Genomic DNA, 71,298 nt, shown 5'->3' with positions numbered 1-71,298 from the left:
TTTTGTTTTGTTTTGTTTTGTTTTGTTTTGTTTTGTTTTGTTTTGTTTTTTGAGCGAGAGAGAGAGGGCGCAAGTGAGCAAGAGGGAGAGAGAAAGAGAAGCCGGGCTCATCCCACTGGAGCTAGAGTTCGCCTGATGTGGGACTCAAACTCATGAACCGTGAGATCATAACCTGAGCCAAAGTCAGATGTTCAACCGACTGAGACACCCAGGTGACCAACCTTGGCACTTTTGAAGAGTTATCAGGCAGATATGTTGTAGAATGTCTAGAATGTCCCTCAATTTAGATTTTTTCTGATGTTTTCTCATTATTAAACTAGAGTTACAGATTTTGGGGAAGAATGCCACAGAGGTGAAGTGCCCTTTGTATTACATCACATGGAGGAGTATATAATGTCAATCTGACTTAATATTATTAAAGTTAACCTTGATCATTTAATTTAGGTGGTTACTGCCAGGTTTCTCTACTGTAAAGTTATATTTTTCCTTTTCCATATTCTATGCATCAGAAGTGAGTCACTAAGTCCAGCCTATACTCAAGGAAAGGAAAATTAATCTCCACCTCCTGGAAGGAGGAGTATCAAAGAATGTGTGTTCTTTTTTTTTTTTTTTTTTTTTTAAATTTTAGAGAGAGAGAGAGAGCAGGAGTGGGGACAGGGGCAGAGGGAGAGAGAGAGAATCTTAAGCAGGCTCCACATTGAGCACTGAGCCTGATACTGGGCTTGATCCTGAGATGCTGGGATCATGACCTAAGCAGAAACCGAGAATCAGATGCTCAACTGATTGAGCCACTCAGGTGCCCTAAAAGAACAATCTTTAAAAGATTTCTTTAACATAAGTATGCATTAGATCCTCAAAGGAATAAAGGAAGAATAAGAAATTGTATAAAGTATAAAAAGAATAAAACATTATGAAATGAAAATAGGCAAAAATAAAATAAGAACAGGTATACATAAAAATCAGTCAATGTGAGGACTTATGTTAAAACTACCATAGTAACTAGGACACCTGGGTGGCTCAGTCAGTTAAGCGTCAGACTCTTAATCTTGTTCAGGTCATGATCTCACAGTTTCTGAGTTCAAGCCCCACATCTGGCTCTGCGCTGACGGTGTGGAGTCTGCTTGGGATTCTCTCTCTTTCCCTCTGTCCCTTCCCCCCACCCCATTAAAAATTTGTTGTTTTACTTTCCTTTATATGGAATGAATTATTCTTCTGATTATGGACTTTTGGGTGAGGCGGCGTCTGAGCATCTGACTTTTCTACAATGAGTTCTACTAAAGAGTTTAGGAAATCTACTTGTAAACTCATTTTGGAGTGGGAAGTTTTGCTTTTTTGTTTCATTTTGTTTTGTTTTTGTTCTCATTGCTCCCACTCTTCCTTATGTAGAGTTACAGAACTCTAGTCCCAGGCAGGAGAGGGCAGCAGCTTGTTTCAGCTCCTCACCTTAGTCCCTAGTTTCTAGCACTGAGACTGGCTCCTGTTCACTGCTTTGGAGCACTTCTAATCAAGGCTTGGTCTTTCTGGTGACCAGTCACCATCCAGGAGCCCACCAAGAATCACCTCATTAAAACCAAACACACAGGGGCGCCTGAGTGGCTCAGTCGGTTAAGTGTCCGACTTCAGCTCAGGTCATGATCTCATGGTTCATGGGTTCAAGCCCCGCATCTGGCTCTGTGCTGCCAGCTCAGAGCCTGGAGCCTGCTTCAGATTCGGTATCTCCCTCTCTCTCTGCCTGTTCCCTGCTTGTGCTCTCTCTCTCTCTCTCTCTCTCTCTCTCAAAAAATAAACATTAAAAAAATTAAAAAAAAACACACACTGTGGGGCACTTGGCTGGCTCAGTCAGGAGAGGATACGATTCTCAATCTCAAGGTTATGAGTTCAAGTTCCACAGTTAGGTGTAGAGATTACTTAGAAAGAAAAAAGACACTGCTATCATCTAGGAAATTCCAAATGATTCACAAACTCTGTTAAGAACTAGAGTCAAAGACCAAATATTAGAAGAAAAGATATTCCTTGTGCTCCTATCACTAGGAAATTACAAAGGTTTCAGGAGGTATGTGCTAGGAAGTAGGGACAGAGACCAAATAAATATATTTTCTATTATGTCATACAATTATTTTGCAATATATATGTATATCAAATCATCATGGTGTACACCCTAAACTTACGCAGTGTTTTATGTCAATTATATCTCAATTAAGGTAGAAAAAAATTTTGTTTCTATAATCAGTTGACTTTAAGTAAAGGAGATGATCCTTCATAATGTGGGTAGGCCTCGTGCAACCAGTTAAAAGACTTTAAGAGCAAATCAGGTATTCCTGAGGAAGAAGAAATCCTGCCTCAAGACCACAACACCAACTCTTGCCTGAGAATTTCCAGTCTGCCCTACCGATTTTACATTTGCCAGCCTCCACAATCATGTAAGTCAATTCTTTGGAATAAATTTCTCCCTCTTTTTCTTTCTCTGTCTCTGTCTCTGTCTCTCTGATACCTATGTATATGTATCATTTCTCTGATATGTATATATCAGAAGGATTTATATATATCCTCCTTCTGGTCTTTTTCTCTAGAGAACACTACCTGATAACAGACTAAAATCTAACAATAATGAAATAATTAATAAATTATGGTATATTCTTTGATTGAATTATTTTTCAGCATTTAAAAATCATGTTTTCAAAAGATATATAAATAACATGGGGACATTTTCAAAATATTATGTTAAGTTAAAGCAATAGAAGAAATTAAATCTGCAATTTTATTTAAAAAAAATAAGCACACCCAGAGATGGAAGGAATATAGATATACATACATAATCAAGGAAAATCACAAAAACATTTATTGCATTTATTTCTTTTTGTATTTCTTGTTTTCAATGTTTATTTATTTTTGAGAGAGACAGTGCAAGCAGGGGAGGGGAAGAGAGAGGGAGACAGAGGATCTGCAGCGGGCTCTGTGCTGACAGCAGAGACCCCCATGCGGGCTCAAACTCATGAACCACAAGATCATGAACTGAGCTGAAGTCAGATACTCAACTGAGTGAGCCTCCCCAGGTGCTCCTCTTGATAATGGTTTTAAAAATATTTTCTGGGCATTTGTTATTGATGTTATCAGAACAAAAATGTTATTCTGTAACTGCCTAATGATAAGAAAATCTTTGCTCAACTTTGTAAGCCGTGTTATTTTTCTATCATTAGTTGATACCTATATGTTTGTTTTTATGCTAAGATTGGCTTGCATTTGAGTCAATAGATATAACTGGTAGAAAGTTCTTCAACAAAATTTGTACATAATATACTTCTAAAATTCTTATATTTCGCAATTAGGCATTTACAAAATGCATGAAGGAAATAGAATGACACCATAAGATATATATTTTAATTAGCTATTTTTTCCCATCTTTTTCCAAATAAATTACTTGAGCTTATAGGGGTGCCTTGCGGCTTTTGATCTCAGGGTCGTGAGTTCAAGTTGGATATGGAGCCTAATTTTTTTTAAAATTACTTGATCTTATAAGCAGAAAAGTTTCATCTCTTCCTTTCATTTTTCATCTTATTGAAGTTACAAATAAAAGTAAGATTGTTTGAGAAACAGGAGGCAGGAGTCAAAAGCCAAGGAAACTGGGTAATTTATAAACTATATAATCACTTTCTGAATGACTAGAAATTGTACGTTTTTAACACAAAATCTATCAGTGTTCACCAAATTATACATAAAATATAGAAATAGAATTTCTTCTCTCAAAGTAGTTGATGCTCTGGATAAAATAATCCAGGTTCTTAAAAAAGAAAAAAATAAGAGAGTACTAGGAAATGCTAAAATAAATACCACTTGCAACTTCAACTGGACCCAGATATTTAATGCAGCAGAATTGAAAATAATCTGGAGCAAAGGTCCTGGGTTCCAGTCCTCACTCATCCCCTCTGACTATGACTTGACTTTTTTGGCTTTAGTTTTCTGTAAAAGTATGAGTTTAATGAGATGAACTTTCTCTATAGCATCTTCTACCTTTAGTAATCTATGCCCCAGGATCTGAAAAGTACTTCCACAGTGGGTGAAATAATTATCATTCACATGCCTTAGAGACCTCTAACATCTTTGAATCATCAGAGAGCAGTTATTGAGTGCTTACCATCTGTCCCCATTCATGTTCTTATGTCCTCCAGGTCTCTCCTTGCTGTTTTTTTTTAATTACGGTTTGTGTGAATTAAAATACCAAATCCTTTCTCCTAACAGAAATGTTTTCCTCCCAAGCCCTTTGCTAGCAAGGATACTTAATTAGCTCCAACACATTAAGGGCAGAGTCATACAGGGAATTGTGGCAACATCTGCTTTGTTTGTTCCAAGAAATCTATGCAAATAAACAGGAGGATTTCCTGTTACTAAGAATGTATAACATAACTCAACTTGTCCAAAGTATTTTATGCTACTTTGTTGTTATTTATTCTTCCTGGAAACACCAAGCCAGGTATAAGGTGATCAGGTCCTGGGTCCTCTGCCTATTGAAGGGCCTCCTTCTGCATGTCACACTGTGAAGGAATGGTTACAAGGACTGACTTGGAGGGGTGGGAGTGAAGAAGACTGGAACTGTTGGGGGTTTTATTTAAAGCTATAAAATAGTCAGTTTGAAATTATCTTTAAAAAGAGCAGTATGTGGGGCACTTGGGTGGCTCAGTTGGTTAAGTGTCTACTCCTGGTTTCAGCTCAGCTCATGATCTCATGGTTTCGTGTGTTCAAGCCTTATGTCAGGCTATGTGCTGACAGCACAGAGCCTGCTTGGGATTCTCTCTCTCCCTCTCTCTCTGCCCTCCACCCTTCTGCTCATTCTGTCTCTGTCTCTCTCAAAAATAAACTCGGGGCACCTGGATGGCTCAGTAGGTTAAGCGGCTGACTTCGGCTCAGGTCATGATCTCATGGTTCGTGAGTTCAAGCCCCGTGTCGGGCTCTGTGCTGACAGCTCGGAGCCTGGAGCCTGCTTCGGATTCTGTGTCTCCCTCTCTCTCTCTGCCCCTCCTCCGCTCGTGCTCTGTCTCTCTCTGTCTCTCAAAAATAAATAAATGTATTAAAAAAATTTTTTTAAACTTTAAAAAAGAGCAATATGTAAGGATATATAGATACAGGTGCAAAACATACTGAGAAAAAGCTAGATCATACATCAAGATGTAACTTTTGGGTTTCGTGTCTTTCTTTTCTTTCCTTGCTTTCCAACTTTCTACTTTGAGCACATATTACTTTTTAATTTGAAAAAAAAAAAGTTATTTTAGGGGCAACTGGGTGGTTAAGTGTCCAACTCTTGGTTTTGGCTGAGGTCATGATCTCACAGTTTGGGGGATGGAACTCCTCGTCAGGCTCAGCTCTGACAGCATGGAGCCTGCTTGGGAGTCTCTCCCTCCCTCTCTCCCTGCCCCTCTCCCATTTCTCTTAAAAATAAATAAAAAACTTTAAAAAAATAAAAAAGTTATTTTAATAAGTAAATGGATTTCTCAAGGTTCTGGATGCAAATTGTTGCTACATTAGTCTCATCACACAGTCTCTTCCCTATACCTATTGTTAAACCTACTGTGAACATACTTAGAGAACTTGTAAAACATATATTTGACTTACCTTTTGTCAGTCATTCAACATGTAGGGAATGTATAAAATATGCTAGGTGCCTTCCCTAACACTAGGGATTTGGAGATAATTAAGGGCATCCTCTGCCATCAAGTAGCTCTCAAGCTAATAGAATAGATATGAAAACAGATCATTATCAGCCTGGCTGGCTCAGTTGGGAGAGCCTGTGACTCTTGATCTCAGGGGCATGAGTTCGAGCCCCACGTTGGCTATAGAGATTAGTTTAAAAAAAAAAAAGTCTTAAAAAAAAAAAGAAAACAGATCATTACAATACAGTGTGATAAATTATCCATAAAATGTCCTGTGGGGGCACAGAGGAAGAACATCTGAGAAAAGTTGAAAGATGAGCGATGGTAGGAAGAGACCAGTCACAGAAAAGGTCATGCTTGAGTCCAAGAAATTATTAACTAAGAATGAATGATTCTTATTACATGATGGAATGAATGTACAAACAAGGGACTTTTTTTAATCTTGGAAGTTTCAAAATGCATTCATTCATTAATCTATCCATTTATTCAACAAATATTTGTTGAATGTTAGCATGTGCACGTAGAGGCCATTTTTAGGCAAAGCAGCTGAAGTGATGGAATGTAGAAAGGGCAGGACCATCAAGTAACCCATCTCAAAATATCCATAGGTGCTAACTAACCAATGGACTACTTACAGATAGGCACAGTTACCAAAAAAGGGAAGATTGCATACCTCACCATACCTCCTCATCTTCCCCCTTTAGGAACAGCCCCCATGAATTGCCTCTTTGCAGACAGCATCTTCTCCGCTGCCTGCCTACTTCTCTCTTGAGGTGTATTCAATTTGTTCTGCTGTGGGTGAATTCTTTCACCTCTCACACCACCGGCTTTTACCCGATCTTACCCCACATTTGGAGTCCCCCATCCAATCAAGAGATACCCCATATATACACCACATGTAGAGATAACAATGATAGCAAAGACATCCATAGTCCCTACTCTCAAGCAGCTTACACTCTAGTGGGGGTGACAGACATTAATCAAATAATCCTACAAATGCATGTAAAATTGTAACTGTGATAAGTTCTCAAAGGAGAAACATACAATGCTTTGAAATTAAATAATGGAGGTGGGGGATCACAACTAATCAAGGAGCCCAGGAAACACTTTCCTAAGGAAGTAATGTTTCAACTGACATCTGAAAAATGACTAAGTACTACAACAGCAAAGAGGAATATAAAGAGTATTTTTAAAAATATGTTTAATGTCTATTTATCGTTGAGACAGAGAGAGACAGACCATGAGCAGGGTAGGGACAGAGAGAAAGAGAGAGAGGGAGACACAGAATCCAAGGCAGGCTCCAGGCTCTGAGCTGTCAGCACAGGGCCCAACACGGGGCTCGAATTCATGGACTGCAAGATCATGACCCGAGCCGAAGTTGAACACTTAACCGACTGAGCCACCCAGGCGCCCCTAGAGGGAGTAAATCAAATGGAGATAAAGCTATACCCGGGCCCTGTGGCAAGAGGGAACATGTTGGTTGGATTTGGAAGGATTGAAAGAGGGTCAGTATGGTTGGAACTGAGAAAGGAGGAGAAATATAGTAAGAGATGTGGCTGGAGTCAAGTTAGGAGCCAGATCATGCAGGGTCTCAAGGGTCAGATTAAGCATTTTATTTTTATCAAAAGACCAGGAGGAAGACAGCGAGGAAGTAGAGATGACCATGTGGATAGTTTGATCAAATTTGCATTAAAAAAAGAACTATCTGCTGAGTGCAAAACACAAGAGGTCAGAGTAGATGCATGTGGTCTATCTCTGAGATCTTCACAAATGGTGCAATCAGTAGGTGATGGGGCAGCTGGCTGGCTCAGTCAGTTGTGCACGTGACTTGTTTTTTGTTTTATGATTTTTTTGAGGGGGTGCCTTAGTGGCTCAGTCCGTTAAGTGTTTGACTCTTGGTTTCAGCTTAGGTCATGATCTCACAGTTTGTGAGTTCGAGCCCCACATCAGGCTCTGTGCTGACACTGTGGAGTCTGCTTGGGATTTGCACTCTCTGCCTCTCCCTTGTTTATACTGTCTCTGTCTCTTCCAAAATAAATAAACTTTAAAAGTAAAATAAAATTTATTTTTAAAAATTTTTATTTAAAAAATGTTTAATGTTTATATTTTAAAGAGAGCATGACTGGGGGAGGGGCAGAGAGAGAGGGAGACAGACTCTGAAGCAGGCTACAGGCTCTGAGCTGTCAGCACGGAGCCTGACACGGCTCAAACTCATGAACTGCGAGATCATGCCCTGAGCTGAAGTTGGACACTCAACTGACTGAGCCACCAAGGCACCCCAAAAAAGATTTTGTTTTTAAATAATCTCTACATCCAACCTGGGGCTTGAACCCTGAGATCAATAATCATATGCTCCACAGATTGAGCCAGCCGGGCACCCCAATGTGCATGTGACTCTTGATCTTGGGGTTGTGAGTTCAAGCCCTGCAATGGGCATAGAGCTTACTTTAAAAAAATAAATAGGGATGCCTGGGTGGCTCAGTTGGTTAAGCATCAGACAATTGATTTCAGCTCAGATCATGATCTCACAGCTTAGAATCTCATGCTCCCTCTGCCCTTCCCTTCCCCCTCCCCTCCCCAACTCATGCATGTGCAGTCTCTCAAAATATTTTTTTAAAAATTAAAAAGTTAGGGGCGCCTGGGTGGCGCAGTCGGTTAAGCGTCCGACTTCAGCCAGGTCACGATCTCGCGGTCCGTGAGTTCGAGCCCCGCGTCAGGCTCTGGGCTGATGGCTCGGAGCCTGGAGCCTGTTTCCGATTCTGTGTCTCCCTCTCTCTCTGCCCCTCCCCCGTTCATGCTCTGTCTCTCTCTGTCCCAAAAATAAAAAATAAAAAAAATAAAAAAAAAAACGTTAAAAAAAAAATTAAAAAGTTAAATTATTTTAAAAATTAATGAGTACATTGGTGGTGATGTTAATAAATGTGATTTAATTTTTTTTGAGAGAGAGAGAGACAGCGCAGCAGGGGAGGGCCAGAAGGAGAGAGGGAGAGAGAGAGAATCTTTTTTTTTTTTAATGTTTCTATTTTTGAGAGAGAGAAAGAGAGCATGAGCAGAGAAGGGGCAGAGAGAGAGAGAGAGAGGGAGACACAGAATCTGAAGCAAGCTCCAGGCTCTGAATTGTCAGCAGAGCCCAACAAGGGGCCTGAACTCACAAACTGGGAGATCATGACCTGGGCCAAAGTTGGATGCTTAACCAACTGAGCCACCCAGGTGCCCCGGGAAAGAGAGAATCTTAAGCAGGCACCGCACTCAGCATGGAGCCCAGCCCTGGGCTTGATCTCACACTCTGGTCTCAATCTCATGACCATGAGATCATGACCTGAGCAGAAATCAAGAGTCAGATGTTTAACTGACTGAGCCACCCAGGTGCCCCAATAAATGTGATTTAAAAAAATACATGACAGACTTGGACTAGGGTAGTGGGAGATGTGAATTGACTCAAAATATTTAGAAGGCAAAATAAATAGGACTGGGTGATGGAATAAATGTGTGAGGGTGTTTGAGGAGAGGTTACAAGAATTGGGAGAGACAAAGGTGATTCCCAGGCTTTCATATGTCTGGAGAACATTTTTTTGTTTTGTTTGTAGAGCAGAGAGATGAATTCAATATCCTCTCAGATTAATTTCAGTCTAGGGTTGTGGCTTTTATTTTTTTATTTTATTTCTTAAATTTTTACTTATTTGAGAGAGAATGTGCATGTACATACGAGTGGGGAAGGGGCAGAGAGAGAGAGAGAGAGAGAGAGAGAGAGAATATCCTAAGCAGGCTCCACACTGTCAGCACAAAACCCGACGCAGGGCTCGAACCCACGAACCGTGAGATCATGACCCGAGCCAAAATCAAGAGTCAAACGCTCCACCAGCTGAGCCAGCCAGGTGCCCCAAAAGTTGGACACTTAACCAACTGAGTCATCCAGGAGCCCCAGATAGTTTGTGTGTGTGTGTGTGTGTGTGTGTGTGTGTGTGTGTGTGAGTCTATTTATTTTGAGAGAGACAGAGAGAGCACGAGTGGGGCAGGAGCAGAGAGAGGGAGAATTCCAATCAGGCTCTGTGCTGTCAGCGAAGAGCCTGACAGCAGGCTTGAACCCACGAAACTGCAACCTCATGACCTGAGCCAAAATCAGGCGACCCCCAGATTGTAGTTTTTAAGTTTTCCTTCTTCCTAGCCTGATTGTCTTAAAAAGTACAAGGGAAGAAACCAGGTGAAAAAATTTTGAGCACTTATATCTTTATATTGAGGTATACTTAATATAAACGGCATAAATCTTTTTTTAATGTTTACTCATTTTTGAGAGAGAGTGAGCAAGAGAGAGCAAGCATGAGTGGGGAAAGGGCAAAGAGAGGGGGAGGTACAGAATCCAAAGCAGCTCCAGGCTCTGAGCTGTCAGCCCGGAGGTTGACACAGGGCTTGAATCCACAGACTGTGAGATCATGACCTGAGCCGAAGTTGGTCACTTAACCAACTGAGCCACCCAGGCACCCCTAAACTGCATAAATCTTGAATGTACACCTTGTTGAAATTTTACATATGTGTACACTGTTATAATCATCACCAAGATCAAGATATAGAAGTTTCCAGAGCACCTGGCTGGCTCAGTGGGTGGAGCATGCGACTCTTAATCTTGGGGTTATAGGTTCAAGCCCCACATTGGGTGTAGAGATTACTCAAAAATAAAATCTTAAAAAGACATATATGTTTATATACTTATATAAATTTCTTGCACACCAGAAACCTCCCTGGGTTCTCTTCACAGTTAGTAACCACCAAGAGTAATGACTACTCTGACTCCTATTATATGAGATTGTAATATAATATGTATTTGGTCTTTGTCCTGATTCCTGGCACAAGAGCTCCTAAAACTCTTGTAATTTTCTAAGTCATAATGGTAGAAGCACATCATTCGTCATTTTTAATAAGTCCCTCTCAACCATACCTGAGTTTATATTAATGAGGTGACTCAAGATGATTCCTTAGATAGCTTCAGGATGGGGGTTGGTTGCCAGAGGAACCAACCATGTAATTATGAGTATGGAACTTTCAGCCTCATCCCCTAACCTCTGAGAAGGGGAGGAGAAATGTGGATTGAATCAAGGTTAATGATTTAATCAATCATCCCTTCATAATGGAACCTCCATATAAACCCTAAACTATGGGGTTTGGATTAGCCTCCAAGTTGGTGAATATATCCACATACCATGAGGGTAGTGTACCCCAAGCTCCACAGGGACAGAAGCTCCTGTGTTCAGGACTCTTGCAGACCTCACTCCCTGTCCATCTTCATTTAGCCCTTCTTTTGTTTCTTTTATAATATCCTTTATAATAAGCTGGCAATATATTTATTTTCCTGAGTTCCATGAGGTATTATAACAAATTATGAACCCTGATTAGGAGGTCACAGGAACCCCCAATTTATCTATCAATTGGCATTTGAACTATTTTCATCGATTGACATTTGAACTATTTTCCATTTATGGCTGTTATGAATAAAACTGAGTACTCTCATGCCTTTTGGTGGACGTAAACACTCATTTCTGTTGATATAACCAGAAGTAGTTCTGGATCATAAGGTACACATACTTAGCCATAGTAGGTACTACCATAGATTTTTTCCAAATTGTACCAATTTATGTGCCCACTAGCAATGTATGAGAGTTCCAGTTATTCTACCTCACTAATCCTTGGTATCATCAGTCTTTATTTATTTTTTAAGTTTATTTATTTTGGGAGAGACAGCACAAGCAGGGGAGGGGCAGAGGAAGAGGGGGACAGAGGATCTGAAACAGGCTCTGTGGTGACAGCAGCAAGCCACCCACATGCCCCGTTGTCGTCAGTCTTTTAAAAGCAACTGTGGACTTTTAAACTTCAAGGTGAATCTTTATTCCACAGAAATTGTGAGCTCTGCTGGGAGGTACATTTGGCGATAGTTCCTGGGATGTCAAAATGAAGTGCACCAACTCTGAGGATAAGCCTACAGCCTTTGACATGGGCAGAGGATACCAGGAACCAAGTGCAGCCCAGCATGAGCCTAGATTCTCAAAGGAATTCCAGACTCTTGCCCAATGGGCTCCTGGGTCACCAAGGGCATTGTGAGGCAAGACAGAACTGCAGCAAGAGGCTCAAAAAGAAAGCTGAACCACTTCTGACCCATTCACCCTGTTCATGTCTCTGAAGGGATAGGCCTGACCAAGTAAGATGGGGCTGCCTTTCCCAAGGTGGCACTAGAGATTAGTGGCAGTGCCCACTTGGGATGGCAGAGGACTCTGTCTCAATCTGGTCTGTTTTGGCTTGGAAAACAAATCTAAATCTTGTAGGCAGAACCTTAGATGGGTCAACAGAGCTCCCTGGAGGTATGAAGCCTGAAGCGACCAGCAGGTAACTGGGCACTACAGCCCGAAGCCAGTCAACCCCAAGCAAGAGCATCCTGCTTCCTCAAAGGGTTTCTTTACCTGAGGAAAAGCGGAACCAGCACTCAAATTCCTACAGCATCTTCTGAAAATGGAGGCAAGGGTGATCCTGAAGAAGCCCCCTTCTCTAACTGACAAGCAAAACGGCCACTATACTCTGTAGTTCAGAATTTCACCCAATATGCCCTCATTGAGATGCAACCAGGGCCCAGAGGGAGAGGCAGGCAATGGCAGTCCCCTGTTCCTGTCCTCAATTTAGGAGACATAAGAAACATAAATTAAGGCGTGAGGCCTATTTCATAAAGCACAAAGACCCTGTGGCCCGCAGGTCGTGGGAGTCGAAAGGGAGGCGAGGTCGTAGCTGAGGGAAAGGTGACTGAGGAGCTGTTGCAGCTTGGGCAGGAGAGTCGGGAGAGGTGGACAGCAGGGAATCAGGAGACTGAGTGGAGAACGGAGCCTTAGGACTCTCCAGGGGTGGGAAGGCGGGCAGAGGACCAGGGAGCGGCTTGGGGTGGCTGCGCCGGGCAGGGCAGGTACTCTAAAGAAGGAAAGTCTGGGCACGCCGGCCGGACTCCACCTTACGAGGGTGGGGGAAGGAGGTCCTGCCTCCTCGCACAGAGTCCAGCCCTTGGTGCTGGAGCTCCGTTTGTGATAGGTTCGGGGAAAGTGCGGCGCTCAAAAGGAGATAACCAGTGGTGGTTGCCCAGGAAAGGCGTGTGCTGGGAGGGATTCCTTCTCCGAGCCGGGTTAGTTGTCTTCACTTCCGGGTGCCTGCGGATGAGTAGGCGGGGGTCCAAGGTCAGCGGCCAGAACGCAGATTGCTTTGACCCCTGGTCTTCTACTTCCAGCGGCACTCCGACGACCGTTGAAAATGCGCGGGCGGCAGCAAAACGACAGCCGCGAATTTACCACTTGCAGACCCTAAACCCCACCTCTGAAGGCCAGGCGGCGTCTCCGTGGCGACGTGCAGCGAAGTGCGGCTGCGCAAGGGTGACGGAGCGAGGGCGAAGGGGAGGGGGTGTTTTGGTTCCAGCCGCTCGCCGTCCTTTCAGACTTGTCCGTCTGAAAGCTTCTCGTTCCTTCTTTCCCTAACCCCTTCCCTTTCCCTTTCCCTTTCCCGGCCCCGGTCCTCCCTCCCTCCTTTCCCTTCTGCCTGCCTCCCTGGGTCCGGGCCATTTTCCGGGCCAGGCGCTTTAAAGTGCGTGGCCCCGGGGCCCAGTATATGACCCGCCGTCTTGCTAACCCTCGCTACCCCCGCCCCATGTGGCTGCGGGGCCGCTGCGGCGCTGCCCACTATGGCCCGGAAAGCAGTTAGCAGGAAGCGGAAAGCGCCTGCTTCGCCAGGAGCTGGGAGCGACGCTCAGTGCCCGCAGGTGAGGGCTGAGAAGCCAGGACTCGGGTTATATCGCCGAAGCACCCAAAGGGGGATAGAGTCCTGAGATAAGGGAACCGGAACCCGGGACCAAGGTTTGTAATCAGAGGTGGGGCAAGAGCGTGGCCCATCCAGTACGGTAAGGGCTGGGCCCCCAGGAATTCATAGGAGAGCAGAAAGGACAGAGAGATGACACACTGAAGGGAAACTTGGAAACAGGGTATACTCCTCAGAAGGCCTACAGCCGGGAGTGGGGCTTGAGGGGAAACTAGAATCTTGGCTTTGGAGGAAGGGAAACCGACGTCGAGTGGAATCAGGAACAAAACCTCCCAGAAGGTACGCGGAGGGAGAGTGAAGTCCACCTCCGGTGGTGGGGTGGGGGGGAGGGGGGCAGAGATGATTGCGACCTTTATATAGGAAAGATTCTCCCTCCGGCTACCTCAAGCCCCAACATGGGGTTTTTGGCTCCTGGACCTTTGTAAAAAACAGCACTTCTCAGGTATCATTCCTATACCTCCCTCTTTGAAGGAGAAGACCTTGTTGGACGCGTATTCGGACTCTGATTTCCCGTGCCTCCTACCCCGTTAGTGTTTGATCTTTCGAATTCTTCAACCGCCTGGAGCGCGGGACAGGGAGGAAGTCTTTGATAGTGCATCCCTGGAAGGTGTAGGACCCCAGTCTGGCCCTAGTTGCACTCTCCATGCTCCGCGGGGAGTACAGACTGAGAGAGAGAAGGGGACCGGGTAGAGATGCAGCCCAGGTCGGTATAGTAATTATGTGGCCCCTCATTCCCTTCCCTGTCAAGTATAGCTTTAGGGGATTTGAATCCTTCACTCCTAAAAGGCCTAGTAAACCTTTTGACCTCTTTTCTGCTTCCATTCCCTTGTCTTTCAGCTCTTGTTTCTCATAGGTTTGACTATGAGCAGTATCTTTTCAATGTTGGAAGAATTAAATTGGACTTTTCTGTATTGAGTTACCTATTCTGTTGTATGTGAATCCTGCAGGATGAGTTCTTGGTGATTTCTCTGATACAGGAGGATCTGTCCTTCTGAACGAAGGTAGCCAAAGCCCTAATTTCTAATGTTGTTTTACACAGTTTGGCTGGGATCACTCACTTCACAAAAGGAAAAGACTCCCCCCGGTGAAGAGATCCTTAGTGTACTACCTGAAGAACCGAGAAGTCAGGCTTCAGAATGAAACCAACTATTCTCGAGTGTTGCATGGCTATGCAGCACAGCAACTTCCCAGTCTCCTGAGGGAGAGAGAGTTTCATCTTGGAACCCTTAATAAAGTGTTTGCATCTCAGTGGCTGAATCATAGGCAAGTGGTGTGTGGCACCAAATGCAACACGGTAAGTGTCTGGGGTAAGTGAACCTTACCCTATGTCCTGCTCTAGAACCTCTCACTGCTCACTTTCCTCATCAGTTTCTTTTGGGAGGATATTGCCTTACTCTGCTTTCCATTCCCTCCTATCTGTTGATAACTTCCGCCTCTCTTTCTGTCCCTTTTGCCACTTCCTCATTTCTTTCCTGATAAATCTTCAGAGGAGCCTGTTTCTTTAAGCCTCTTGCCATATGTACAGTTGTTCCACTGCTTTTTTTGGCCTCATCTTTTTGTCTTGCTTTTTAAGTCAGAGAATGCAGAGGAAAGATTTAGGAAAGAATGATGCTCAGGGAGGGCATCATTTGGGATACATAATAGTGGAAACTTAGGTCTTACCTGCTAGACTAAAGGCATATATAAAAATATTTAAGGATGTGTGGGTGGCTCAGTCGGTTAAGTGTCCAACTTGGGCTCAAGTCATGATCTCATGGTTTGTGGGTTCGAGCCCCACATCGAGCTCTCTGGTGTCAGCGAGAAGCCTGCTTTGGATTCTGTTCCCCTTTCTCTGCCTCTACCTTGCTCATGCACTCACTCAACACACGTTCTCTCTCTCTCTCAAAAATAAATAATATTAAAAAAAAATTAACTAGCACTTGGCTCAAGATAAAGCGAGCATTACTTTTTAGGGAGTAGAATCTAAAGATGTATTTCTTTTAAGAAAAGGCAGAGAATGTGTGTTTGGTGGTATATTTCAGGATATAAATGTTTGCTCTTTGTAAAGTAGCCTCCTGAAGAGGATTCAAAAGAGAGAAAAATTATTATATAAGTAGGAAAGTGTTCTTACACAGAATGACTTAGAAAATAGTTATAAGTGAATGAAAGGAAAAATATGTCGGTAATCTATATAATAAGCACAATTACAGGCATAGGTAAAATAGGTCAATCCATGATTGGATATTACAATATGATTGGAACAGAAGGACACAAATAGCATGATTTCAGAGGAACGGTAAGAGGCAGGGCCTGGAGGTGGGAAATGATTCCAAAGGAAGCATGAGAAAAGATGGGATGTAGGCCCAGCTGCTCTCTCTGTTTTCACCTCACCCTGAGTGATTAGACAAGTAATGTCATAATGGCTGGGTAAATTTTCCTTAGGCAGAAGCACAGATTGATTGAAAGAGAGAATATCCTTCTAGATCAAGAAAGTGTTAAGTGCTAGAAGTGTTTGTTTATAAAGGACATAGGCAAAGATTTAAACAAGAGTTTTAAGGAAGGAAATAATATCTTGGAGGTTGGGGCCAAACTGACATTTCCTCTTCTGTTGAGGGTTTGCTGCTCGTCATACAGAAGCCTTTCAAAACTAAGTAGTGGTAGGGCACCTGGGTGGCTCAGTCACATAAGCATCATACTGTTGATCTCAGCTCAGGTCATGATCTCAGGATTCATGGGATCGAGCCCCAGGTTAGGTTCTGGGTTGACATCATGGAGCCTGCTTGGGAGTCTCTCTCTTCGCCCCTCCCCCCCCCCCCCTTGTGCACACGGGCCCGTGCTCTCTCTCTCAAAAAAAAAAAACTTAAAAAAAAAAAAAACCCTAAGTAGTTGTGGAAAGACAAAACTTCCTTTTCTTAGTTTCTCATGCCACCACTCATGGTTTAAGAGCACTGTCATTGTGACTTGGAGTAGAAAAAGAGTTTCCCCATTTGGAGGAATTCATTCTGCTCTCCATGTACATCATCATACTGTTTTGCCTGGCAAATGTTGCTGAATTCTGAACTAAGTTAATAATAGTCTTTTTCTTGAATTTATTGCCTCTATTTTGAAGGTTTGAATAATGTAAAGTAATAATTTACTTTTTTTTTTTTTTAATTTTTATTTTTGAGAGAGACACACAATAGTGCGAGCGGGGGAGGGTAAGAGAGCAGTGAGAGGGAGACACAGAATCTGAAGCAAGCTCCAGGCTCTGAGCTGTCGTCAGCAGAGAGCCTGATGCGGGGCTCAAAGTCACAAACCATGAGATCACGACCTGAGCTGAAGTCACAAGTTTAACTGAGCCACCCAGGAGCCCCTAATCTACTCTTAATACCTACCTCTTTCTGACTTCCTGTGTCCTCATAACCTAAGGTGTTTAAATGAGGGCCTATTTTCTTTATATAGTTTATGTTGTTCTTTGTTTAGCTTCCAGAACCGAAGGAGGGAACCAGAAACACTGCTCTTAACTTTGTGACATTTGGCAAATGATTCTCTTGTGTGCCTTTGTTTTCCCATCTATAAAATGGGAGTGGTAATATACAGTGCTGAGAATGTGGCTGTGCACATCTTGGGAAACACTTGTTAGCAATATCTTCCTTATGCAAAAATAGTAGTGGTCCGGGCAGCTGTGTGGCTCAGTGGGTGAGCACCCAACTCTTGGTTTCTTCTCAGGTTGTGATCCTGGGGTTGTGGGATCCAGCCGTGCATCAGGCTCCATGATGGACATGGAACCTGCTTGGAATTCATTCTCTCTCTCTCTCTCTCTCTCTCTCTCTCTCTCTCTCTCTCTGTTTTTCCCTACCCCCCCTCCCCCACCCCACTTGTGAGTACACCTATCTCTAAAAAATATGTATATGTATTTGTGGTGATAATGAATGGAAAGCTTTTTCCAATGCTGTTTGCATTCCTTGGGACTCCACTCAGTTTGAAAGAAAGGAAAATTAAACAATCTTTGGAAAATATGCCAAGATTTGGGGGAAGAAGAGTTTGTGTTGGATTCTCAATAGTAAGTTTTGGTGTATTGAAATTTTGCTACAGTGAAGCAATTTAAATGTATCAAGTAGGAAAAGTATACCACAACCATTTATATCTTAAAATAACCTATTAATTAATGTGTCTGCTGGTTAGAAGCTGTTTTTGTCTTGGGTACTGTTGGTATCATTAGCATTTAACTGAATATACACAAATGCTAAAAAGCCCTATCATTTCCCAGTTAACTAGCTTGGGGCAATAGTATTGAAACTTCTGCTGAGGCATTAGGTCATCCATTATGGAAAAAAAATCAGATATATTCTATGTCTTTCTGTAGCTTGATTCCTGAGGTGGGAATTCTGCTATGCTATGGGCTAACACTCAAACTAGGGGCAGTCACTTAAGCCCCAGAATTCTCTGGGCCTATTAAGCATAACTACAAGAATGGTCAACGTATGTCTTAATCATTAATAACATTAGTATGGTCATATATATTTTTAAGTTTACTTATTTATCTCGAGGGGGAGAGAGAGAGTGCACATACTTGTGGGAGGGGCAGAAAGAGAGAGAATCCCAAGCAGGGCCCATGCGGTCAGCTCAGAGCCCAATGTGGAGCTCAAATTCACAAACTGCAAGATCATGACCTGAGAAGAAATCAAGACTCAGGTGTTCAACCAACTGAGCCACCCAGGTGCCCCAGTATGGTCATATTTTTTCTTTTCTGTCTTTCTTTTTTTTTTTTTTTTTTTTTAATTTTTTTTGAGAGAGACAGAGACAGAGCAAGTGGGAGGGTGGGGTGGGGAGAGAGAATCCCAAGCAGGCTCCATGCTGTCAGCGCAGAACCCAATGTGGAGCTCTAATCTCGAAACCTCGAGATCATGACCTGAGCTGAAAGCAAGAGCCAGACGTTTAACCGGCTCAGCCACCCAGGCACCCCTGGTCTTGTTTTTTTCTTTACTTAGAGAAAAAGGGGTAGTATAACCTTAATTGGAACATGGGTCTGGAAATCAGGTTGGGTAGGTATATTTTCCTGGTTTAGGATTACAAAGTCAAATTGTGTACAGAGCCAGACACAAAAGCTAATTTAGAGAAGCTTGTGAGGCACAAGACAGTAAAAAGTAGCAGGGACTGCAGAGAGCCAGAGAAGGCATTCTTGGCTCTAGCCAGTTTTTGCCATGCAGGAATTTTTTTTTTTTTTTCTTTAAGTTTACTTATTTTGAGAGAGACAGAAACAACACAAGTGGGGGAGGAGCAGATAGAGAGGGAAAGAGAGAATCCCAAGCAGGCTCCGTGCTACCAGCACAGAGCCCAGCATGGGGCTCAAACCCAGGAACTGTGAGATCATGACCCAAGCCAAACTAAGAGACTCCCAACCAACTCAGCCACCCAGGATTTTTTAATTGTTTTTTAATGTTTGTTTATTTTTGAGAGAGAGAGAGAGCATGAGCTGGGGAAGGACAGAGAGAGAGGCAGAATCTGAAGCAGGCTCCAGGCTCTGAGCTGCCAACACAGAGCCTGACGTGGGGCTCGAACCCATGAACCGTGAGATCATGACCTGAGCCAAAGTCAGAAGCTTAACTAACTGAGCCACTCAGGTGCCCCAAGAATTTTTTTTTGTTTTGATGTTTATTATTTTTGAGAGAGACAGTGCAAGCAGGGGAGGGGCAGAGGGAGAGGGAGACCCAGGATCCAAAGTGGGCTCTGTGTTGATAGCAGAGAACCTGATGCACAGCTCAAACTCCCGAACCGAACTGTGAGAGCATGACCTGAGCCAGACACTTAACTGAGCCACCCAGGCCCCCTGCCATGCAGGAATTTGAACCTATTGTTAATTTTTCCTTTTAAGGAGAAACTGGAAATCTGGATTTTTATGGGGAAGAGTGTTAACCATTTGTGAAGATTATCGAGAGTCTGGTGTGACAAGAGCTTTAGGTGTCTGAAAGAGAATTATGAGATTAAGGTTGGAAAGGTTCATTAGGATCAAATTATGGAAGCCATGAAGTGTCAAGTTAAGATTTTATTTGTTGAGGAGTGGAGAGACAAGACCCAAGGATTTGAAACAGGGAATGACATGGTTGGAGTACTACTTTAAGGGAAAGTAGTTACAGGATGCTAGTGCTATAGTATAAATGAGAGGTAATGAGGGCCAAAAGCAGGACAGTGGCAGGGAGAGAGTGAGAAGGAGACAGATAGAATACATCTTAAGAGGGTGAGGGGCGCCTGGGTGGCTCAGTCGGTTGAGCGTCCGACTTCAGCTCGGGTCATGATCTCGCAGTTCATGAGTTCGAGCCTCACGTCGGGCTCTGTGCTGACAGCTCAGAGTCTGGAGCCTGCTTCGGATTCTGTGTCTCCCTCTCTCTCTGCCCCTTCCCCGCTCATGCTCTGTCTTTCTCTGTCTCTCAAAAATGAATAAACGTTAAAAAATTTTTTTTTAAAAGAGGGCGAATGGGTGGCTTGATCAGCGGAGCCAGGATTTATTAATTGTTTTTTAATGTTTGTTTATTTAAAAAAAAATTTTTTTTAATGTTTATTTATTTTTGAGACAGAGAGAGACAGAGCATGAATGTGGGAGGGTCAGAGAGAGAGGGAGACACAGAATCCGAAACAGGCTCCAGGCTCTGAGCTGTCAGCACAGAGCCTGACGCGGGGCTCGAACTCACGGACCGCGAGATCATGACCCGAGCCGAAGTCGGCCGCTTAACTGACTGAGCCACCCAGGCGCCCCTATGTTTGTTTATTTTTGAGAGAGAGAGAGCGTGAGCTGGGGAAAGACAGAGAGAAAAGCAGAATCTGAAATAGGCTCCAGGCTCTGAGCTGCCAATCTTGATCTTGGGGTTGTGAATTTGAGCCCCACGTTTGGGCATAGAACCTACTTTAAAAAAAAAAAAAAGATCTTAATGGTACCATCTGTAGATGGTGACATGCTCAGATATAACCCAGAGGATTAAGTCAAAATTGATACTGATGTCTTGAACCTGGGTAACTAGAAGGATGGCAGAAGTACTGAACAGATTTGAAGAAAAAATGAGTTTAGTTTTATATTTTCACTTAGCTGAAATTTAAAAGAGGGGTAAAGGGGAGTACCTGAGTGGCTCATTTGGTTATATGACTGACTTTGGCTCAGGTCATGATTTCATGGTTCGTGAGTTCGAGTCCCACATCAGGCACTCCTGTCAGTGCAGAGTCTGCTTCGGATTCTTTGTCTGCCTTTCTCTCTCTGCCCCTTCCCGTACTCTCTCTCTCAAAAATAAATAAACATTTAAAAAAAAAACCAAAACCTTAAAAAAGTAATAAAAGAGGGGTAAAGATTGAAGTTAGTGATTTGGGGAATAGTCATCTATATATAAGGGATTATTGAAATTCGTGCACTACTGGGGTGCCTGGGTGGCTCAGTTGGTTAAGCGTCTGACTTCAGGTCATCATCTCACAGTTTGTGGGTTCAAGCCCCACATCAGGCTCCGTGCTGATGGCGCAGAACCTACTTGGGATTCTCTCTCCTTCCCCTCCTCCCTCCCTCCCTCCCTCCCTCCCTCTCCCCCTTCTACACTCGCCCACTCTGTCTCTCAAAATAAATAAACTTAAAAAAAATTTGCATACTACCATGGGAGAGAGGGTAAAGAAGACACTTTTTTTTTTTAATGTCTGTTTATTTTGGGGCGCCTGGGTGGCGCAGTCGGTTAAGCGTCCGACTTCAGCCAGGTCACGATCTCGCGGTCCGTGAGTTCGAGCCCCGCGTCAGGCTCTGGGCTGATGGCTCGGAGCCTGGAGCCTGTTTCCGATTCTGTGTCTCCCTCTCTCTCTCTGCCCCTCCCCCATTCATGCTCTGTCTCTCTCTGTCCCAAAAATAAAAATAAAAAACGTTGAAAAAAAAAAAATTTTAAATAATGTCTGTTTATTTTGAGAGAGTGTGCATGCAAACAGGGGAGGGGCAGAGAAAGAGAGAGAGAATCCCAAGTAGGCCCCATGCTCAGGAGTTGGGGCTGCTGAATGAGGGGGCCTTGATCTCACCACTGGGAAATCATGACCTGAGCCAAAAATCAAGAGTCGGATGCTTAACCTACTGAGCCACCCAGGTGCCCCAAAAAGGCACTCTTAACTTCCATAAACCTTGCCGAAAATTGCGAAAATTTCATTATATGTGTCTTTTCTGGGCATGATGTGGGGAAGGTGGTGTGGAGACAAGGCCATAGTTTTCATGAGATTTTCAAAGGGAGTACTATGAGCCAAAAATGGGTAAGAGCCACTGATATTGAAAGGGTGGCTAAAGATAGAACCTTGGAGAATGTCTACATTTATGGAGCAGGAACTGCTACAAGGAGACCAGGGAGGTCAGAGGAGAACTAGGAGAGTACCAAAAAAATTCAAGAAGGGGGATATTTTGGAGCACCTGGTTGGCTCAGTCAGAAGAGCATGCAAATCTTGATCTTGGGGTCGTGAGTTCAAGCCCCACATTGGGTGCAGAGATTACTTAAATAAAATTTTTTTAAAAAGAAAAAAAGGTATTTTGAGAGGGGATGGTTTGAAGAGGAGGATAGTAATAGAGTGATAATGTATGCAGAGTTTGAGGTATTTAAGACTATCAGGGACTTAGCATAGTAGATAAAATTGCTTATTGCAGTTACAGAGAACTTACACCAAAGGGAACCAAGGAGCCTCTCAGTAAGAGGGTGTTAGAAGGGACTTAGAAGACTGATTTGTGGGAAGGCTTAAGGAAATGGGACTTTCACAGGAAAATTTCCTGTGAAATTATTTTCACCCAGACACCAAGGCCTAGCTGATAGTACCAGGCTCACTCCCTACATATCAGGGCTGCTTTCTTTTTCTCACCATTTCCCAAAGTAATGGTCAAGGGTATACTGCTGACTTCCCAGATAGACTTGGTGGATCATAATGAAGCAGACAAAATGAGTTTAGGCTGCGATTTGCTGTCAGATGGGAGGAAGAAGAACTTTAGGAGCCTAATTTTGGGGATGGGGAGGACTGGTAAGCACCAGGGTTGAGAAAATAGCTGTAATGTTTTCACTGAGTTTACATATGCAGATTCCTGAAATAAAAGCAGAATATGAGATCCAATTTGAGACACAGGAAAACAAAATATGGTGAAGTGTGGGAGTTTTGCTTTGACCAGATCTTTAATTCATGCTCCTTCATTTTACTATTTTATTTCCCCAAAAGGATTATACCCTTTTAGAAGATACTTTTATCTTAATTTTTTACTTTTTTAAAGATTTTATTTTAAAGTAATTTTTACACCCAACATGGGGCTCAAACCTACAACTGAATGAGCCAGCCAGTTACCCCTAGAAGGTACTTATAAATGCTTGCAGAATTTCTTGGGCCCAACCAGGTGTACAGCATTCTTATCTGTATCCTACAGTTTTGTTTCATAGGATAGTAATCTGTAAATTAGCCATTTTTAAAATGACGTGGTTATTCTCTGCCTAGTAAGAAATGTTCAGATTTATTCCAGAATTAGTCTTTATGTTATTTTCAGAATATTTGACTCTTAGAGGAAGATTTTATTATTTATGTTTTATTGTTTATTTTTTGACAGAGAGAGGCAGAACATGAACAGGGAGGGGCAGAGAGAGAGAGAGACAGAGACAGAGAATCTGAGGCAGCTCCAGCCTCTGAGCTGTCAGCACAGAGCCTGACATGGGGCTCGAACTCATGAACCCCAAGATCATGACCTGAGCTGAAGTCAGACGCTTAACCCACTGAGCCACCCAGGCGCCCCTAGAGGAAGACTTTAGATGTGGAAATGATAGAATTGTTATGTTGGCAAGTTCATCTGCTGGGGCACATGTGTGGAAGTGTTTCTACATGGGAAATCCTTGTGGAAATGCCTCAAATTCTAAGGTTTCATATAGAGTTAATTGATGTTAGGAGGCTTTAGGAAGAGGAACAGTAGAAATATGTTTATGCCCCTTACATGTGAAGGTGCTAGAGTTGTTTTTTTCCTGCCCTTTTCTGACTTGTCTTCATGTCTGGGAAGGCCTTTCTTGGATTAACATAGGTGTGGGACTCAGGAATCCTGTTTTGTGTAGTGCATTGCAGACTGTGGATCACCTTCTGTTTGTGAGAAAATTAATGGTCAAGAATGTTAGGGCCTGACCAGCAGTCCTGTGGAGGGGTTCAAGAATTTTAGGGCAGTTTTTCTCAACAAGAATGTTGATGGTGTTTTTGGTGGTTTCTTTGTTGTCTGAGACTTTATCTCATATTTTACAGAATATTTCACATTCCTGGTTTCTAATATACTCTGTATATTCCAGCAGTGCTCCCAACCCTCTCTACCCTGCACCCCCAGTGCTCCAAAGAGGAAGTAATTTATAGGGTGTTCAGGGAGGATTTCCCAAAGGAGGAAGGGGCTTCAGCTAATGGGGAGGAAGCAGAGGTGTGTGTTCTGTAGCCAAATCAAGAAAGTACAAGAAATGTTGAGGGTCCCTAATAAACCCATTTGGCTGATGCAGGGCAGAAACTATGGGGAAAGAGACTGTGACACATTCGCTGGAGGGTTGGCTAACTGAATCTCCCTTGAATAATTTTTTTTTCCTTTGGTTCATGCTAGCCTTTTTTTTTTTTTCTTTTTCTAAACATTTATTTATTTTTGAGGGAGAGAAACAGAGTGCCAGTGGAGGAGGGTCAGAGAGAGAGGGAGACACAGAATCTGAACCAAGATCCAGGCTCTGAGCTTTTGGCACAGAGCCAGACATGGGGCTCGAACTCAACTGCGAGATCATGACCTGAGCCAAAGTCAGTTGTTCAACTGACTGAGCCACCCCAACGCCCCTCATGCTAGCCTTTAATAATGAATAATCTTGTTAATCACCTTTCTCATCTAGACAATTGAGTCACATGCAGTATGATCCCTGATATATTTAGAGCCTGTTCCTATAGCTCTATAGCCTTGGAGGATGAGGAAACCTGAGTTGCTGAGAGCAGAGGTTTGCTGGGAGGTGCCTGATAGGCCAACTACCGGAGGAAAGTTAATAATAAAACAGTCTAGAGGTGCCCAGGTGGCTTAGTTGGTTAAGCGTCCAACTTTGGCTTGGGTCATGATTTCACGGTTTGTGAGTTTAAGACCCATATCGGACTCTGCGCTGGTAGGGCAGAGCCTGCTTGAGATTCTCTCTCTTTCTCCTCTCACAAAATAAATAAATAAACTAAAATAATAATAATAGAACAGTCTAGTTATTTCAGTTGGTTCCTACTTTCCTTGAACCCTTCTGAAGCTTGTCCTCCCTACCCCCAAGGCCAATCACTTGAACGGCTATCATATCACCAAAGGAATAAAAAAGTTCCATGAGCTAAGCATGACTTCCTTTGTCAGTTTACTTGTTTTAAAATTTTTTTTTAATGTTTTTATTTATTTTTGAGACAGAGAGAGACAGAGCATGAGTGGGGTGGGGCAGAGAGAGAGGGAGACACAGAATCCAAAGCAGGCTCCAGGCTCTCTGAGCTGTCAGCACAGAACTTGAGGCAGGGCTCGAACTCACGGACTGTGAGATCATGACCTGAGCTGAAGTCAGACCCTTAACTGACTGAGCCACCCAGGCGCCCCCAGTTTTCTTGTTTTAAATTGATGCATATTTGATTTCTGATACTTAGGCTTTTGTTTCTCAGGCATGACCCAGAAACCAGCTGCATCACAGTCACTTGAGGTGTGTGCTAAAAATGCAGTTTCCTTGTCCCTGCTCCAGTATGGATTCAGGATTTCCCTCAGTGAAACCTAGGAATTGACATTTTATTAGTATTTTTTAAAATTTATTTACATCTATTTATTTATTTTCAAGTTCATTTATTTTTTCTCAGTACTCTCCACACTCAGTGTGAGGCTCAAACTCATGACCCCGAATTCAAGAGTTGCATACTCTTCTGACCGAGCAAACCAGGTGCCCCTATTTTTTTTTTTTTTTTTTTTTTTTTTAAGTAATCTCTATACCCAGCATGGGGCTTGAACTCATAACCCCGAGATCAAGAGTCATATGCTCTACCACCTGAGCCAGCCAGGTACCTGAAGAATTGGCATTTTAAACAAGCTCTCAGGCAATTGTTACGTGAATCACTGGATTAGACTTTATGCTATGTAGCAATAATTTTTTTGCTACCTTATTAAATCTAGATCAGTTGTTTGAATCCTCCCTGTATTTTCTAAACTATGTTCAGGGCGTAAGTAGGACATTATAGTTGATGGATCTGGAAGAATGTCCTTGTAGGCATCTTGGTTAATATCTGTTCAGCAGCCAGTAGGGTATAATTAGATGTTATTTCTGCACTTTGAGGAAGCCCTTGACAAATGGTTATTTTTCTTTTCTTTTTCAATTATTATTTTTCTGATTTGCCTGTTCCTGATCTCAATTACAGATAAAGCAAGATATTTGCCCATTATTTTTTCTTTTTTTTTTTTTAATTTATTTTTGAGACAGAGAGAGACAGAGCATGAACGGGGGAGGGGCAGAGAGAGAGGGAGACACAGAATCGGAAACAGGCTCCAGGCTCCGAGCCATCGGCCCAGAGCCCGACGCGGGGCACGAACCCACGGACCGCGAGATCGTGACCTGGCTGAAGTCGGAGGCTTAACCGACTGCGCCACCCAGGCGCCCCTGCCCATTATTTTTTCAAGTCAGATCTTAGCTTAGGACATTAGTTTCCAAGTTTTGGTCTCTTTTCTAGCAGATTAATATGTAAACATATGTCAGAATATCCACATTTGTTTGTTTTTTGTTTTTTGTTTTTAAGATTTTATTTTATTTTATTTTATTTATTTATTTTTTTTATTATATACAACCATCACTTTTTTTTTTTTTTTTCAACATTTTTTATTTTTATTTTTGGGACAGAGAGAGACAGAGCATGAACGGGGGAGGGGCAGAGAGAGAGGGAGACACAGAATCAGAAACAGGCTCCAGGCTCCGAGCCATCAGCCCAGAGCCTGACGCGGGGCTCGAACTCACGGACCGCGAGATCGTGACCTGGCTGAAGTCGGACGCTTAACCGACTGCGCCACCCAGGCGCCCCTTTAAGATTTTATTTTTAAGTAATCTCTATACCCAACTTGGGGCTCAAACTCAACCCCAAGATCAAGAGTCTCCAGCTCTTTTGACTGAGCAAGAATATCCACATTTATACCAACAAATTTGATGATGTCATTTTGTATTGCATATTTAGATTCAAAGATTTGTGGGTTGAGTCTGGGCTCCGTTTTTTATTAACTTTGTGCCTATGGACAAGCTCAAATACCTTCTCTTAAGCCTTTCTTCTCTCACCTTTAAAATAAATGGAGAAAGTAGTACCTGCCTAGCAGGGTCAGGAACAGAATTAAATAAAATGTTATTCAGCACAGTGCCTAAAACATGTGTTTAGTAAATTGTTGATGTAATTAATGGTGGCAGTGAAGAAGAAGTGGCAGTAGTGATTTGTTGGTCCTAGACTTTAGGTTTATTTTTGGCCAGGTTCGGGTGTGCTTAAGGTAAATAGCATTTCTGTACCCTGTAAATGGCTTCTTTCTGTATGGTAGTTACATCCCAAGCAGCTTAGACATTTTAAAATAATTCATCTAGGGCCACCTGGCTGGCTCAGTCAGTGGAGCATGCCACTCTTGATCTCAGGGTTGTGGGTTCGAGCCCATGTTGGGTGTAGAGATTACTTGAAAATAAAATCTTGAAAGAAAGTATCATCTAAAAATAAATAGATAAATAAATAATCCCTATTGTATTTATTATATTTATATAATAATTTATGTAAGGAAGTACAATTAGGAAATTATATTTAATTTCATTATAGAAGGAATACAGATAAAAGCAAAATATTTTTCTGTGTACAAATTAATACCTAGTTCTGATAAGGATGTGGTGAAACAGGTACATATATACATTGCCACTGAAACCCTTTTTTGACAGCAATTTGGCATTATATTTCAAAAGTCTGGTACATATTAATTATTGAATGAAGAGCCTAAAAATATCATACCCTTTGACCTAATATTTTCAGACTAGGGGATTTATCCATAGGAAGAGAAGTCTTTTTTAATGATATAATCATTGCAAGCTATTTTATCTAAATATTAACAAAAAGAGAATACTTGAATAATTTATGGTAAATCACATCTGCATGATATTATGCAGAAATTAACATAATTATGAAGACTAATAACATGCAAAGCATTTGATATGTTAAATGTAATGAGATACAAAATTCTATCTGTGCTTATTATAGCTGTACACAATTATGCATTGACAAATGAAAAAACAGATTTGAAAAGAGAGGGGGCACCTGGCTGGCTCAGTTGGTGGAATGTGCAACTCTTGATCTCAGTGTCATGAGCTTGAGCCCCATGTTGGCATAGAGATTACTTGATAAAGATAAAAAGAGAGGATTCTGAGTGATCTTTCTTGCATTTTTTTTTGCTTCCGTTATTGTTGATAAAATATTGTTGTTGTTTTTTTCTTTTTTTTTTTTTTTTTTAGTACTTATTTAGTTTTTGAGACAGAGAGAGACAGAGCATGAATGGGGGAGGGTCAGAGAGAGAGGGAGACACAGAATCTGAAGCAGGCTCCAGGCTCTGAGCTGTCGGCACAGAGCCCGACGCGGGGCTCAAACTCACAGACCGTGAGATCATGACCTGAGCCGAAGTCGGACACTCAACCGACTGAGCCACCCAGGCGCCCCAAAATATTGTTAATAAACTTATTTTTTTAAATGTTACTTCAGCTAGATGAATCTTCTTTTTTCTTAGTCTAAAACAATGGTGGAAGTGGCCTTGTTCATTCCTTGTCTTGTTTACTGACAAAAATTCAGCATAGTTATGTATTATATATCTTTTCTGGGTGGAGGAAGTAAAATACAGTGGTAGGATATATAGCAAAAGGAGTTTCCTTTCTGAGTCACATAAGGATTTTTTTCGAACTCAAAATAACATCTAGAGAGAAATCTTCCTTCTGAGTGGGCAAATACACAACCATATTGTCCTTAAGACTTGGTACTATAATGCTCAGAAAGTAAAAGTGAGAGAAATAGGATTATGCAGTCATATCATTGTTTTAACACTGTTATTATTGAAAGCTTATAGTTTTTTAATATACCAGATAAGTAATTAATATGTAACTATAATCTCTCTACTTTCCAGTAGTTTAGAGATAAGGCTCCCTGTTAATTCTGAATAGATGGCTTTATAACTAATTAGAAATGCTGTAGGGGAAGAAAAAGCTGAAAATAGAGTTGATTTCAGGGTTGTGAGTTTGAGCCCCGCATTAGGTGTAGAGATTACTTAAAAATAAATCCATAAAAAAAATTAAAAAAGAATACACTTCCAATAAATTACTCTTTAAAAAAATCAGTTTATTGAACTTGTTAGATATAAAATTTGCAAAGAATTATGTCACTTAATTCTAGGATAATTATAAATCCTAGTATGTCCTCCTTCCACAAAAATCATGATTCTAGTGGGAAAATACCAGAATTCAGGATCCCATAGGAAGTACCATTGCTAATTTTAGCAAGTCAGCCCATAGCCACCTTTTGAAGGAACAGTTTATAGTCACAATTCAGAGAGTAAGAGGTCTTGGCATAGCATAGGAGCCTGGATTTAGATAACAAGGATGTTCATTGCAGTGTTTTATACTACTGAAAATTTGAACACAGCATAAATGTTTAATAATAGATGCAGGATGCCTGCTAGCTCAGTTGGAAGAGCATAATTACATAAAAGAAATCTTTAAAAAATAATAATAGGAAATACATTCAGTAAATGCTAGTATACACATACGGTGAACTACCTTATAGGCATTAAGAAATATGTAGAACTATATCAACTAATTTGGAAAGCTGTTACTGCTGTATTAAATAAAACTATATAAAATAATATGTGACATCACATTTTACAAATGAAGAAATATACGTAGGCATGTGACTGAGTGTGTAGTAAAGGGCCTGAAAGAAGATACAGAGAGTGAGTGATAGGATTGTGGTGGTTTATATTTCCTAATACCTGCTTTTCTATGTTTTATAAATTTAGGATGCATTATTTTTGTAATTGGGATCCAAAATGTCCTATTTATTTATTTATTTATTTATTTATTTATTTACTTATAACTTTTACTTATTTTGGGAGAGAGCACGAGTAGGAGAAGAGCAGAGAGAGAGAATTCCAAGCAGGCCCACACTGTCAGTGTCAAGCCCAGTGTGGGACTCGTACTCACATACCATGAGATCATGACCTGAGCTGAAACCAAGGATCAAAAGCTTAACCGACTGAGCCACCCAGCCTCCCCAGTCCTTTTACTTTAAATAACCACACGATCTCTCCTTTAATATACTTGGAATTAAAACAATGACCTGGGCTTTCTGGTGTCACAACTCTTCTAGGTCCTGAACAGTCTGAAATATTTGTAGCTCTGGAGTCTTGATATTGTTCAAGCAGCATATTGAGCTCAGCTGTATCCCCAACCTCCTGTGCAACAGGATGCAGGTGGGCAGGGAACTGGCTTTTACAGGTGGGCTAGACAGAATGCCTGATTTTCCTGGTCATCGTTGGAGTCTTGAATACAACTCATTATCTTGATCCTTTTCTTATATTGTGCAAATCATATGTGTTCGTTGAGAAAAAAATTAAGATAACTGGGACTATGTTTTTATTTATTTATTTATTTATTTTATTTATGTTAATGTTTTATTTATTTTTGAGAGCCAGAGACAGACAGAGTGTGAGTGGGGAGGGGCAGAGAGAGGGAGACCCAGAATCTAAAGCAGGCTCCAGGCTCTGAGCTGTCAGCACAGAGCCCGACGTGGGGCTCAAACCCACAAACTGTGAGATCATGACCTGAGCCGAATTCTGACGTTTAACCAACGAGCCACCCAGGTGTCCCATGTTTTTATTTATTTTGAGAGAAAAGAGAACAAATCCCAAGGATCATGGGGCTCAATCCCAGGTCCACGAGATCATCATCTGAGCCGATATCAAGAGTCTGAGCTTAGGGGCGCCTGGGTGGCTCAGTCGGTTGAGCGTCTGACTTCGGCTCAGGTCATGATCTCACAGTCCGTGAATTCGAGCCCCACGTTGAGCTCTGTGCTGACAGCTCAGAGCCTGGAGCCTGTTTCAGATTCTGTGTCTCCATCTCTCTCTGAACCTCCCCCATTCATGCTCTCTCTCTCTCTCTGTCTCAAAAATCAATAAAGGTTAAAAAAAAAAATTAAAAAAAAAAAAAAAAAGAGTCTGAGCCAACTGAGCCACTCAGGTGCCCCAGGAATTATGTTTTTAAAAGCTTATTCATTTAGGTGCCTGCCTGGGTCACTCAGTAGAGCATGCACCTTCATCTCAGGGTTGTAAGTTTGAGCCCCACGTTGGGTATAGAGATTACTTAAAAATAAGATTTTTTTTTAAGCTTATTTATTTTATACCATAGCATGAACAGCTTTCCATGTTAATAAATATTCTCTACTCTTTTTTTTTTCTTTTTTTTAAGTAAACTCTACCCCCAGCAAGGGGCTTGAACTCATGAACCCAAGGTCAGTAATCACATACTCTACTGACTGAGCCAGGCCCATTCTTAAAAGCTGTATAATAGTCCACTGTGTGGCTATACCCAATCCCCTATGGTGTCTCACTATTTAAAAATTTATTTTATTTATTTATTTTTAAAAGATTTTATTTTAGGAGCACCTGGGTGGCTCTGTTGATCGTCCGACTCTTAGTTTCGGTTCAGGTCACGATCTTGTGGTTTGTGGGTTTGAGCGCTGTGTTGGACTCCGCACTGACAGTGCAGAGCCTGACTGGGATTCTCTCTCTCTCTCTCTCTCCTCTTTCTGCCCCACCCCTGCTTGCATTTGCACACATGCTCTTTCTTTCTCTCTCAAAATAAATGAATTTAAAAAAAAAAAATACTTAAAAAAAAAAAAGATTTTATTTTTTAAGTAATTTCTATACCCTGTATAGGGCTTGAACTCTCAACCCCAAGATCAAGAGTTATATATTCCACCAACTGAGCCAGCCCGGTGTCCCAAAATTAATACATTTTAGTTAAAACTATTCACCAATCATTATTTCCATAGCATAAGTTCTTAAAATTGAAATTATAGGCTTTACGTGTGTTGAAATTTTTGATACATATTGTCTGACCATTTTCTGTTGATCTTCTTGGTCTTGACTCTCTCCCTTGCTCCTACTCATTTTCTTGGTTTGGAATAGGAATGGATTCTTTGATTTTGGTTGTCTTCCATTTACCCAACTTTCAGCAGACTTAGGCTGCCCAGTTGGCTTTTTCTGTCTGACTCAGTATAATTTATCTTGATATCTGTGTAATCTATGTGGATTTGTTTTCCTTTATCCATTAGGCTCCAGCTAAAACACTTCGGAATTTTAGAAATTTTGTGAGCCCCTTCATTTTATTAAGCTGCCTTCATCTTTCTATGTATGCACATTTGTGTGTATCTACGTGTATTATACATGCATTCAGAGATATACTCTCTAATTTTATAAGCTTCCTGATTGTAAGGCCTTTGCTTTCATTTTTTGCCCCTCTGTTCTAGAATGTAAGCTGCAGGGAGCCATTTAGATTCAAACTTACCTTGCCATGCTGCTAGTTCCTGGCAGGGATCCCAGTAGGTTAATGTGGAGCAGCCCCATTCTGGGATTTGTTACAGGAACTGCATGAAGCCTTGGCCCCTTGTCAGAGAGCTTGGGGAAATACTCTGTGGCAGCTCACTCACATCCCTTTCCCTTCCTTTGAAAAAGCAAAAAGTTTCTGTCCTTCACATGGTGCTTTGTCATTCCTCTGCAAGAGTGAGGTTGGGGGTAAACTCCTGGTTTCCTGGGTCCTTAGCTATTAACTTTTTCATTTCCCCTGTATCAGATGTTTTTCATCAAGTGTAGATGAAACTACACCATACAGAACTAAACAAACATTAGAATAGTGTATTGCTGGGGCACCTGGGTGACTCAGTTGGTTAAGTGTCTGACTTCAGCTCAGGCCATGATCTCACAGTTCACGAGTTCAAGCCCCACATTTGGCTCTCTGCTGTCAGCACGGAGCCTGTTTCAGATCTTCTCTGCTCCTGCCCGGCTCATATTCTCTCTCTCAAAAATAAATAAACATTAAAAAAAATAGTGTATATTTTTTAGAATAGTATATCACTATTAATTGTTACTTGTTAAGCACCAATTATGTGCCAACCCCTGTGCTAGATGCTTTATGTTTTATTAGATCTTTTAGCAACCCTAAAGGTAGGTCTTATTCTATTTTTATAGATGAGAAACAAAATATAGAAAGGTTAAGTGACTTGGGGCGCCTGGGTGGCTCAGTCGGTTAAGCGGCCGACTTCGGCTCAGGTCATGATCTCGCAGTCCGTGGGTTTGAGCCCCGCGTCGGGCTCTGTGCTGACAGCTCAGAGCCTGGAGCCTGTTTCAGATTCTGTGTCTCCCTCTCTCTGACCCTCCCCCATTCATGCTCTGTCTCTCTCTGTCTCAAAAATAAATAAACGTTAAAAAAAAAAAATTTTTTTTAAAGAAAGGTTAAGTGACTTGCCTAAGATCACACAGCTAATAGGTAACAAATTTGAAATTCAAATCTAGATTTCTCAAAACTGGAGTCATTGGACTTAAGACTTTCTTGGACATGAATAGTTGAAACCTTTTCTCCACATCTTTTCTGGATGGCAGAAATGGACCTCTGTATTAAGACAGGAATGGCCACACACACACACGGATAAAAGAATGGGCTGACACAGTGGCTAAAATAATCTTTAGCCTGCCCTCAGATTCCATAAGAGAAACTTGGATCTTTCCAGATTGCAGGTCAGTTTACTCTTGTATCTTATCAAATTCATTACTCTTAGTATACAGAACAGATTCTCTACATCAGTGCTTCTCAAGCATCAGTATACCTAGAGATCTTGGGAAACTCCAGATTCTTATTAAATATGTCTAGGGCAGGGCTTGAGATTCTTGGGTTCCAACAAGCTCCTTTGAATAGCAAGCATCTAGATCAGTGATTATTAAACCTGGGCAATCATTAGATTCACCTGGAGATCCTTGAAAAGAAGTCAGTTTTACAGGCCCCAGAGTTGGAAATTGGAGGCATTTTAGGGTAGGGCCTGGGAATTGTTTTTCTTTTATAGTGTTTCTAAAAAAGAAAACTCCCCAAGTGATTGTGATAATCAATTAGGGAATCATTGGTCTCAAAGGTAGCATGTTATGGATGCATTGTCCCACAAAACAAAAACACAGAGGTATAAGTGGGCAGTTAATTTTGCTTCATTAAACATTTGAGAGGGACTGTGTTGGTTAGAGATCATTTGCTCTAAAAGAGTAAGAAACCCACTCATGGTTGTTGTTTTTGGTTTTTTTTAATTTTTCTTAAATGTTTTATTTATTTTTGAGAGAGAGAGAGAGAACAGGGAAGGGCAGAGAGACGGGGACAGAAGATCCGAAGCAGGCTCTCTGGCTCTGCACACTGACAGCAGAGAGCCCGACGTGGGGCTCGAACTCACAAACTGTGAAATCATAACCTGAGTCGAAGTCAGACACTTAGCCAACTGAGCCACCCAGGCGCTCCCCCACTGATGTTTATTGGAAGGGCTAATATGCAAACCCCAAGAGTAGGAAGTATCTCTAGATCTCAGAAGGAAACAGAACTAAGAATTGGAAAGCTGTTAGGAATTAAGGATGTCCGTGCTGTCTCTCTTCTGTTCCTTTCTCTCGGGGACTGGCTTTGGTAGAAATTGGTCACCCAGACAGTCTGGTCTAATGCCTCCAAACCAGTTTCACATTCCTGAGAGAATCTGATCAGTCAAATCTAGCCTCTGGATTGGTTCTCCCTGAGCCAGGAGGCCACCTCTGGACAATTCTCTGATCTGGAGATCTGGACTTACATCAAATGCACCTTAACAGGGCCCCACTGTGAATGCAGGGATATGTGGTCCCCTTAACATTGTTGGTCACACTTCCTGAAAGGTGTCTTCTACAAGTGCTTACTATATAGCTTTCCACTGTTGGGGTAGGATTACAGAACTAATAAGATAAATCTCCTACTCTTTGAATTGGGAGGGCGTTGTAATTGGGGGAGAGAGACAAAGATTTTAAATTAGTGTTGTGGGTAGAGGGGTATCTGGGAAACCTGCAAGAGAAAAACTTATCCAGTCTGGATATTTAGGGAATATTCAGAGAGGACATAACTGAACTGAATCGTGAAAGATAAGTATGTACTGGCCACATATAGAAAAGAGGGGGAAGTAGTTGTGGCTTTGTGAACAGCACGAGCATGAAACAAAATAATTATATTTCATTGAAGATTTTTGGGTGAATAATAAGTAATAAGCCATTATTTCTAGAGCATGAGGTCCATGGCAGGTTGTAAAGCTAGAGAGAGAGGTTGGGGCCAGATTGAGGAGTCTTGATGGCTGTGATAAGGAGTTTAGATTTAGATAAAGAGGAATGAATAGATATTTTTTCTTTTCTTTTTTTTTAATGTTTGTTTATTTTTGAGAGAGAGACAGAGCGTGAGTGGAGGACAGACAGAGAGAGAGGGAAACGCAGAATTCAAAGCGGGCTCCAGGCTCTAAGCTGTCAGCATAGAGCCTGATGTGGGACTCGAACTCACGAACTTAGAGATCATGACCTGAACCGAAGTTGGACGCTTAACCGACTGAGCCACCCAGGCGCCCACCAATGGAAATTTTTAACTGATATGGGAGGATTGCCATTTTTGTCAAGATGACGTATTAAAGTGTGGAGAATAGGGGCGCCTGGGTGGCTCAGTCAGTTAAGCGTCCGACTTCAGCTCAGGTCATGATCTCACAGCTTGTGAGTTTGAGCCCCGCATCGGGCTCTGTGCTGACAGATCAGAGCCTGGAGCCTGCTTCAGATTCTGTGTCTCCCTCTCTCTCTGCCCCCACCCCGCTTGTGCTCTCTGTCTTTCATAAATGAATAAATATTAAAAAAAATTTTTTTTAATGTGGAGAATAGTTTTGATTTTGGCCTTGCCTGAAGGTACAAAGACCAGTTGCCATTGTCCAGACAGGTGATGAGAAAAAGGATGGAAAGGTAGGAGCCAACTGTGAGAATATTTAAGATGTAGATTTGGCAGGTCTAGATTGGATGATGGGAATGTGGGAGGAGTCGAGAAGGAAGGTAATTTGTTTTGCACATATTTTTATTTTTTATTTATTTATTTATTTATTTATTTATTTATTTATTTATTTATTTTGAGAGAGAGAGAGAGAGAGAGAGAAAGCGAGCATGCACAGGCAGGCAGGGGACTGGCAGAGGGAGAGGGAGAGAGAGAATCTTAAGCAGGCTCCACACCCTGCACTTAAGAAACTGAACCACCCAGGCACCCCTGGACATTATTGAGTTTAAAATGCCTATGGAGTACATCAGCAATGGTGCCTATTAGGCCAGGAATCTGCCTTAAGTAGTTCTCAGGGCTTATATTACAGATTCAGGGGAGGTTGTGCCTCCCCACCCCACTTTCTTTTTAAAATTTTTCCTCAGTCTCTGGCACTCTTTTTTTTTTTTTTTTTTTTAATGTTTGTTTATTTTAAGAGAGCATGTGCATGGGAGAGGGGCAGAGGGAGAGAGAGAGAAAATCCCAAGCAGGCTCTGCACTGTCAGCACAAAGCCTGACCCCGGGCTTGATCCCACAAACTGTGAGATCATGACCTTAGTCAAAATCAAGAGTTGGACGCTTAGCTTAACTGACTGAGCCACCCAGGCGCTCCAGTGGAGAGAGCTCTTAATCAGACTTCCTGCATCCCTGCCTTACACCAGCATAAATGCGTCCTGGACCAAGAGCAGACATGAAAGATGTTAGCACATGTGTGTGCCTCACAGTGCTGTCCATGCAGTGAGCAGTAGTGGTTAGTAAACACTTGAGTGAGCAAGCGAAGAGTGACGTGGGCAGTAGGTCCAGGGACCTCACCTGACTGCATTCCCCTTCACTGACTTGGAAAGACATCCCTATGAATTGTTGGAAGGAAGCAAGTGGGGACATCGTGTAGTACATGCAGTCCTGATTCTGTCAGATTTCACATTCACCTCTTATTTGTGAGGTGAGGTCAGAAGGTTGGGTACCAGAAGGTTAAAGGCTGCCTTATTTGCTCTGCTACTGTTGATTCTTGCAAAGAGGCGCCACCTGCCTCTCAGTAGCTGGGAGCTAACACTCAGGTTCCTTATCTGTAAAATGGGACCATCAGAGAGTTCTGGTCTGCTCATCTTTACAGCAGTCTCTGCCCCTCAGCACTGCGCACATCGGTGTGTCCCGAGCACTGTGGGGCGTCAGCAGCCTCCCCAGCCCCACCGACCCCAGGTGTGGCAACCACAGATGTCCCTGGACATGGCCAGATGTCCCCCGGGGGGACTTTTAAGTAACTGGAAGCCCCCAGCACAGCGTCTGGCATACTCACCAGCCAGGATTTTCCCTTTTCTCTGCTGCTGAGGGCATTACAGTGGTGTTTGCTCACCTGGGTTTTAAATTAAAAAAAAAAAAAAAAAAGTTGGACACTTAAGTACCAAGCCATCCAGGCACCTCTCTCCCTGGCACTCTTATTCCAGGTACTCCTTCCCTTATATTTAAATTTAAGGCCTATCTGGTTTCTCCTTTCCTAGACCTTCTTCTGGCACAAGCAGTAGGTTACTTTATACAAAGATTTGACGTGATTTGGCTTCATCACAAGAGCTGCTGAGAGGATTTTAAGCTGACTTCCTACACTAGATTATTTCTCTCTCGTGCATAGACACATTGCTAGCTCCTAGAACAGTACTTGGTATTTTAGGTGGTCCTGAACAACTGAGTGAAAGAGTGAATCATTTAATTCTATAAAGAGTTTATTAAAAGACTTGGGATTGTTCTTTCTCTGAGACTGATCTTTTCTGTAAAACATTTCTCTGAGTTAAATCTTGCAGAGTGGCAAGAGGTTAGTTTGGAAAAGAGGTGGAGAAGAGCATTTCAGGCAGAAGCAGCAGCATGAACAAAGGCATGGGGCATGTGAATGGTGTACGTGCTTAGAGAAAAGCAGTGAGATAATTAATAACTCTTACCTTGTCATATGTCTCAGGTCACTCCAGCAAACCTAACATTTATAACACAGTTAATAGTGGTTATGATGATGGGTTCTGGGAATTGTTTACAAGTTTCTCTGCATGGGTAGATAAGAATTAGATATATAAAATAAGTCCAGAATGGTAGAAAACCTTTAGTTGGGTTCTTTAGGTCCATAGTCTAATGAAAGTCCTCTTTGAAGCTGCCCTTTTTTTTTTTTTTTAAAGTTTATTTATTTATTTATTTTGAGAGTGGGGGAGCGGGAGCAGAGCAAAGAGAGAGGGAAAGAGGAGGAAAAGAGAAAAGAATCGCAAGCTTGGGACTGGGGCTTGATCTCAGGAACGGTGAAATCAAGAGCCAGATGCTTAACTGACTGAGCCAACCCAGGCACCCCTGAAGCTGTCTTTGAATCCCAGACAGAGTTTACTGCTTGTTAATCTGTGTTCATGCAGTGTATTATACCTGTCTCTGTTATATTTCCTTATTTTCATATTTCATTTGACTAATAACCCTGACTATGCCTTTAACAATTTCTAGGGTCTAACATGTAGTAGAGATTAATTAAAGTTTGATGGATAATTGAATGAATGGATGTTTGTACCCAGGGTTATCCATATTAAAGAGAAACTGTGTCACCTTCTTTATCCCTTTTCTTGTAGCTATTTGTAGTGGATGTGCAGACAAGCCAGATCACCAAGATTCCCATTCTGAAGGACCGGGACCCTGGAGGTGTGACCCAGCAGGGCTGTGGTATCCATGCCATTGAGCTGAATCCCTCCAGAACTCTGTTAGCCACTGGAGGAGACAACCCCAACAGTCTTGCCATTTACCGGCTGCCTACGCTAGATCCTGTGTGTGTGGGTGATGTAAGTTTCCCCAGTAATTGTAGTTAGAGGTAGCCTGTTTTTAAACAGAGCCTGCTAGGTAACATGGACCCTCCTCCCACATGCCCCCTGGGAAGGAATAGTTTCCCCTAGATTTCTGCTAACTCCGGGGGCATGGGGGTGGGGTGAGAGGGTAGAAATACCTGAATGAGGACTGAATTCCCCATAGAGAGTATCTGGTATATTGAGAGTGTTGTTCAATAAAGCAGTGAGCAACACACCTCAGGGTCCAGCACCAGTGGATTTGTGTCTGAATCCACAATGTCTACATACCTCCCACTGCCCATAGTCAGAGAACAAAGTTTATTAAGTCATTCATTCAGCAACAACTGTTTATTGAGCTTTCTATGTCCAATCATTGTTTTGGACACTGGGGACATGCAATGAACAAAACAGATAAAGCCCCACACCTCGTGAAGCCTGTCTTCTAGTGGAGGGAGACATATAAACCAATAAATATTTACCAGCAGTATGTCAGAGTATGATAAGTGCCATGGAGAAGTGTAAAGGCAGATTAAGGGGATAGAGAGAGTTGGAGAATGCTATTTCAGAGGATGGTCAGAGAAGTCCTCATTGATAAGAATGACATTTAGCAGGAGACATAAAGGAAATGAGAGTACAAGTCATGTTGATGTCTGGAGGAAGAGAGCTCCAGACAGAAGGAACAGCAAAGAGGTCAGTTATAGCTCTTGTACCAGGAAGGTACAAGAGGAGAGTGGTAGGATGAAATTAGAGAAAAGGTAGGTGATTATGTGTAGGAGCCCCAAATAAGACATCCAGAGGTGGCAGGCCAGAGCGGTGTGTCCACCAGACATGTTCATTGTCCATGGGAATGCCGGTTTTATTCCAGCTTTGAGCTCCTCAAGACAGAAGTTAAAAATTGTGGGATCCTGCCCTATGGGTTAAGATCATCAGAGATCACTTTATCAGTTTTACAAAGATATTTTCAGTCAGAGTGTATGCTTTTCAAGAGTATACATTGTAATCCTTATTTTACTAATTTATTTTTTTCCCTTCTCTCTCTGTACCTGTCTGTCACTTCTTCCTCTCCAAGGATGGACACAAGGATTGGATCTTTTCCATTGCATGGATCAGTGATACTATGGCGGTATCTGGTAAAATTACCCTTTTGTATGGAGTTTTTGTGTGGCAGGGAGGGAGGGAGGCTAGAAATTGAAAAGGGGTAGTAGTGCGATTGGAAATAGCCCAGTAAACAGACCATCAGCCAGGGGCCAGGAGATCTTATTTCCAATATTGGCTCTTTCTCTTACTTATCATGTGTCCTTGAATAAGTCATTTCCCCTGTATATTCCTGATCTGGAAAGTGGAGTTTTGCTGGCATTCTTCATTTATTATTCATATTCTGCTTTGTTCCCCAAAAGTATGTGTGATGGCATGTTAGCCTCAACTTTTCTGGGGTACTTCCCCCGTTCACGCTCTGTCTTTCTCTGTCTCAAAAATAAGTAAACATTAAAAAAAAAATTTAAAAAAAAAGAATTAGGGGAATTTCTTTCCCAGGGGTAGAAGTCAGAAAAAAACACAAGGAAATTAGTGTAGAGAAGATAATAAAGAGATACACAAATGCTTTCTGGATACCCACAGCAGCCTACAAAGTAGGCTGAGAGTGCTACAGTTTTGCTGGGTACCCATATGTAAAAATCCAATCCCCAGTTCTAGATTCCCAAATAAAAATAATCATAATGGTTGCTAAATTAAGTACCTCATATCTGTTATTTCTTATAATTCTCAGAATAATACTAAAAGGTTTGCATTATTAGCCTCATTTCACAAATGAGAAACTTTATATTCTGAGAGTTTATTATAACTTGCCAAAGGCCACATGAATAGTGACAGATGGACTCAGGATCTGAATCCAGGTCTGATTTCAAAGCCCATGCTTAGAACTGCTACTAACAAAGCTCAGGGAACATAAATATTTCCTCTTTCGATTCTTTGCAAGGCAATAGAAAGCAGCCAAGAAGGAAGATAAATCTAATGAAGAAACATAGTTACAGGTCAGAATTACCCAGGAGTGGTTCAGAAGCTTTTGAATTCCCTGTCATTTGCCTCCCTGGGGAATGAGAGCTGTTTGAAGGCAGAGGCCGAGTCCTGTCATCTTTATAACAGGGATTGCCTGTATGACAGTAACCTGCACTAAATGTTGTTGGGAGCCAGGACTTGGCTTTGCTTTGGGAGCCTCTCATCTCTCCTTGAGATACCCTGCCAACATCCTATGTTTTCAAGCTGCTAACTCCTAAGTCTACATTTTCTGAACAGTATAGCAGGTTTTAAGAACATGGGCTCTGAGGGCACCTCGGTGGCTCAGTTGGTTAAGCACCTGACTCTTGATTTTGGCTCAGGTCGTGATCTCACGGTTTGTGGGTTCAAGCCCTGTGTCAGGCTCTACATGGGCAACTTGAACCCTGCTTGGGATTCTGTCTCCCTGTCTCTCTCTGCACTTCCCCCACTGACACTCTCTTTGTCTCTCTCTCTCTAAAATAAACATTTTTATAAAAAGGTCATTGGTAGGATTAAATGAAGTAATACATAGTTGCTGCTGTATTAAAAATGCCCAATACTTGTTAACCATTGTTAACGTTCAGCTTGATGATGAATATCAACCCCTGAACATTCCACCTCAGACTCAGCACATTCATACTCACCATCTTTATTCCAAGATCCCCTCCTCTCCTAGGACATATATTTGTGAATGCTCCCACCTTCCACACAAAGGTGCACAGCCAGAAAACTAAAACTCCTCTTAGGGTCTTCAGTCTCCTTAGATTACCAAGCCATGTTTATACTGCTTTTTAAAGTATGTCTTATACGGGGCGCCTGGGTGGCGCAGTCGGTTAAGCGTCCGACTTCAGCCAGGTCACGATCTCGCGGTCCGTGAGTTCAAGCCCCGCGTCAGGCTCTGAGCCATCAGCCCAGAGCCCGGCTCAGGTCATGATCTCACGGTCCGTGAGTTTGAGGCCCACGTCGGGCTCTGTGCTGACAGCTCAGAGCCTGGAGCCTATTTCAGATTCTGTGTCTCCCTCTCTCTGACCCTCTTATATACAATTTCTTTTTTTTTTTTTTTTTTTTTTTAACGTTTTATTTATTTTTGAGACAGGGAGAGACAGAGCATGAACAGGGGAGGGTCAGAGAGAGGGAGACACAGAATCTGAAATAGGCTCCAGGCTCTGAGCTGTCAGCACAGAGCCCGACGTGGGCCTCAAACTCACGGACCGTGAGATCATGACCTGAGCCGAAGTCGGCCGCTTAACCGACTGAGCCACCCAGGCGCCCCTACAATTTCTTTTCTATGCTAGAGTGCTCATCATCTATATCTTGAATTACCCCTAATATCCTTCCATATTTTCTCTCTGCTTCTGTACTTGTCTTCTCCAATCCAATCTTCATGATGCTGCCCAACTAGTTCTTTAAATAATTTTTCTTTATTTTAAAAGTAATAGGTGTTAATCATAAGAAATTTTTAAAATATAGATAAACAAAAAAGGAAATAAGAACTACCCTCAATATCTCTACCCAGAGATAACTACTATTAATATTTTGAAATATAATATTAAAATAATAGTCATTTTTCAGTACATATTTTTAGTTGGTTAAAATGGATGAATGATGAATATATGGATAGATGTACCTACCAAGTATGATAAAATGTTGATAGAATATAGGTGTAATTGAACAGTTCATTGTAAAATTCTGTCAACATTTCAGTATGCTTGAATTTTTCATAATAAAACTTGTATAGTTTTTTTTTTTTTTTAATGTTTATTTATTATTAAGAGACAGAGCATGAGCATGGGAAGGGCAGAGAGAGAGGGAGACACAGAATCTGAAGCAGGCCCCAGGCTCTGAGCTGTTAGCACAGAGCCTGACACAGGGCTCGAACTCACAAACTGCGAGATCATGACCTGAGCTGAAGTCAGACACTTAACCGACTGAGCCACTCAGGCACCCCAAAACTTGTACAGATTTATTTTTTAATTTGCATTATAAACCATGCATAGTTCTTCTGGCCTTTTCTAGATTTCATATGTAATAAAACCTCTGCTTTGAATCCCTGTCCATAAGCGTTATGATGCAAACAAATTGGTGGCACCTGGCTGGCTCAGTCTGTAAAGCATGTGACTCTTGATGTCGGGGTTGTAGGTTTGGGCCCTGTGTTGGGTGTAGAGATTACTTGAAAATAAAATCTTTAAAAGAAAAGATGCACACAAACTGGATGGTATTTCTCTCATGTTAGATCATTTTTACTATGAAACATTCGTGAGATTTGCAATATGGGAAGGATATCTTCTAGTCTAAAGGAGAGTTGGCAAATAACTTTACTGGAAAGGAATTTTAAAACATGATTTTTTTTTGAAATTTATTTGAGAAAGAGTGAATGTGCTCGTGTGCATGCAGGCAGCAGAGAAGCAGAGAGAGAATCCCAAGCAGGCTCTGCACTATCAGTGTAGAACTCAGTTTGGGGCTTGAGCTCATAAACTGTAAATCATGAACTGAGCCAAAATCAAGAGTGGACGCTCAACAACTGAGCCACCCAGGCACCCCTAAGATGGGATTTTTGTTTTTAATATTTCTTAGAGAGAGAGAGCAGGGGAGGGGCAGAGAGAGAGGGAGACACAGAATCCGAAGCAGGCTCCAGGCTCTGAGCTGTTAGCACAGAGCCTGACGCGGGGCTCGAACTCATAGACCTCAAGATCACATGACCTGAGCCGAAGTCGAACGCTTAACCGACTGAGCCACCCAGGCACCCCAAAACAGGATTTTTTTTAATGGTTCTTGATTTTCTATTTTATGACTATAACATAGCCTTATTCTTATAGGACATACAGATTGTTCTGAATAAACATCTTTTTGTGTGTGTCTTATGATAGTGCATTATTCCTAGATGGGAACACACACTTTCTGGTTTTTGCTGCAGATGCTCAGTTGTCCTCCAGAAAGATGGTCCCATTTAAGCTCGCCACCAGCAGTGTATTCAGGGCTCAGTTCAAAGAATAGTGTTTTTAGTTTTTTAAGTGCTTCATTATTGTTTGCTAAGGAAAACTATGTTTTTAAGTATTCATTTTCTGTAGAATGCTCATCCTTTTTTTTTTTTTTTTTTTTTTTTTTTAAGTCATCTCCACACCCAACATGAGTCAAGAGTTAGTAGCATGCTCTACTGACTGAGACAGCCAGGTGCCTCGAACTTGCATTCTTTTTTTAAAGGTTTTTGGTTTTTATTTTTTTTTTAAGTTTATTTTTGAGAGGGTGGGGAGGGGCAGAGAGAGAGGGAGACACAGAATCGGAAGCAGGTTCCAGGTTCTGAGCTGTCAAGCACAGGGCTCAATGTGGGGCTCAAGCCCACAAACTGTGAGATCATGACCTGAGCCAAAGTGGGATGCTTAACCCACTGAGCTGCCCAGGTGCCCCCAAACATTCTTAATATGGGAATTATGGTCCCTATAGGTCCATGGAAAGCCTTCAAGAGGTTCATGAACCTCCCTAAAATTGAATGTACAATGTGGTATTTTGTGTAGTTTTCTAGAGAAAGGGGTTTTTAACATTCCTAAGTCTCTCAGAGGCTTACAAGACTCAGAAGACATTAAGCACTGTTGCTCTAAGGTGGAGGTTCCCAAACTCTACTGCCCAGCAGACATCACCTGTGCATGCCCAAGTGACCTAAGCATTTGGCTTGGAAAATTACTGAGCTTTCTCAAACTATAATTCTCTTGAAAAATATCACCAATGGTTAAAGGTTATATTATATCTCCTATACCTTAGTTGAATCATCCTTTTGATGTAACTATTAAAATGTATGCTGTTCTGTTTTGTGGTGGGCCACCTGACCAAGCTTCAGCACATATGAGGATGATGCCCAGAAAGCTAGACTAAGAAAGCCCATCTTGGTTTCTGTAGGACTGTCCCATAGAGATTTGAGTATGTCTGACATCTGTGGTTTCCTTGCTCTGTAGGCTCACGTGATGGCTCTATGGGACTCTGGGAGGTGACAGACGATGTGTTGACCAAAAGTGATGCAAGGCACAATGTGTCACGGGTCCCTGTGTATGCTCACATCACTCACAAGGCCTTAAAGGACATTCCCAAGGAGGACACAAATCCTGACAACTGCAAGGTCCGGGCTCTGGCCTTCAACAACAAGAATAAGGTATGACCTTGCCAAAGAGGAAGCCTATTCCTCTTGCTTCAGCTTCTTGGCTTAAATCTTGTAAGATTCACTTCCCTTCTCTTTCCAAGTCAGTCCTTGTAACATAGCTTAGTTCTGAGCCTATGGAGAATTGAAGGCTGAGGGACGCTGGTGAGAAATTCTGAGATTATAAAACCCATCCCTTGCATTGAGCTCTGCAGTATTTCTCTGGATGGTCCATATTTGTAGGTCAGCCTCTCAGAGTTTCCCCAGGGCCACTCTGATTTGACTGTCTCTCATTTGCACATGCCTTTGCAAGTGCTCTATTTTGGGTGTGATTTTCATATGTGCCTCTGAAAATGATCACTTTTTTTGTCTTTGGTATTCAGGTTCTTTTCATTCTTCACTGCCTCTTATCAACACTCCCAGCAGGTCTTACCTAATCATTGAGTCAGATCTGAAACTGGCGGTATTGAATGTTAGGGTGGAGACTCAGAGCCAGAAGAGGAGAAAAGCTCCCCAAATCTGAATCAGGCCACATTTGAAAGATAGTTCCCTTAGCCTCCTATCTCCTGTCCATAGTTATGGCTTAGAGGTAGATTTAGATCCTCCAATCATAGAAGCTTTCACACTGAGATTTATGAAACTGTCCTTCATGTGTGTGCTCTGCTATAACTATCCAACGAGATGTCATGGGAATGATTACATAGTAGGAACTTTCTGAACCATAGGTATTTATATTACTGCTAGAACCTGGCTGGCTTCTTGAGTTCTCCCAAGCAGCAGCCTTGATTTAATATTCTATCCAGCTGCATGCCATAGAGTGAGATGATGGACTAACAATTAACAATCCCTGGCCCCCCCTGCTGGAATCCTCATGGGATAAGAATGAACAATGGGAGGACCCCAACCTTCAGGGTCTTCCCCTGCTTACTATTGTATATTAGTTGCTACAGATTGAAATATAACCTATTTTTTTCATTGCTCTTGTAGGAATTGGGAGCAGTGTCTCTGGATGGTTACTTTCATCTCTGGAAGGCTGAAAATACACTGTCTAAGGTGTGATGAACATGACTTAGTGGTTTTACCTAAAAATTTACCTTTTGGTTAAAAACTCTCCCTAAGCCTTTTCATTCTGTATAAAGCATCAGTTTTCCAAGGGTCTGGCGATGTTATTGCACAGTGCATGGAATTCAGAGTCTGATGTGCCTCTTTTAAGTCTTTTAAAGAGATCAGAGGTGGTGATTCTTTCACATTGCAAGGACTTACTGAAAGACTCCTTTAACTAGCAGTCCTCCAATCCACAAGGCATTTAAGTATTTGGTTATGGATTATTGGCCATTTGGCATGTCATAAGGGCAGGAAAACCTAAAAGTTAGGAATCACTGGCAACTGAAAATTAATTAAACTAATATAAACCATCTTTGAAATAATAGGTAATGAGAAGATTTACAATCTTTACAAGGAACTTTTGCATAAAGTCAAACCTGTCTGTAGGTTATTTGCCCTCTTCTTGTCCCAGAGGCCTTTGCTGCCTATTACTTCTGTTATAGACTCATCCTCAAGAAGAAGCAGAGCTTCAGGAATTACTGACTCCTTCATGTGAAGCAGCCTTTGAGCTCCGCTGACCTTGCTTGGTGCCTTACATGCAGTTGGCACCTGCTGAGGACTGACTTAAGGGTTAAGGCTGACTGGTGTTCCCTAGGGTTGAGCCAGGCCCATGAGTGTGCTTTCTGTAGTGTACAACTCTCATACAATTGGGAACCTAGGCTGAGGATAGCCAGAAATTAGCCCCTTTATCTGAAGAGTAGTGAGGAGGGTGGTGGCAGAGAGGGTCCTGGCAGAGAACACAATGTGACCTTGGCTTTAGTGCCCTGGGGTTACCCCTGGAAATGACCTGTAGGTCTAGGCTTTTCTGCTTCTGATTATTTAATTCCAGCTTAACCTTTTTTCCCCTAATCAGTCCTCTTCAGTATTAGATCTTATTTCTTATTAACAGTCACCCTCTCTTTCTCTTATTTACTTAGGGGTGGAACAGGGCATTATTTCCTTAATCAGGGCTTGTCTTTTTGTCTCTGACTTTGTGTGGCTTGTGTATGAAGGAAACCCACACAGGTGGGCATCTAAAAACAGTGCCCTATAGTACACTCTCTGGTATTGCCATGGGTGCATCATTTCCTCTCTCTGTTTCAGCTCCTCTCCACCAAACTGCCATATTGCCGTGAGAATGTGTGCCTGGCCTATGGTAGTGAATGGTCGGTGTATGCAGTGGGCTCCCAAGCTCATGTCTCCTTCTTGGATCCACGGCAGCCATCATACAACGTCAAGTCTGTTTGCTCCAGGGAGCGAGGCAGTGGTAAGAGTCCTGGTATGCCCCTGAGGCTTATAGCTGCATTGCAGATGGGTTTTGACTTTCAGTTTCTGTGTTGATTTCCAAACAACAATCGTGATCTTTATGGAACCTGGTGTTTGGTAACACATGGAGGGAGCTTAAATACTCGCAGATGGCAACAGAGCTTCAAACACCACAGACAAATTTGTGGCCACAGAAGCCTCAGTGGAAACCAACAGTCAGGATATTGGTGGTTTTCTTATTTCTTCATAGATCTTGACTTTCTGCCCTATGGTAGTTTTTTGCTGGTGCCCCATCTGAACTGTAAAAATCATTTTATGCCAAGGGATGATGTACAGTGAGGAGTTTACAGAGGGCATGAGGAAACATTTGAGGGTGATGGATATATTAGTTATTTTGATTGTGGTGGTAGTGTCATGGGTATATACATATGTTAAAACTTCAGATTGTATTTTAAATATGTACAGTGTATTGTTTGTCAATTATACCTCAGTAAACCTGAAGAAAATAGTTTAGTTCTGATCACTGGGTGAGTTGTAGCTTCAGCCTTCCATCTTTTATAGCATATTTTCTCTGAGAGCACTCTTTCTTTATCAAGGAATAAAAAGATTATGTTTGTACTGTACTTTAAGATTTCAGTATATCTTTATCTGACATGTTATTTCATCTTACCTAGAACCCTGTAAGAAGCAGGTAGGAAAAGGTAAGATTAGTGTTAATAACTCTGTTTTATAGATGAGCTGACTGAGACCCAGAGCATTTAAATTCCATGCTCAGTATCTTCTGGATTGGTGGAAGAACAGCCAGGGACTAGAATACAGATTATTCAAGTTAACAGAGTGTATTTTCTTCATCTCACTTTGTTCCCCTTCTCATGCAAAAATGTAGCTACATTATCCTGGGAGTCCTAAAAGGCACAATAAGAATTACAGTTTAGCCTCTTTCTTTCAAGTAGTGTTTATTTTCATTCAGATATTGCAAAAGTGGCTTTTGTTTGGGGTTTGTGTTCAATTTTAGTTAAGATGCTCATGTTTCAGGGCAGAGAGAATAATGTGTGTAATGAGAGTTTTAAGGGGAAGAGTGATTAGGGTTGGCTGGAATGATGTCTGCAATGAAAAGCTTTAAGAGGGGCACCTGGCTTGGTGGGTGGAGCATGTGACTCTTGATCTTGGTGTTGTGGGTTCAAGCCCCATGTTGGGTGTAGAGATTAGTTAAAAAAAAATTGTGTTTAAGTTTTAGGGGTACCTGGGTGGCTCAGTTGGTTAAGTGACCGACTCTTGATTTTGGCTTAGGTCATGAGACTCATGTCAGGCTTCACTCTGAATGTGGAGCCTGCTTGGGATTCTCTCTGTCCATCTCTCTCTCTCTCTGCCCCTTCTCTGCTCTTTCTCTCTCTCTCAAAATAAATAAATAAACATTTTTTAAAAATTAAAAAAAACGAGGGGCGCCTGGGTGGCCCAGTCGGTTAAGCGTCCGACTTTGGCTCAGGTCATGATCTCGCGGTCCATGGGTTCGAGTCCCGCATCGGGCTCTGTGCTGACAGCTCAGAGCCTGGAGCCTGTTTCGGATTCTGTGTCTCCCTCTCTCTCTGACCCTCCCCCGTTCATGCTCTGTCTCTCTGTCTCATAAATGTTAAAAAAAAAAAAATGTTGAAAAAAATTTTTAAAAAATGAGTCTTAAAAAAATAAAGCTTTAATAAGATATTTTGGTTACTGTTACAGGAGTAGCTTTCATAACTAATAAGGAAATACTGATTCCACAAATATCATCAAGCACTTCCTATGTGCCAAGAGACATCTTCGTACCCCATGCACTTCTTTGATCCACAGACACAGTACCAGATAAAGACCTCTTGCAGTGTCAGATAGGGCTTTTAGGTCAGATAGGAAAAAGTCCTTATTAATATAATGATATATAAATATGCAGGTTACCCTGTTTCAGTATAGGTTTGAAACACAGTGAAGAAGTTATGAGTTTACATATAACAGTTTAGAGTTATGAAAGATGACTCCACAGTAAGTCTAGGGGAGGCAGGATGGTTCAGGGCACAGTTAAGGTCTTAGGCTAAAAGATCTTAGGCATCATTTGGTCTCTGGCACTTCCCTAAGGTTTATGGGAAGGTCCCTGTTAGTGCATGGATTGGCAGTGTGGCATCAGCATTCTAAGGCTTTTGCATGAGATATACCTGCCATGGAAAAGGTACTGTCTGGTATGTGGGTGCCATGTGAACTCAGTGCTAGAGAAATTCAGGTAGTCAGACTGTCAAGTGTGTATTCTCCCTACTCATTGCCCTTTCCTTTTTTCTCTCTCAGGGATCCGGTCAGTGAGCTTTTATGAGCATATCATCACTGTGGGCACAGGGCAGGGTTCCCTGCTGTTCTATGACATCCGAGCTCAGAGATTCCTGGAAGAGAGGCTCTCAGCTTGTTATGGGTCTAAGCCCAGACTAGCAGGGGAGAATTTGAAACTAACCACTGGCAAGGGCTGGCTGGTGAGTAAGACCGTGCCTGACATGGTTACTGAACAGTGACAGAAAAATTGTCTTCAGTCTACCCATCTGCTCCCACCCCCACTGATAACACCAGCTAGTCACATACTTTTTCACTGGTAAGAGGTACTCCTTAGAGCAGAGAAAGGCACTTTCCCTTGATTGTGCTTCTGCGTCTACATGTTAATGGGAAAACTGAGGCCCAGTAAGACACACTAATTGATTTAGGATTACCCCCAGGTGATAATAGAGCAGAAGGAACCCCCCTCACCGTAGCCACTACTGAATTATTATTGAAGAGTTTGGTTCCAACTGTCCTGAGAAGACCTTAGGTTTGTATAGCAGTTCTTCAGCCTGTTCACTTTTCCCTAATGTTCATTTGGAAAAATGAGGCTCCAGTTCCCATGAGCACCAGTCTCCTGACATCAGGTTAGATGCAAGACCCTCTCCTCTTAAGGAGACCAGAAGGAATTCCTGTCCCTTCCTATCCCCTTTTCTGCCCTATGGCCTAGAGGTGCTAACAATCTCTTTTTCTTCCCATAGAATCATGATGAAACGTGGAGGAATTACTTTTCGGACATTGATTTCTTCCCCAATGCTGTTTACACCCACTGCTACGACTCGTCCGGAACGAAACTCTTTGTGGCAGGAGGTCCCCTCCCTTCAGGGCTCCATGGAAACTATGCTGGGCTCTGGAGTTAATGACAACTAACTCTTTCCCAAAATGTAGAGATTTACACTAACTTCCATCCTTAGTTTCCTTGTTTCTTTTGATTTTCTTCCAATTGTTTGAGGCCCTCATTTTAGTGGGAACACAAGAGTTTGCCTATGGTTTAGGCACTTGACAGGAAGCTCTGTACAGAAATCTGAAGTGTTTTTTGTTGGTTTTTCCTTTTTTCGCTTTTGGTAATCAGAGTTTCTTCTGTCTTTTTTCTTTCTGGCTTCTCAACCAAACATTGTTAATTCTTATTTGTATTTTTTCTTTAAGTGACACACACTCTCCCCTCTCTGGCTTCTGGCAGAGGCTGGCATAGTCATTCTCACCCTTACTTCACTCTTGAGAGGTAGGGTTCCTTTATAATTATGTGGTTGCTGTCAGACTTTCTGTGAAAGTTTGGGGGCTGTCTTTGTGTGTGTGTGTGTGTGTGTGAGAGACAGAGAGAGAGAGAGAGAGAGAGAGAACTTGTGTGCCTGCAAATACCATGTGTCACTGAAATTACCTGGAGTAAGAATTACTTGTAATTAAAATATTTATAAAAGAAACAACTTTATTCACAGAGTCAGCTTTGGGACTAGTCTTTATCTTGTTTTTTTAAAGTCTAACAGCACTGATTATAGGAAGTAAAAACAGAAAGAAAAACAGTCACCACCAGGAAAACCCTTTGAGTTAGATGGCAGGCTTCCTGGTGACTTTCATGCCAGGACTCCAGGGTGATCCGTCCCCTACCTGTCTTCCCAACCTTGTGTTCCCCAGGTGAGAACACTTCTCTGTGTCATTTCCATGTCATCTTCCCATCTACTGAGCCAGTGGCCACTCCCCTAAAACATCAGGGTCTCCAGATGCAGTTCTCGAGGCTGCAGAAGCATTGGTAGAACTTGGTAAAGAGAATCCCTATCCCGGTCTTCCTTTTCCTTCCCTCAAACAAGACCTGATATGGTATCTCAGGGGCCTGGAGCAGGGGGCCTTACATTCGCTAAGATTCACATACTCAGTCCCCTTGGCTTTGTGGAGAAACTTCTCCTTTGCCTTTCTTCTAATCTTGTGGGTTTTGCTTTGCTTTTCTAAATTGGGTTCAGTCCAGGAGGGTGGGGGTAAGCAGGGGTTTATCTGTGTGTAGCGAGTGCTTCATGTGTGGAATGTTCATTTTCTTATTACAGTGGGGCTGGGGTTGAAGCCACCTCTCCCACTCTGTTGGCTTAGCCCCAGGGTGGTGGTGGTGGCCTAGAGCCAGCAACATTGTGCATGTAAAAGCATTGATGTGATTAGTAATTTGTTCCTCCCTTGAACTGTGTTTAGTCTGAGGTTGTGAAACTTGCAGGCAACTGACTGACCGTGATGTCCAGTTATTCCTTGCTTTTTACGCATCATGTTGCAGATAGTAGCTGTTCCCACCCACAAATTCCTCCTCCATTCTAAGCACATACTCTGCTTCTGTCAACAGCCCATCCTGGGGGAAAGGAAAAGTCTTATTTATTCCTGCACTCTCATTTCTAAATTGCTCTCCCAGTTATCCCCCTCTGCTCTGGGTGTAAGTGGGGAGATGGAAAAAAAGAGTGCCTTCTCCTTGGTAATGGGGGCTGGTGGGGGAGGAGACAGCAAGTCCACCCTATCTTGGTTATACAAGGCACATACCACAGGTTCTAGAATTCTCATCTTCTAACCTAGAGAAATAGGTGCTATAAACAGGGAATTAAGTAAAATGCTGGATACTATAGATCTTTTAATTGTCTTAATTTTTTTTCTATTCTTAAACTACAGGCTGTAGATTTCTTAGTTCTCACAGAACTTCTATCATTTTAAACCAACTTGTATATTAAAAAAAAAAAAAAAAGATCTTAAGTAGGATGTTTTGTACTGTTGCCAGACCCTCTTCTGTGATGGGTAATACGTTTGATTGTTTGAGATTTTGTTTTTAAAAATGTAGCACTTGACTTTTTGCCAAGTAAAAAAATAAATATTATTCCAGTTGCAGAGTGGTTTGAGTAAATATGTATAGCCAAGAGGCAGTGGGGTAAAGGCCCCAAATGACTGGTTGAAAGTTTACCTTGGGGGGCTAGGATTGCTTGGAGCAGAAGGGGAACACAAGAGTTCCCTCAAAGTTAAGGGCAAGTCAAGTACAATCACACGAACACTTAGACCTACTTGCTCCTGGTCCCCAGCCCTGGCCAAAGATCATTTATTCTGGGGTCCGGGTCCAGTTGAGGATGAATATGCCCAGGCAAGAGGACACAGTGACCAAGGTGAGTGATGCTCTTCCCAGATCTGGTTTGGGGGTGTACCTGAGAGAAAGGCAGACTGCTGAATTGTACCAATCCTGGAAGATTCGTCATCACCAATCCTGGAAGATTCGTCGGGGCTGGGCCACAGAGGCAGGCAAAGCAGTATATTCCTCTGTCTCAAGGCACTTGTTCCTCTCTAGACAAGCTAGATACAGCTGCCCTTTGCACCTACCTTGGAGACTGACTACAGAATAAAATTCATACAGGCATCTACCTATGTGATCAAAGGCCACAAAACAGGAAGGGAGAGGTGAATTAGTTGAGGCAATTAAGAGGGCTTCCTAAAAGAGAAAAACCTTTTCCAAAATGAAGTTTTTAGAATTTCCAATCCATGAGACAGTGATGGGTGTTTGCAAAATGTTCCTTGGTCAAATTATTTCTGGGAAATGCAAATGTAAACAAAGACATGCTTTTTCCCAACCTCAGGTTTTGGTTACTGTGGAACTTGTGTCCATGGAACATGCTCAGAGAAAGGTGATGGGATCTGAGGGGGGACCTGGCCTAGGCTTCGGGCCTCCATGGAATCTTGGCCCTGCTCCTGTTTTCCAGCTAGACTTTCCAGCAAAGTATGTATCTCACAGAAAAGCTTTGTGGACTTTATAGGGTCCCTCCCTTTCCTGCCAGTCCCGATTCCCTTGCCATGAAAGAACTTCCTTGTTCTCCCTCAGGCCACATGCCTCGTTCCCCTGGTCTGCTTGCTGCTCCCATCATCCTTGGGTCCTTTTACAGAAGGCTTTGGAACCTAATTTATGTTGAGTTCCCTACCCCGCAACTCCAAGAGTTGACTAGTATTAATCAGGCCTTTAGTGTGTTTTATTTTTATTTTTTAAAGTTCACCCATTTATTTTGAGAGCACCTGTGAGAGCAGGAGAGGGGCAGACAGAGAGGGACAGAGAGAATCCCAAGCTGGCTCCATGCCACCAGCACAGGTCCAACATGGGGCTTGAACCCAGGAACCATGAGGTCATGACCTGATCTGAAACCAAAGGTCAGGCCCAACTGACTGAACCACCCAGGTGCTCTTTTTGTTCTGCTTTTTTAAAAAAAGTAATCACCCCACATGGGGCTCAAACTCACGACCCCAAGATTAATATCAGGTCTTCGAACTGAGGCAGCCAAGCATCCCTGGCCTTCTGTGTTTCTAATTAAGCTGAAGACTCCCAGTCTAGCCTCTCTGATCCAACTGCCATCCAGACAGTTCCTAGAGCGGGTACCCAGAAATAGCAAGTCAGGATGTCAAGACCCTTAGCTTAGCATTGGGGTCAATTGTAAAAGTCAGCCAATGACCCAAGTGTTTTTTTCTTTCCTTTCCAATTGGCTGATGTCTGGGAGCCAACAATGGGTGAGGTTGGGGGTGGCTGTCATTCAACGTTACTTGGTTTTAGCCACATCTCATTCATGCTAGTGTGCTGAGATGACTGGATGCTTTGGAAGGGTAGAAATATGGGCTAAGTCTGGAACCACCAATAAAGACAAAATAAAGTTTGAGTTTCTTAACTTGTTTTTTCTGCCCTTCAGCTCCTCCAAAAAATAGTCCAGAGAAACAAATGTGAGAAATTTGTTTCTATACTACCACCAGAGAGAGGTGTGAACTGAACTGCTCAAGATGGGGTTGTAAGCTCTTCTGTTTCAGCGCTCCAAGACAGGGCTCTGAGCTGTCCTCTCAAATTCCTATTGGGTTGAGCCTCACATCTAAACACTTCTCTTGATTAGTGTGTAATTGCTGAAGTCAGAATTTTAAAAGGATAATAATACTCATTAACTGAGCTCAGTGTCACATGTTTACTGCATTTCTTGTTAAGCACCATTCAGAGCTATAATTAACATGCCTACTGCTATGGACAAGAAGAAAACAAATGAACAGCTTCCCTCACTTGTAGCTACTTTTTTCTTAACTGGTGGCAGCTTGAACAGAGGACTGGAAATAATAAGACTCCAGGGTCAAGGCCATTGCCCATTGCAGAGAACACTGTGCTGGGTACCATGGCCTGAGGTGTGGCGGTTTGGGCCCTGTAATGTATTGCTTATGTGAGAAACATCCTTCATTTTTACCACCACCACCCTCTCTGCTCCTCTAGGCTCTTTTGCTAAAAACACAAAATTATTGTCCCAACCACCATGCTTCAATTTCTACCAAACAATCTTTCTTCCCCCCTGGGAGAGAGGAGTTTTCTATCACTGATTAGAGATACTGTTGCTATTCCTTGAAGGGGAATACATGCTACTCCCAAGTTCTGACCAACCACTCAGGGTAAGTGGACCAAAAGGGGAGGGTATGGGTTCTGTTCTAGTTCTACTGCAGCTGCTTGTGACTGTGACTTTGAACAAGTCTTTTCCCCTCTTTAGTTTCTTCACCTTCTACAATGAGGAGTTCAGATTAGACATTAGATGATTTCCTGGGTCCTTAACATCCACAACTACTCTAGTGCAGGAAGTCTAAAAAATAGGAAGCAATCCCTCCCCTCAAGCAGTTTATCTTCAAAACAGGTAAATATTATAGCAGGGCTTGTAAAATTTCATTACGTGTCTTATTTTCCTAATGGCTTCTGATAAAACATTGAGAAATGTGGGTTGGATAGTGTCTCCCCAAAATTGAAATCTATCCGGAGCTTCAGAATGTGACCTTATTTGGAAATAGGGTCTTTTCAGATAAAAATAAGGTAAGGATCAAGATGAGATCATACCAGGTTAGGGTAGGCCCTGCAGTGAGGAGTTTCCTATGTAAGGGAGAAAAGGACATACAGGGACACACAAGACAACATGAAGAGAGACAGATTGGAGTGATGTATCTTTAAGCAAAGGAATTCCAGGAGCCACCAGAAGCTGGAAGAGGCAAGGAAAGATTCTCTCCTAGAGCCTTGGGAAGGAGCATGGCCATGCTGACACCCTGATTTTGGACTTCTGGCCTCCAAAACTGTAAGGGAATGGATTTCTGTTGTTTTAACACCACCAAATTTGTGGGAATTTGTTTTGGCAGCCCTAGCAAACTAATACAGGAATATTCTGAGGAATTTTCAGATACCAATTTTTATAAAATCACATGATACGTAAGAAAAAAATTTTTTTGTGATAATACAAAGATGAATGGTATTCACATAATAGTGCTGAGATGTGCAAAAGCAAAAATTAAAGCCCAGAACCACACTTGAATTGATTCTGCCTGACTCTGTCCATTCCAGGACCAAACTGCTCACCTCTGGTTGCTTTTTCCTACCTATCTCAAACTGAATATTTAAAAAAATTTTTTTTAATGTTTATTTTTATTTTTGAGAGAGAGAGAGAGAGAGAGAGAGAAATAGAGTGTAAGCAGGGGAGGAGCAGAGAGAGTGGGAGACACAGAATCTGAAGCAGGCTCCAGGCTCTGAGCTGTCAGCACAGAGCCCAACGTGGGGCTCAAACCCACAAACTGGGATCATGACCTCAGCTAAAGTCAGATGCTTAACCGACTGAGCCACCCAGATGCCCCTGAACATTTTAACTTTTACTCAAGGTCATCTTTTCACAGTGCAGATTGTCTTAGGATGCCTTCCTATCCTGAATGTATTGGCCAATAACACGTACAACTATCTGCAGTCTTCCTTGACAGCAGGAGATAATAGGAGATCTAGCTAAAGCCTGTGATAAACTTGCTCTACTATAGAATCTGCCTTGTGCCTGCCTGTGCAGACCTAGAGTTATTAGCCAGGGTGTGAGGAAAGATCAAGGATGCATGAGTCATTAGGTAAAGTTACCATTGACTATATTGTTTTTAAGCTACTAGTTAATCTATCTGGTGGCTGTGGACTTTATTAGGAAACCTTAACCTATCCAAATGAATTTATTGTGTTGAAAAATTGATTATATCCATTGACCCAGAAGTTTCACTTTTGAGAATTTTAGGAAATGTTCTAGGCAAACATGCAAAGATAGATGTATAAGGATGGTTTGTCATAGCATTGATTATTTAAAAACAAAAACAAAAAAACTTGGAAGTATCCTAAGTATTAGTAAGGAAATGCTAAATGAAAATTTAAAATATTTCCAAGTCGGGGTACCTGGGTGGCTCAGCTGGTAGCATCTGACTTCGGCTCAGGTCATGATTTTGTGGTTCATGGGTTCAAACCCCATGTCAGGCTCTGCACTAACAGTGTGGACTCTGCTTGGGATTCTCTCTCTCTCTCCCTCTTTCTCTGCCCCTCCCCTACTTGTGCTTTCTCTCTCTCAAAATAAATAAATGAACTTAAAATATTTGCAGGTCAATCTCATCACAAAAAGAGAGACCACCAGATATTATGTGCCTCCTGATGGGTTGCAATAGGAAGTTTCGCTTTTTGTGGGTTTTTTAGTGTTTTTTCTTTTTAATTTATTTTTGAGAGAGAGACAGAGTATGAGTGAGGAAGGGTCAGAGAGAGAGGGAGACACAGAATCTGAAGCAGGCTCCAGGCTCTGAGCTGTCAGCACAGAACCTGATGCAGGGATTGAACTCATGAACCACAAGATCATGACCTGAGCCAAAGATGGATGCTTAACTGATTGAGCCACGGAGGTGCCCCTGTTTTGTTTTTGTTTTTAAGATTTTATTTTTTAAGTAGTCTCTACACCCAATATCAGGCTTGAACCTACAACCCTGAGATCAAGAGTCACATGCTCAGGGTGCCTGGGTGGCTCAGTCAATTGAGTGTCTCATTTCAGCTCAGGTCATGATCTCGCATTTCTGGAGTTCGAGCCCTGTGTCAGGCCATCTGCTGTCAGCACAGAACTGACTTAGGATCCTCTGTCTCCCTCTCTCCTGCCCCTCCCCCACTTGCGCATGGGCACACACATTCTCTCTCTCAAAAAATAGACAAACATTAAAAAAAAAAAAAAAAAAGGCACATGCTCCACCAACTGAGCCAGCCAGGTGCTCCTGCAATAGGAAGTTAACAGCATTACCTAAGAAGTGTTCTTGCCGGAAAATCAAACTTGATCTGAACAAGCACAGATCTATCTATCAGCTCTCAGAAAATACAGTGACTGGAGGAATATATTAATGGTATAATGGGGATGCAAACAATCAAATTCAGGATGTAGAGGAAATGACCTGTTTTTTTCCCAAGAAACAAGTAGCAAGAAGGACAACTGTAACAGATTAAGGGAGACTTGAGTCATATATATCAAGCAAATGTAATGCATACATGGTGTTTACATCCTGATCCAAAACAATACAAAACAATGCTATGGTAAAAAGAAAATTAACACTGACTAGATATTAGGTAATAATAATGGTTGTTGGCAATCTGGCTGGCTCATAGGTAGAGCATGTGACTCTTGATCTCAGGTTTGTGAGTTCGAGCCCCATGTTGGGTATAGAGATTACTTTAAAAAATTTTTTTAAATAATGATTGTTAATTTTTCTAGGTATAATAATGATATTGTGGTTATGTTTTAATTTATTTTGTAAATTTTTTTTTTTTTTTTAAGTAATCTCTACACCTAACGTGGTGCTTAAACTCATGACATCAGGATCAAGAGTTGCATGCTCCTCCTACTAAGCCAGCCAGGTTGCCCCATGGTTATGTTTTTTAAAAATCCTTAGCACTTAGAGATATCTTATTTATGGATGAAATAACATGCGGTCAAGAATTTGTTTCAGGGGTGCCTGGGGTGATTCAGTTGGTTAAGTATCCCACTCATGATCAGGTCATGATCTCACAGTCATGAGATCGAGCCCTGCATTGGTCTCTGCTGAGAGTGGAGCCTTCTTAAGATTCTCTCTCTCCCTCTCCTTCTCTCACTCTCTCTCTCTCTCTCTCTCTCTCGTGCCTGGGTGGCTCAGTTGGTTAAGCTTCTGACTCTTGGTTTTGGATCCAGTCATGATCTCACAGTTTGTGGGTTCGAGCCCTGCATCAGGCTCCACACTGACAGTTTGGAATCTACTTGGGATTCTCTCTCTCTGCCTCTCCCCCATTTGTGCTCTCTCCCTCTGTAAAAAAATAAAATAAATCTATTCAAAAAAAGAAGAATTTGTTTTAAATAATTCAGAAGGTTAAGGGTGCCTGGGTGGCTCAGTCAGTTAAGTGTCAGACTTCGGCTCAGTTCATGATCTCACAGTTCATGGGTTCGAGCCCCGTGTTGGGCTCTCTGCTGTCAGTGCAGAGCCTGCTTCAGATCCTCTGTCCCCCTATTTCTCTGTCCTTCCCCTGTTTGTGCTCTAGTGCACCCTCTATCTCAAAAATAAATAAACATGTAAGCATGTCAGGTTATTGGGTGGCTGGCTATTATCTATCACTCTTCCCTACTATCAGTAGGTCTGACTGTTTATCTTGTACATTCTCACATCTGTTCCCATTTGCTGTGTGTGAGAAACTACAGTATAAAGCTTATGGGAGTGAATGGCATTTAAAAAAATAATAATTCAGAAGGTTACATTTTTTTACAGCAATATGTTTATAATTGTTGAAGCTGGTAGATGAGTATATGGGGGCTCCTTATACTAGTGTCTTTAATTTTGTAATGTTAGAAATTTTCCATCATAAAAAAATTTTAATGATATATGCAAGTAAATCTATATGTTCCTTTTTTTTTTTTTAATTTGTTTATTTAATTTTTGAGAGCACAAGCAGGGGAAGGATAGAGAGGAGAGACAGAATCCAAAGCAGGATCTGTGCACAGAGCCTGATGGCAGGGCTCAAACTCACGCACTGTGATTTCATGACCTGAGCTGGGATCAAGAGTCAGATGCTTAACCCACTGAGCCACCCAGGCACCCCATGTGTTCCGACCTAGAATGATTGCTCAGATATATTATTACATAACAAAGTAGTTACAAACCAGCGTATAAAGCAGGATCTGTTATAAAATTCATACATATCTATACTTAGGTATCGGAAAAATCAGTAGAATGTTATCAGTAGAATGTCAGTAGTGGGTCTTTTGGCAGCAGAGTTTCAGTGATAACTTGTATTTTCTTATCGTGTCCTTAAAATGCCCCCTCCCAGTTTTGTTACAATATGTGTTGATTGTGAATAAGCATTTATAATAAAGGAGAGTGGACAAAGAATATTGATGTCCTTTGCTCAAAAAGACTAAAACAGGGGCACCTGGCTGGCTCAGTTGGTAGAGCATGCGACTTGATCTGGTGTTGAGTTCAAGCTCCAGGTTTGGTGCAAAGAAAGAAACAAAAAACTATGGGGTGCCTGGGTGGCTCATTCAGTTAAGTGTCCCACTCTTGATTTCAGTTCAGGTCATGATCTCACAGTTCGTGGGTTTGAGCCCCGTGTCAGGCTCTCCTCTGGCAGTGTTGAGCCTGCTTGGGATTCTGTCTCCCGCTCTCTCTGCCCCTCCCCTCCTTGCTCTTTTTCTCTCTCTCTCTCTCAAAATAAATAAACACTTAAAAATTAATTTATTACTTAACATTATTGAAACCTTCAAAACAGGGCCAATAAATTCAAGAAGGAGACTATGATTAACTCAGTTTATAATTCAGCAACATTTGCTGGTCAAAACTGTAATGGTATATATGGAGAGTGGAATGAATTTCTCTCTCTCAAAATAAACAAATGAATGTTAAAAAAAAAAACAACAAAACTTGGGGTGCCTGGGTGGCTCAGTCGGTTAAGTGTCCGACTTCAGCTCAGGTCATGATCTTGTGGTTCATGAGTTCGAGCCCCACGTCAGGCTCTGTGCTGACAGCTCAGAGGCTGGAGCCTGCTTCCGATTCTGTGTCTCCCTCTCTCTCTGACCCTCCCCCCATTCATGTTCTGTCTCTCTCTGTCTCAAAAATAAATAAACGTTAAAAAAAAATTAAAAAAAAAAAAACAAAAAACTAAAACATTCCTCATTTCCCTTTCCTTTGGCATGAACGTTCTGTTTAGGGCAGTTAGCTCATTCATCCTCTCAACTTTCCTTTTCAAAACTGTTCTCAATCAAACAAGAAACTACTCACAACAAACTCCAGTTAAAATAATCTTCTCAAAAGTCTTCCATGATCACATCTCTCCACAGGGAGCCTGGCTTTTTGGGGTCTTTCCAAGCACAGACAAATACAGGATTGTCCTGAGAGACCAGAAACTTCTGGGGAGACTGGGTAAATTCCCTTGGGCCAATGAATCCATCATACATCCAGTAGGGGGAGCCAGACCTTAGTTCCCAAACTCTTGGAGGTATCATTCCTGCATGAACTCAACATGGAGTGTGAGCAAAGATACACACAATACACATTTTTGGAGGCAGGCAGAGCTGTAATATCAGTCTTGAAGGAAGATTTTTTTTTGTTTGCTTTGGGTTTTTGTTTTGTTTTGGGTTTGTTTGTTTGTTTGTTTTGCTATAATGAACTTTTCAGAGTAGCGATCCTTGAACCAAGTTCCCCTTTACATTTATGCACGGATACGATTTACAAAAAGATGCGCACATAACTTCTCAAAAGTATGTGTGTATGTGTGCATGCCTATGTGGCTTAAAGTTAGGCAGGAGGCAGCTTGGAGAAAGAGCGCTGGATCTGAGGTTGAAGTTAAATCCTTTCTCTAATGATTAACCGGCTCTTTGGCTGTAAGCTATTTGAATCTCTGGGCTGATTGTGAACTTCAGCGATAAGAGATGTGAAGGTTCTTTGAAATAGAGCACAACTATAAAGCATTCTCAGGGCTCCGAACAGCCTGAGCCATCTATTGAGATTTCACAGTTCCAGGGACATGGTAGATCTCCCTTACTTAAGCTCAGTCCAAATAATCTTGACTATAGGGCAGCCAGGAGCATGAGGACTAGCTGGTGTTTACTTTGACAAAAAGCTGCAAGTCTTCAAGCATCTAGCCAGTCTTTTACCTAAGCAGGAACCATGAGCCTTTTTATCCCTCCTGGTTGCAACCTCCCCTTTTAGCCACAGACAGATGAGGGGCTTGGCTAGGCTGACCACACGGGAGTAAGAATCCATGTGTGACCCTTCCCCCAAGACACTGGGGACCTAAGCAACCCTGGAGAGAGCTGAAATCTGGGCTCCCTGAGACACTGAGAGGCAGCTTCTCAGATAACACTAAGAACTCTGCTAGAGACTGAGCTGGTAGAATTGGAGAAAGGCCTCAGGGAAAGAGGCATTGGTACTCATACTTCCCCTACTCCAACTTTTTCCCCTGCTGATCAGGGTTACGGGATGACGAACATCAGCTTTGCCCCGTTAGCAAGGCTTCAGCAGCTACAGATCCAGGTTGGGTCCACCTGTGTTTAGAGTCAGGTGCTGATTTGTGTTTTCCCTGAGTTCTTGCCCTGTCCCAGGTCTCTGCACCTTCTATAGCTAGCTGTGGCTCCATTTGGGAACAGTGGTTTTCTGCAGGGGTTATTCCTCAGCAGGTCATGTTCAGGCCTGCAGGAACTGGTTTAACTTGCTTCTGAGAGTCTTGACTCCACCCCAGACTCCTTTGGCTTCAGGGTAGGGAGTTGGAGGGGTGGGGGGAGGAGGAGACAAGATACAACCAAAGGGAACAATGAAGTCAGGAAATCCCTGAAGAAGTAACTTTACTCTGAGGGAGGAGAGGGTCCCGCAGGCTTCTCTGAGGTTCCACCAACCTATCTCTTCACAGGTCACAGGAGACTCCAGCCTTTCCTATAGTTAACGTCACTCCTGGTTCTCCGGGATGTTGTGCTCTTAGAGAAGTCTTCCCTGCCCATCACCACTGCACAGCTCTCCAGGGGCAGTCATCTAATGGTCAGGACTCACCCTCTGTAAAACTAGACTCACGTTCAAGGTCAGGACCTGACCTGTTATCCGAATGAACCTCCACCAGGTCTGTGTGGAGTCAACCCCTGGAAGCTTACATCCACCTATCCAGTCTTCCGCTTCCATCAGTATGACAGGTCAGTGCCCTAACTTGCAGGTTTCTTGTCTCTTATGTTCCTGGTGATTTGCTGTGTTGTATACCTCAAGGCCAAATTAGGAGGGCATAAACAAGCATTGTTTGAAATTCTAGTAAATAAAATGTTGATAGGTGTGTTTTCCTTGTCCCTGGCTTCTGATTATGTTTAGCCAATGGAGATTAGGAGGATGAAGGAGAAGCCTGTGAGAGTGTTTATGCCCCAGCACATACTCCACCTTCTGAAAAGCGAGTCCCTGTAAACCCATCCGGTATCCCTTTCCATATACTCTCTGCTCCCTGCCTGTTGTCCCCTCAAATCCAGTAGTGATTATGTTTCCCCACTGTCACTAGTCCTGGGGTACAGCACCATCTCTTGTTGCCTTTCCTTTAAACTCTCTTCAGAAAACAAAACAAAAACCCCTCTCCTCGGTTACCTGTTTCTTGCTGGGACCCTGAAAGATAGGACAGATATCACAAAGATAGATGAATCACCACCTAACCTGTCACTTGTCTGTGGGAACTTGAGTAACTCAAACTTTCTGAGCTTCGGTTTCCTCATATGTAAAATACTACAGGGAAAGGAAAGGTACTCTGAGGTCACTTTCAGCTCCCAGAATCTTTGGTTCTAAGGTGATAAGTGTAGCTACAGAATTCAACCAGGAAAACATGAGTCAGAATGGAAAAATATGTAGAATTATTGCATTGGGCATATTTGGGTGCAGGGGTTAGGGGTTACCGCAGAGTTAAAAGTTGGTAGGAAAAAAGTCAAGAAATGGGTCCATCTATGCCGCCTGTAATTTTTAAAACTTAGTCCTTTCCAAGAAATTCTCTAGAGTTGTGGTAGGAATCAGCTTTTATTTTATCTTTAGCTCCGTATTTGTCTTCTCTTATTAGAAAATGTAGGAAAAACGGGGCACCTGGCTGGCTCTTGATCTCAGGGTCATGAGTTCAAGCCCCACATTGGGTGTGGAGCCTACTTAATATAAAGTAGCAAGAATATCGTTCTCCTTTGTTTTTTCTCAATCTATTTCTTTTAATCTCTTTCAATGTATCTAGTCTCTCTGTATTTGTTTCCTTCTTTTAATTTCTGTTTCTCTCCATTAAGACAAAGAAAAGGGGGAAAAAAAGGGACATTTTCCTCAGTGGGGGGAATCAGGAAGTTCCTGAACAAAGGCACCTAGCAGGCACACAAATGAGGCAGCCAGAACTGACCTGCTCCTGGAACTGCCACTTAGAGGGAAAGAGTCCCAGATGCTGGAAACTTTGGGCGCTGGCGTTTTCCCAGGCCAGACCAAGGCTGACCATTAGTTTTAACTCTACACTTTGGACTGAATTTATTTTGAACAGAATTCACCTGGCTGTCTCTATCACCACTCAGGTGCCTTGTACGTGTGATTTCAAAAAAAAGTGCTTAAGTACCAGAAAGGGAGGCTGAGATTTCTTTTTAACTGGAGTCATAGCTCTGTGTAGTAGGCATTAATTATTATCACTTCACTTTACAGATGAGGAAACTGAGGCTCATTGGGCAAAAAAACTTGCCTGCACTGGAGTCTGTGTTCTCCATTACTTGCTTTACTACCTTCAGGTTTATATTGTAACTTAATGTAACTTGATGTATCCTGTAGCTTGAAACAGGTATGGTGGGAGTATTTGTGTCACAGAAATTAGCAAATGCTACACAAATCAGGGCTTGTTTTGTTGATTGTTAAGGCTTAAAGTGATGCAGAAGCGCCTGGGTGGCTTGGTTGGTTAAGAGTCTGACTTCAGCTCAGGTCATGATCTCATGGATTGTGAGATCGAGCCCTGCATCAGGCTCTGTGCTGACAACTCAGAGCCTGGAGCCTGCTTTGGATTCTGTGTCTCCCTCTCTCTATGCCCCTCCCCTGCTCATGCTCTTTCTCTCTCTCTCTTTCTCTGTCAAAAATAAATAAACGTTAAGAAATCTAATTTTAAGAAAGTGATGCAGATGCAAAGGCACAGGGAGATGCAGAAACCCCATGAGAGAGACGGGAGGATCATCCCCCAAAATAGTCTTGGATCTCAATAACTTCCAGATGGGTGGCATTCCCACTCATGTGTAACCTTTTAAACTCCTTTTAGAGTACCTGGCTGGCTCAATTGGAAGAACATACATCTGGGTGTTGTGAGTTTGAGCCCCAGATTGGGTATAGAGATTATTAAAAAAAAATTTTTTTTTTTAATCTTTGTTTTTGAGAAAGAGAGTCAGAGTGTGAGTAGGGAAGAAGCAGAAAGAGAAAGAGAGAGAGAGAGAGAGAGAGAGAGAGAGAGAGAGAGAGAGAATCTGAAACAGGCTCCAGGCTCTGAGCTATCAGCACTGAGCCTGACATGGGGCTTGAACCCACAAACCACAAGATCATGACCTGAGCTGAAGTGGTATGCTTAACTGACTGAGCCACCCAGGCGTCCCTGAATGTAGAGATTAATTAATTAATTAATTAATTATTAAGAGACAAGAGAGAGAGCAGGAGCAGGGGGAGGGACAGAGATAGGGGGAGACACAGAATCCGAAGCAGGCTCTAGGCTCCGAGCTGCCAGCACAGAGCCCAAAGTGGGGCTCAACCCACAAACCACAAGATCATGACCCAAACCAAAGTCAGATGCTCAACCAACTGAGCCACCCAGGTGCCCCAAGATTTTTTTTTTTTTTTAAAGCAAGTAGGGGGTGCCTGGCTGGCTCAATCCATTAAGCATCTGACTTCAGCTCAGGTCATGATCTCTGGAGCCCACTTTGAATTGTGTGTCTCCCTCTCTCTCTGCCCCTCCCCTGCTTGAGCATGTGCTTTCTCTCTCTCTCTCTCTCTCAAAAATAAATAAGCATTTAAAAAAACACACAAAAAATAAACATAAAAAAAAATAGGGGCGCCTCAGTGGCTCAGTCGGTTAAGCATCTGACTCTAGATTTGGCTCAGGTCATGATCTCATGGTTCGTGGGATAGAGCCCTGGGTCAGGCTCTATGCTGACATTGTGGAGCCCTGCCTGGGAGTCTCTCTCTCCCCCTCCCCCTCTCCTGTGCTTGTCCTCTCTTTTTCTCTCAAAATAAATAAATAAATATTTAAAAATAACAAAAATAAAATAACCCTTTTTTTAAGGCTTCCTGATATCAATAAATGATCATTTCCCAGTGCAGTGCGTGTGTGTTTAGATATAACGTATGTAGCAGCACCTGAGTGGGTCAGTTGGCTGAGCATCTGACGACTTTGGTTCGGGTCATGATCTCACAGCTCATAAGTTGGAGCCCCGCATCGGGCTCTGTGCTGACAGCTCAGAGCCTGGAGCCTGCCTCAGATTCTGTATCTCCCTCTCTCTGCCCTTCCCCAACTCATGCCATGTCTCTGTCTCTCAAAAATAAATAAACATTAAAAGAAATTTTGATATAACTTATGCAAAATAAAATGCAGAACTATTAAATATTCAGTTCATTGCATTTTAACTGTGTATACACCAGGCATCCACCTTCCAATATAAGGCACAGAACATTTCATTGACCCCAGAAAGTTCATCCAAGCCTCTAACCAGTAAATTTCCATCATGGTTACCAACCTGCCCTCCCCCAACCACTTTCTGATTTCTTTCTTTCTTTTCTTTCTTTCTTTTTTTTTTTTTTTTTTTTTTTTTTTTGAGAGAGACAGAGAGAGAGAGGGAGACACAGAATCCAAAGCAGGCTTCAGGCTCTGAGCTGTCAGTACAGAGCCCCATGAGGTCTCCAACTCACAAACTGCGAGATCATGACCTGAGTCAAAGTCAGGCACTTAACGGACTGAGCCATCCAGTCTCCCCTCTGATTTCTTTGAAGTCAACAGTGTTTCAGTCTTCCAGTTGCTCAGGCCAAAAGCCCTGGAGTCATACTTGACTCATCTTTTGCTCTGACATCTGACATCCAACCCATCAGCATTTCCTGTTAGGTAGATTTCAAAATATATCTAAAATCTAACTGCATATATATATATATACACACACACACACACACACACACACACGCACACACACACACACATATATATACACATACAACAAAATACAATAAAATAAAATCTACCTGCTTCTCATCAACTCCACTGCTGTCTCCATCTTCCAAGCCACATCATCTCTCACCTGACTGGTCTCTAGCTTCTTCACATTCCCATGTTCTCCCCCTACCGTCTATTCACACAGTTGCCTGAGTGATCTTTTAAAAATGTAAATGGTACGCCTGTGTAAAACTCTCCATTGCTTACTGTCTCTTAGAGTAAAATGGACCTCAAAGTCTCTACTATTTGGCCTACAAGGTCCTCTCCACCTTTTGGATCTCAATCTACTCCTCCTCACTGGCTTACCAGGCTCTAGCTAAGCCAGACTCTTTGATGTTCCCCTGAACAAACAAGCACATTCTTTTTTTTTTTTTTTTTAATGTTTATTTATTTTTGAGTCAGAGAGAGACAGAGCATGAACGGGAGGGGCAGAGAGAGAGGGAGACACAGAATCGGAAGCAGGCTCCAGGCTCTGAGCCATCAGCCCAGAGCCCGATGCGGGGCTCGAACTCACAGACCGTGAGATCGTGACCTGAGCTGAAGTCGGAGGCTTAACCGACTGAGCCACCCAGGCGCCCCCAAACAAGCACATTCTTACCACACAGCCTTTGTCCTTGCTGGTTCCTCTACCTAAGATGCTCTGCACCTGGCTCACTCATTCAGTTCACTTAGGTTTCTGCTCAATGGTTATCTTATAGAGAACTTCTTAGATTGCCCATGCAAAATAGCATGTTTTCCTCTGACACTCTGACCCCTGACTACTTTATGATTTCTCCCTAGTCCTTAACACCTCACATTATATTTGTTTACTGTCTGTTTCTCCCAGCGGTTGTGCTAGTAAAATGTTTAACAACTAGCTCTCTGAAAAGTATGAATGCATGTATATATACACATATATGTACAATTTTATTTATAAACTTTATAAATTTTATTTATAAACTTTATTTTACTTTATTTATAAAGTTGATAAGACACAGTTTGCAAATAATCACAAAATACTCTTTTTTTTTAATGTTTACTTATTCTTGAGAGAGAGGGAGAGAGTGCACGCGAGTGAGCATGAGCAGGGGAGGGGCAGTGAAAGAGACACAGAATTCGAAGCAGGCTCCAGGCTCTGAGCTGGCAGCACAGAGCCCGACTGGCACTGGAACCCGCAAGCCGTGAGATCATGACCTGAGCACAAGTTGGATGCCTAACCAACTGAGCCACCCAGGGGCCCCACAAAACATACTCTTTATTGTAAATTCCATATTCTCACTGAATGCTTTTGTTGGTATCTGCCAGACTCTTGTAACCATAGCCAATCTATCTTTGCAACTAATAAGTGTAGCTCCGACATAAATGTGGTTGATATTTTCACTTACAGGCGGAGTCTTTTCCAACACCCCCAAGCAATTCCCTAGTTTTCAGGTGCACACAGACTGGGTATCCTACACTTTAACTCAATTTTGACACTATCTACCTGTGTCAGTCCCGCAAGATTGCCCCATTTCAGATGCCAGCTGCAAGGTCCAGGTTGTTACTTCTGCTTTTGACCCACCTGTTGTAAACCAGAGGTTCTCACGACCTCCTCCTTGGGTTCAGTGATCTGCTCAGCTCACAAAGCTCAGGGAAATATTTATGTACATTTATCAGTTTATTATAAAGGATGGGGCACCTGGGTGGCTCAGTTAAGCGCCCAACTCTTGTTTTCGACTCAGGTCATGATTTTACAGTTCGTGAGATCGAACCCCTCTGTGCTGATAGTGTGAAGCCTGCTTGGGATTCTCTCTATCCCTCTCTCTCTGCCCCTCCCCTGCTCGCTCGCTCTCTCTCAAAATAAAAAATTAAATTTAAAAATTAAAAAAACATACTATAAAGGATATTATAAAGGATACAGGTGAGCAGCCAGATGAAGAGGTATACAGGTCGAGGTCCAGAAGGGTCCTTGAGACAGGAGTGGAACTGGAGTGCATGACCTTCAGGCAGATGGAGCTCATCAAATCTTCCCTTTGACCCTTTGGTCAGTGGATGAAAGTTCCAACCCTCTAATCACTAAGTCTTTTTGGTAACCAGCCCCATCCTGAGGCTATGTAGAAACCCCACCCTAACTCACCATTAGCATAAACTCAGTTGAAAGAGAAAAGGCTTGTTTTGAATAACAAAAGACATTCTGATTACTTGAGAAATTACAAAGATTTTAGAGGTCTGTGCAGGGAACCAGGGACCAAATATATTCATTTCTTATGATCCAGTGAAGCAAAGCAAAAGTGTAGGAACTTCACTCATTTATTAGTGAAGTGACCAACTTCCTTGCCAAATTGAATAGTAGCTTTTGAATACTGGAAAAAAATATTTAATATTTGCTGTATTCACAGTGTAACAGCTATAGACATGACACAATTCTAAGTTTAATTTGCATGATTAACATATTTTGTCTCTTTCTTGAATCCAGTGAACAAAACAAGTACTGATTTGTAGCATTTGCTGATTCCTATAGTGTAAATAATCCAAACATAGCCTATTTTAAGCTACCAACATGATATCACTGAACACAGGTTAGGAAAAAATGCACAGTATTTTATAGTTTTCCACCTCACAGATAGATACAAGAGCACAGATAACAGTGAAACTATTAGGAGGGAATGAATTTGAGTATTTTTTTTAAAAAAAAATCTTTTTTTAATTTTAGAGAGAGCATGAGGGGAGAGAGGGCAGAGGGAGAGAAAGAGAATCTTAAGCAGGCTCCATACTCAGCCCAGAAACCAATGTGGGTCTTGATCCCACAACCCTGGGATCATGACCCGAGCTGAAATCAGGACTCGGACGCTCAACAGACTGAGCCGCCCAGGCATCACATGAATTTGAGTATTTTTTCTTTATTTTTAGAATAACGTATTTAATTTTAAATTTATGTAATTTAATTTTTGACAGCTTGCAAAATTCCTGAAAATTTAGCAGCCGGCTCTCACGAGCCAGCTCCAGCACACCCTGGTTTCCTTACTAGGCTGTACACTCCAGGAAGATAATGTGTAGTGAACTCAATAGATGCTTCTTGAATAAATTAATGGAGGTAATTTTAGTGGTATTAGTTCCTTGCCACCTAAAGTGCCTGACTAAATTTTGGTTAGGGGACATGGAGGTGAGCACTATTTGAGCTATCATGCCTTGTCTAAAGAAATCTGGAAGAACGTTGGATAAAGGGGGTAAATTTGTCAGGGAGGCCTGAAATCACCAGAGTGGGGATGAGGAGAGTGGCAATGTCCATAACATTATCACTTCAGTCATCCTCCACAATACCACCTTAACTGATTATTATTGTTGTTACTATTATTATTTTTATTATTATTTTAATGTTTATTTATTTTTAAGAGAGAGCATGAGCGGGGAGGGGCAGAGACAGAGGGAGACAGACACAGAACAGAGCCTGACGTGGGGTTCAAACCCACAAACCACGAGATCATGGCCTGAGCCAAAGTTGGACGCTCAACTGACTGAGCCACCCAGGCACCCCTCAAACTATTATTTTTCAAAAATACATTTCAAAAATACATCTCTGACAGTTCTTCCAGCCTTCAAGATAAAATTCTAAATTTTATCTAGGCCCTTCATGTTTCCACCTTACCATATCCAACCTTACCAAACCATTCATCTTCCCCTGAATGTGTTTTACACTGTTCTGTCAGCAGATCTTTGCCTGTGCTACAGTCCCTACCAGGAATTGCCCTTCTACTACATTCTAACCCAGAGAAATGTCCATTTTTCACATCCTGCTTGCATAGTTTCTCCTCTCTGAGGTCTTAGCTGGTGCCTCATGCCCTTTGGCATAACTCATTTTCTATTTCCATACACTTAAAGAATTTACACTGGGGGCGCCTGGGTGGTTCAGTCGGTTAAGCGTCTTGACTTCGGCTTAGGTCATGATCTCACGGTCCTTGAGTTTGAGCCCCACATCAGGCTCTGTGCTAACAGCTCAGAGCGTGGAGCCCGTTTCAGATTCTGTGTCTCCCTCTCTCTCTGCCCCTCCCCGTTCATGCTCTGTCTCTCTCTGTCTCAAAAATAAACAAACATTAGGGGCGCCTGGGTGGCGCAGTCGGTTGGGCGTCTGACTTCAGCCAGGTCACGATCTCGCACTCCGTGAGTTCGAGCCCCGCGTCAGGCTCTGGGCTGATGGCTCAGAGCCTGGAGCCTGTTTCCGATTCTGTGTCTCCCTCTCTCTCTGCCCCTCCCCCGTTCATGCTCTGTCTCTCTCTGTCCCAAAAATAAATAAATGTTGAAAAAAAAAATTAAAAAAAAAAATAAATAAACAAACATTAAAAAAAAAATTAAAAAAAAAAGAATTTACACTGAGGAGATGTTGGTCAAAGGGTACAAACTTTCAGTTATAAGATGGATAAATACCAGGGATCTAAGGTATAGCATGGTGACTACAGTTAACAATACTGTATTGTATACCTCAAAGTTGCTATGAGAGTAGAACTTTAATGTTCTCACCATAACAACAACAAAATGTAATTACATGAGATGTAGCATTTGTTGACTAACTTTATTGTGGTAAACATTTAGCAATGTGTATGTGTATCAAATCATCATATTATCTTTTCTTGGCCTTTTGGCTAAGATCAAGTGCAAATCATCATATTGTATGCCTTAAATTTGCACAATGTCATATATCAACTACAGCTTAGTGAAGCTAGGGTGGGGGGTGGGGGGAAGAACAGACGTTATCTGTTTCCCAGCTAGATTATGAAAGCCTTGAAAACAGAACCCAATTCATTGTCTCCCATCACTTAATATAGTCTCAAGCATTTATCTAGTAGGCAACAACATTTTTTTATTTAAGGGGCAGCCTGGGGAGAGGAAAGCTTAACAACTAATTTCTCTGGGCCTCAGAGCTCCTCTTTAAAAGAAGGCTTATGTTTCCTTGCCTGCCAGGAAGTTGAAGTTGATGAGCTCATAGTCATTTCCCAGATACATAACCTACCTCACAATTTTCCCTAGAGCAGAGCCTGGTATCAAAAATATTGAGAAGCACTGTGGTTTCATCCTTTAACCAAAAGGCATTTGATCTTACTTTAAGAAGGCAAGATTAAATAAATAAATAAATAAATAAGCCAACAGGTGTAGCCAT

At 42.2% G+C, this 71,298-nt stretch overlaps 2 protein-coding genes across 3 annotated transcripts; both read left to right on the top strand.

The window, feature by feature from the left end:
* The first annotated feature begins 11,582 nt into the window (after positions 1–11,582).
* On the top strand, positions 11,583–13,143 carry LOC125920878 (uncharacterized). The gene is made up of 2 exons (XM_049628103.1): positions 11,583–11,649; positions 12,519–13,143. The coding sequence occupies exons 1-2, from the start codon at positions 11,583–11,585 to the stop codon at positions 13,136–13,138; spliced, it is 687 nt and encodes a 228-aa protein (XP_049484060.1). The 3' UTR covers positions 13,139–13,143.
* A 15-nt stretch (positions 13,144–13,158) lies between these two features.
* On the top strand, positions 13,159–52,048 carry DCAF12 (DDB1 and CUL4 associated factor 12). 2 transcript variants are annotated; one of them, XM_049625220.1, is made up of 9 exons: positions 13,159–13,419; positions 14,515–14,769; positions 38,152–38,358; positions 39,431–39,491; positions 44,343–44,536; positions 45,509–45,574; positions 46,709–46,871; positions 49,181–49,359; positions 49,900–52,048. In XM_049625220.1, exons 1-9 carry the CDS (start codon positions 13,342–13,344, stop codon positions 50,056–50,058), a joined length of 1,362 nt encoding a protein of 453 aa, XP_049481177.1. In that variant the 5' UTR covers positions 13,159–13,341; the 3' UTR covers positions 50,059–52,048. The 2 variants fall into 2 exon arrangements, with proteins under 2 accessions (XP_049481177.1, XP_049481183.1); XM_049625226.1 differs by lacking the exon at positions 13,159–13,419 and adding an exon at positions 13,816–14,178.
* The last annotated feature ends 19,250 nt before the right edge of the window (positions 52,049–71,298 follow it).

This window comes from Panthera uncia, chromosome D4 (genome assembly GCF_023721935.1).
Source record: "Panthera uncia isolate 11264 chromosome D4, Puncia_PCG_1.0, whole genome shotgun sequence".
NCBI lineage: Eukaryota > Metazoa > Chordata > Mammalia > Carnivora > Felidae > Panthera > Panthera uncia.
This window is presented reverse-complemented; position numbering and strand designations above follow the sequence as displayed.

Excerpts from the sequence above, each read along its gene's own strand:
- LOC125920878 (XM_049628103.1), top strand. The coding sequence starts at position 11,583 with ATGAAGTGCACCAACTCTGAGGATAAGCCTACAGCCTTTGACATGGGC. Across the intron at positions 11,650-12,518 it reads CAGAGGATACCAGGAACCAA|GGGTGGGAAGGCGGGCAGAG; the intron begins GTGCAGCCCAGC and ends AGGACTCTCCAG.
- DCAF12 (XM_049625220.1), top strand. The coding sequence starts at position 13,342 with ATGGCCCGGAAAGCAGTTAGCAGGAAGCGGAAAGCGCCTGCTTCGCCA. Across the intron at positions 13,420-14,514 it reads GCGACGCTCAGTGCCCGCAG|TTTGGCTGGGATCACTCACT; the intron begins GTGAGGGCTGAG and ends TGTTTTACACAG. Across the intron at positions 45,575-46,708 it reads CTGAAAATACACTGTCTAAG|CTCCTCTCCACCAAACTGCC; the intron begins GTGTGATGAACA and ends TCTCTGTTTCAG.